The sequence below is a fragment of the Ochotona princeps genome, chromosome 15, assembly GCF_030435755.1.
Source record: "Ochotona princeps isolate mOchPri1 chromosome 15, mOchPri1.hap1, whole genome shotgun sequence".
NCBI lineage: Eukaryota > Metazoa > Chordata > Mammalia > Lagomorpha > Ochotonidae > Ochotona > Ochotona princeps.
This window is the reverse complement of record NC_080846.1, coordinates 2093423-2155968: the sequence shown is the minus strand read 5'-3', so window position 1 is coordinate 2155968 and position 62546 is coordinate 2093423. Positions and strand designations below refer to the sequence as shown.

The window sequence follows — 62546 nt, the reverse complement described above, 5'->3', positions numbered from 1 at the left end:
GGGAGGTGAGATGAAGGTCGAGCAGGGCTCTGGAAGATGCAGTAAGACAGCATGCCCAGCGGGGCCATGGGCATGGGAGGGATGGGCGAGTCAGCCCCAGGCGGAATGTGGGCTGGGGCTGCTTTCCAGGCAGCAGGTGCACACCCAGGGGCTGCCCAGCACTTGGGGGGGCGGGGGAAGAGCGAGCCAAGGGCCTGGCACTCCGGGGGACAGGGCAGGATGTGGGTGGGGCTCAATGAGGCAGGTAGAAGGTGGGCTCCCCAGTAAGGCCTTGTGACTTGCTGGTGTCTGGGGGGAAGGGTCCCTTGAGGACACATTGGAGGCAGAAGAGCCCAGTGCTGAGGGGATGAGGAGCCCCTGGCTGGGGGCCTAGGCAGGACCCCGAGCTGGATGTGCGGGGCAGTGCTGGGAGGCCTGAGGTTGAACCGCGGCCAAGAGGCGAGTACAGTCTGGGCGCTGGGGGCCGGGCATCCTCCAAGCTCTTTCCTCATTCCTGGCCCCGTGGGAGTAGCCGGAGCCCGGTGTTCCTCCACAGCCGTTGCTGCCCCTTCGCTCACCGTCACGCAGGGAACCGGGGCCTCCTGCCAAGTGCCCAACCCCGGCCTGGGCCCCACGACCACCTCCTGCTCTCAGGGTCACCCTTGGGGCTGTCAGGACAGGCGCAGAGCGGACACATCAAGCCCAGCACACAGTCCCGCTGTGCCCTGGGAGAGCCCACCTGGAGGCTGGCTCCGTGGGTGCTCGGCTAGGTGCAGCAAGGGGCACCAGGAGGAGGATTGGGCTGTTTGATCGGTAGTTCCGCCCTATGCCAGGCTGCCGGGCAGCGGGCAGTGGCCAAACCGGCCCCGCCGCATGCCTTCCGGCCCTCGGTAGGAATGCCACCTGCGTTCTGCGTGTGGTTACTGCAGGCCCCGGGGTGGGCCTCTGAGAAGAGCCCGTGGGGGCACTGGGACCCAAGCCCCCCAGACTCAGCCAGAGAGCCAGAAGGCCCTGGAGCCAGACCCTGGCTCGGCTAGACTCAGAAGGGGACGGACAAGGCACAGGGACCCGTGCCCCAACTTCGGGCTGCACCTGCCCTGCCCAAGGCGCAACTCTGGGTACCAGGCCCGTGCTGTCCACACAGGCTTCAGGGTCTGTGTCTACTGTGGGCAGGGGCCATCTCAGGGTGTCTAGGCAGAGGCCCTGCCTGTCAGCTTGAGCTTGAGGCAGTTAGGGGCATTCCCACCACCAGGACAAGGACCGGGTGGGGTTGGGGGACTCACACACACACTTCTCAATTCCAGCGTTTATTGGGGCCAAAGCCCCCCCGCAGGGAAGCCTGGCAACACAGCCTGTCAGAAACAAGCGCTCCAAGGACACCCCCTCGCAAGGTGGACAGATTCCTCTCCCCTCCCCCTCCCCCTTCCCCCAGGGCCAAGCCTGCTGCGGACTGACTGTTCAGGGGGAGGGGCGGTCTCTCTCGGCAGGTGCCTGGGGGCCCAGGGACAGTGCTTATGTCCGTTTCAAGCAGAGGAGGAGCCCGGGTCAGAGCCATCGGCCACAGCCCAGCCCCCTCCAGTTCCCAGTGTAGGTCACAATAACTTAAGACTATAGACATTTGACGCTATATAACAATATAAGTTAACCAGCTCCCCTGGCACAGGTCGCCGGGCCTGTGCACCCAGGAGGGTCCCTGGACGTGGAGGGCCAGGCGCGGGGACCAGGGCGGGGTGGGGCACCAGCCTGGCCTCCTGCGGGTACATGGGGAAGGCTGTGGGTGGAAGCCAGGTTGTGAGGCTCTCCTCCAGCAGGTCTCCAGGGGCTTCTGCTGAGAGACTGCCCACAGAGGGACAGGGAGCTGCGGCCCCACTCCAGGGAGAGGAGGGGGTGGGAGGGCCACGTTGGGCCTTAAGTCCAGGCTTCCAGGTCTCCCCACCGCCAGTGGACCCCTCCTAGAACCCCTGTCTTGAGATTTGGAGGGAAGGCAAGGAAGGCAGGCCAGGCTCCACCCTGCAGCCAAGCCCTCTCAGCTTTGGGGCTCTGGGTGAGGAAGCAGTCAGGCCAGGAGTTGCCTCAGGCACACAGAGAAGGGCTGTGGGGCAGGGCTGGGCTGCTGGGCTCTTCCTAACCCTCGGAGCTCTGTCAAATCAGCAGGGCAGGGCACTCTGGAGCTGCGTCTGCAGGTGCAGGGGCCGCCGAGGGCCCAGGTCCTGGCATGGAGTAGGGTGCAGGTCCCCGGCCACTATCCCCAGCCCTTGCTGGTAGTCAGGTGAAGTGGGAAGATGTGGTGTGACAGGGTCGGGGGGGGGGGTGAAGCATGCTGAGACCCTCACCAGGGGCCGTTTTGACGTACAAGATGTGACTTTCCAAGGAAGGGGCTCTGGGGTCAGCTTCCATGCAGACCCCTGCCCAGCTCACATGCAGGGCCCCCAGGGTGGGGGCTGTGGAGCACCAGTCCAGGCTGCGTATCCTTCTCGGATGCTCGGAAAACATAAATAACTCTCGCTGTCATCTGTCCACACTGCAGACGTGGCCTGGTGTGGCCAGGGGCCGGCGTGGCCAGAGGCCTGGTGTGGCCAGGGGCCGGCGTGGCCAGGGGTTGGCGTGGCCAGGGGCCGGCGTGGCCAGGACCAGCGCCCGAGGGCGCCTCACAGTCTTGCCTCTCATTCTACTCTCAGGAACCCTTGGGCAACTATGAGGTTCGCACTCCCCAAGACACAGGAAGGAACCTGCTGGGGCTTCGTGTGTGCCCAGGAGAGGAGGTGGTAGGGGGCAGAGGGGTGCCAGCAGGTCGGGGGAGAGGCTGTGGGCACGGGCCGGGGCCCCGCTGCCCTCATCCCGCAGTCCAGCCCAGACCCCCGTGGCCGCCCTCACTTGCAGGTAAACACCTCGGTGCGCTCGCTGCAGGTGTTGCACTTGACAAAGCAGCACCAATGGAACTTGCAGTTGCACTGCCAGACCCTGGTGTACTGGTGAGTGTTGTAGCCGCGGCCGCAGCACATGGTGTCGCAGCCGTCGGCGCCAGGCGAGGTACGGTTGCACAGGCGGCCCTGCGTGCCGACGCTCCCAGTGGCCACATCTTCCTCGCAGTAGTTGGGAGACTTCTCGATGTACACCAGGTCCGTCTCCATGGGCTTCTGGTAGCTGCGCAACTGCTTCACACGCAGGAAGGTGGGCTGCCGCAGGCGGCTGGCACGCACCACCTCCACCTGCACAGCCGCGTTGTACTTCTCCTTCAGCAGGTGGCCCACCTCGCGGAACTTGGGCAGCGTGGTCCAGCACGTCTTGGTGGTACACGAGCCTGACACGCCATGGCACTTACACTCCAGCTTCATGCGGTCTTCTAGCACCTGTGGGCAACAGCACAGCTGCCCTGAGCAGATCACGGCGGGCAGGGCCTCTGCCTCTGGCCTAGCCACACAGGCCTTGCCCTCTCTCCCCACTCTGAGCCCCAGGTTCCAGGGTCACTCAAGAGGGGGCAGGCGCAGGTTTCAGGCATAGCAACTCCCATGCCCCTCCCACGGGTGCCCATCCCCCATGTCAGGCAGGGGTGGAGGTCCAGCCCTGCTCCTGACTCCAGCTGCCCGCTGGTGGGCACCTCAGGAGGCAACCGATGCTGGCTCAGCTCATGGCCATCCAGAGGCAGCTCTGGCCTGGCCCTGGGCGGAGGGTGCGGGGGAATCTCTCTGTGAGTCCATCTCCATCATCTGCTTCTCAAACCGGTTCATGAGATCAGACACAGACCGCTGGAGCAGGTGTCCCGTGCAGTTTCAGAGCTCAGTGGAGCTTGTCGAGGGGGTCTGCCTTGCCCTCCGCAGCAGGTACACACAGCGGGACACGGAGGCCTGGGTGGGGCAGGAGGGGAGGCCTTGCCTCTCCCACTGCTCCTGCTGCCCCTCCTGGCATGGGCCCCGGCAAGCAGTGGGAGACTCACAGAGAGCTGGGGCACTAGAGCCAGGCTCTTGGCAGGGGGGCGAGGGCACGCATGGATCAGCCAGGCCCGGCTGGGCCGCCCCTAGGAGGCTCCACCGGGGCCGTGCGCTGTCCTTGGGCCTCCCTCCGCAGCCCCGGAAGGCCGATTCCCAGAGCCAGCCCTGACCCCAGGTACTCATTTACCCGGATCGAAAGCGCCTGCCAGCCGGGTCTGATTAAAGATAGGAAATCATTAGCTGTGGCCCCACGGCACCAGCAGGGGCCATTTGTCAGCTGTCGGGGCGCCGCCAGCCTCGCCTTAGGGCAACTGAGCCACCCTCTGCCCCCCAGAGGGTGGGCAGGCCGTGGGGCACCTGCTGTGGGCCCCAGCTCTGTCCCAGACAAGAACTCCCCCAGCAAATGCACAAACGAATGAAGGAAGGAAGGTGTGGAGGGAGCAGCAGGCCCCATAGCAACGCCCGGTGCCCTGGTACCTGCCATGGGCACGGGAGTCCCTGGGCCTCAGAGGGGAGCCCTGGGCTCACGGTCCAGTGGGGAACGAAGGGAGAAGGTAGTGTTGGGGGCACCTGCAGGGGACTTCCTGGAGAAGGTTGGGTCTGTGTTGGGCGTGGCTAGGTGACAGGAGCCCAAGAGTATGAGCCAGGCACTAGGGAGCTGCCCACAGGGGAGGACAGGGAGACTGGGCCCAAGGTGCGGCTGGCAGGGCTGGAGCTAGGGGAGAAGGGGGAGGCTGGGGCCCTCCTGGGAACGGGCTAGAGGAACATTCCCAGCAGGCATTGCAGGACTGGGTGACTGGACTGAGAGGCATCCGGCAGGGGGGCAGGGGGCGGGGGCTGGGCCAAGGGTGGCCCCCAGGAAAAGGCGCCCACGGGCCTCCTCTCCGCCCCGCACATGGTCATCTCTGCTTGACTCTGCTGCCTCCAGAAGCTGTCTCCTTCTAGCTTGGAAGTCCTCCTGTACTGGTCACACTGCCTGCCCAATGCCCTCTCTTACTGGTACTGCCAGAGTTCCCAGCCAAGTGCTCACCTCCTGCCCTCCAGACTGCTAATCGGGCTGGGGTGTCCCTGCCGCAGGCACCTCCTGGCATGCTCTGCTACGCCCTCCTGAGCGCCTGCCTCCGCTGGCCCCTATCTCTCCGTCAGCATCAAGGCCTGGCCGACCCCATGCAGCCAAGCCGGGACAGGACGAGGGGCCACGTCCTCGCTTGGCTGGGTCCCTGAGCCAGCGCCTGTGCAGGGTGTGGCCACAGGGCAGAAGAACACACAGCTCCGTGTGCAGCACACTCTGCACTGGGGCCACCACCGTAGCTGTGGTGCCAGGCAGAACCTCAGGGCAACAAGATCAGCCCTGTCCACGCTGAAATCACCCATCGGGGCTGAGGGAGGGCCCCACCTGTGCCCAGCCCAGGCTATATACGGGGTGCAGTGCCCTCCCCCCCCAAGAGCTGGCTGGGCCCATGCTGGTCCAGGCTCTGGGCACCAAGTACCCCAGGGAGTCATGTCAAGGTTGTGCCAGGTCCCAGCAAATGTCGAGCTCCCGGCCTTGCTGCCCCCCTCTCCCAAGCCCCTCCAGACAGCTACTGCTCCAGGGCTGGTCCCACCACTGCCCCACACCCCCAGCAAGGTCAAGCCACTGTCTTCTGCCCATCTGGCCAGGCGTAGCCTCCCTCCCCACCCCATGGGACAGCAGAGTGGCCAGTGGCCCTAGAAGGTCATTGCACCTGCATCACCTCAGCAGACACTGTGAGCACAGGCCTGAGTGTGACCTGGGAGGTGTAAGCGTGGGGGCAGCAGCTGAGCAGGTCCCAGGGTAGCCAAACGGCCATGGCTGTGTCCACCCACCAGTGGGGACCACATCGGGAACAGGCTCCATGCAACCTGCTTATGGTCAGGCATCCCCAGTCACAAGTGACATCAGCAGAGACCAGGGAAGGGACCGTGGGAGGACTTGGGCTGAGCCAGGCCAGAGCCCGGGAGCCACAGAAGCCAGAGCTATCGGCCCTCCCCCAGCCAGCGCCCGGCGAAGGAGGAAGCTCCAGCAGGTGTACCCCCAAACCCCCTCACAGAGCGGACTGCCTGGCGGCGGCTTTGTCCCCTGCAGACTCGCTTCACCAGACAGTGTGGTCCCCAGGGAGGGGGCACTGTCCTGGCCACCACAGCCCGAGGGTCCGCACTCAGTCCCCCAGCCCGTGAGGACCTGGTGCTGCTGAGGGAAGCCACGCAGCCACCACCAGGGTGGGGTCGCTTCCAAAGTAGGCTGGAGAATGTGGGGTGACGCCAGAGGGTACAGATGGGGAGCCCAGGCCCTGCAGGGGTGGGAGGCTGGGGCCTTGTGGGCAGTGGGGAGAGTGCTGTGGGAGCCCCACTGGTGCGCACGTGGGAGCCCAGAGGCAAGGCAGAGGGGGCAGTGTCACTGTGGCCTGGAAGCCTGAAGTCAGCCTGGCCATTAGGGCTTTTCCATGCTGCCCACCCAGCCTGGCTGCCTCACTGCCCTGCACACGAGGAACCTAGCCTGGTCCCTGCCTGGACGGTCATCCACACCAAGCCGCAGGCATCCTCCTTGGAGTAGTGACCGCAGCTTGGGGCTGTCTGAGCGGCTCTGCCATCCCCTAGGCCTCAGCTTTCCTCATCCGAGCGATGGGTGAAGCAGGTCCTTTCACTGAGGTTGAGGGGAGGTGTGCGAAAGTCCCTGCTCAGAACCCACCTCCCGGGAGGCTCGGCCTCACCTCCTCATCCAGGGAGTCCACCTCCCGGGAGGCTCGGCCTCACCTCCTCATCCAGGGAGCCCACCTCCCGGGAGGCTCGGCCTCACCTCCTCATCCAGGGAGCCCACCTCCCGGGAGGCTCGGCCTCACCTCCTCATCCAGGGAGCCCACCTCCCGGGAGGCTCCGCCTCACCTCCTCATCCAGGGAGCCCTCTGGAATGTCCTTGGGTGCATGGGCCTGCCCACTGCACCAGGCCCCTTTTAGATACGGTCCGGGGCCTAGAGAGAGCTGCCGCCGGGGTCCTCACAAGCTGGCTCCCACTCGCCCCTTCAGGGCTCCCTCCTGTGGACCCCAGTCTCCCACTGCCCCCCGGGGGCAGCCCTGAAGACCTCACACAGGCTCCACCCACCAGGCCCACGTTGTCTGCCTACTCCTGCCCTGTGGCCAGCCTGGCACCTGGCACAAGGAAAGGGCAGCTGGACTCTGCCAAGGCCTGTGGAACAGAGGTTCTTCTCCAACTCCTCTTCCCCTGAGGCCCTGGTTACAGCCACCAGGGACCAGGGAGCCAGGCCCCCGAGGCGTTCCACTCCACCGGCCGCCCTATCTCACGCCATCTTGCCGCCTGGCTCCTCGAAGCCAGTATGTAAGGCCTTATCTCCCCACGGGGCTGGTGGCTGGGCTGGCTGTGACTTCTTCCCCAGTGTGGCCCTACCTGGCCCACCCTCTCTCCCCCACTCATGCGTGAAGGTAGCTACTCCTAGGGGGCCCTGGCTCCCGGTTTCTGCCTGCTAAGACATCCTCTTCCCTGGGTTCCTCCAGGGGCCCTGAACCAAGGCTGCCGCTTCAGGGGTTCCCAGCCTGGTCTGGCCCAGCCGCCACTGCACCCTCCAGCCAGTGGGCCACATCAGAGCCTCAGGGTTCACATCTCGGGAATGGGGCAGTAGCACATGCCTCCTGGAGCCCCCTCACCTTCCTGCCCGCCTCGTTGTTGTGTAGGTTCATGAGGCGCCGTGCGTTCTTCTTGATCTCGCGGGCGTCCACGAAGCGCCGGGAGAAGTCGATGCCGTAACGCACGTCAGCCGAGCAGCCGCCCCACTTCCAGCCCTCGGCTTGCTTGTAGTAACCCTGCTTCTCACGGTCGCAGCCACAGTTACTCAGGTTGCCCTGGCTGCAGGCAGCCGTGACGGCGTGGGCCACGCCAGCCGCTGTGATGGCGTAGGTGAAGGCGGCCTCGCGACTCCCTGCGGGGAGAGCAGGGGAGCGCAGTGAGGGTCCCAGCAGCCGGCTGCCTGCCCTCTCCGAGCTTCCCACAGACGGAGCCCGCCTGGCAAGGCTGCCCCGATGGCAGGTGTACGCAGTGAGCCTCCCACCAGCAGCTACCCCCTTCATCACTTGTTCCCAAGAGCCTGAGCTGGAGGAGTGCTGGATGCTGGGAGAGGCCAGGGGGAGGGGTCCACACCACATGCCCCTCCCCTCTGCTGGCCTCACAGAGGGAACAGGAGCCCAGGCACAACTTCACCCAGGCCCCTGGTGGCCACCTCCCCGTCCCTTATCCCAGGTTGCCAGGCCCTGCCTCAACCCTGATGCCCCAGCCTGGCTCAGGAGCGCTGAACTGCCGGGGCGCAGGCACCAGACTTCCCTTCGCCGAACCACCAGCCAGGGCACACTCTGCACCCTGCACCCTCACTGGCTCCCAGGACAGAGCTGGGAGAGCAAAGACTCGGCTCTGTCTCTCCTACCCAGGAACGGAAACTTGGGCCTTCCCTGTGGCCTTGCTGGTCTTTGGGGTTGGCCCCAGTCCTAAAGACTGTACAAAATTTGGCTCCGGTGCCTCCTCCTCCTCCAGGCAGCCTTCCCAGATTCCCAGGCAGGAGAGGACCCAGTGCTCCATCTGCCTCCATCCCAGCCCATGGCACAGTCCACCTTAGGCCAGGATCTCCTGAAGCCACATGCACCCCTACTCTAACGCCCACATCTTGGCTGCCCCCCAGCTTGCCCATAGCTGGGCCTGTGCTGTCCCCATGTCCCTGGCACCTGGCAGTGTGCAGGCCCTGGGCATTGCCAGTCAACACTGCCCAGGGGAGCAGGAGCCAGACTCTAATGAGCAGGACCCTGGCAGGACCAGCACGCAGTCCTGGCCGGAGGTCCCGGCTGCTGTCCACTCTGCTGGAGGCTGAGGGTAACATGCAGGGTCAAGTCAGGCCTATCCCAGGAGCAGCCACTGGGCACCAACCGCATGGGCAGCCCTGTACTGGGCACGAGAGCAGGTGAGCGCAGGGTGCCTCTTCCCCAATGCTGCCCCGCCCAGGTAGGGCCAGGTGAGGCCACCCACGAGGCTTTGGGGAGCTCTCTGTTGTCACAGGAGGGGCAGCAGTGTCTTGGGGAAGTGGTGAGGAGGCCCAGGACATCCCAGGGTCTGAGGCAGCTCAGAACTGCCCCCTTCAAACACCCAGCAGTGCCAGGCCTTGCCCCATGCCCAGTCTCCCTTCTGGAGGCCCACACCTTGCACTGCACCAGGAAGCACTGGCCCCAGCTTTCGGGGGGACCCTGCCAGCTCCGGGCTCTGCACTCTGCTGCCATGTGCCACGTGGCTCACTGAGGCACCTGCAGGAGCCCAGATGTTCAGAGACAGGCACGAGGAATCTGAGACTCAGCTCCCCAGCCTGGGGAGATGTCAGGTCCAGAGGTGGGCTCCTGGAATCCCTGCTCTCCCAGGGGGTTCCCTATTCTTGGGACTAGGCCGCAGGAAAGCTTCCTGGAGGAGGTGAAATCATGATAGAGTAAAGTGAACAGGGAGCAAAAGTGAGCCTCCTGCGAGGCTGTGTGTGTTCTGTGGGATGTAGGGCGTGAGGAGTGTGCATTGCGTGTGTTATGTGTGTGCCCCTGGGCAGTTGTCCCCACAGGAGTGCAGGGGCCAGGTGTGGGAGGGGCAGCCACGGGCACAATGGGCTGCCTGGCCAGGCCTGTGCTGTGCTGGCTGCTGTCCTGGCCACTGCCCACTGTCTGCCCCTGCCCCAGGTTCCCTCAGCTTTCCTGCCCCCAGGCCCAGGCTTTGCTTCTATTACTGGCTCATGGATGAGGAGGCCATGGCCCAGAGAAATGCCCACATCACGCCTGAGGCTCTGGCACAGTTGTCTTGCCTTCCCTGGGCACTGCCAGGCTTGTCCAGGGTGAAATCAAGGCCTGCTCCCTACACTGAGTGCCAATTGCCCTGAACCTGTACCTTGTTCCACAAGAGCGATGATTCCCAGGTTTCTGAGCCGCTCCTGGAGCAGACAGGGATGATGCGGCCACGGACGGCCCCTCCCAGGCCCCCAGACACACAGGATGCCAGGACCCGTCCAGGTCCCACACATCCAAGGGCCCCACCAGGACAGGGCGGCCAGGGAGTTCTTCACGTCACAGCCAGGCCTGGGGCCGGGACGCCTGTGAGGGAGTGTGCAGGTACAGGGGTGTGTGTGTGTGTGTGTGTGAGGTTGTAGGTCTGTGTGTGTGAGTGTGTGAGATTCAGGTCTGTGTGTGTGAGGCTGTAGGTCTGTATGTGTGTGTGAGGCTGTAGGTCTGTGTGTGTGAGTGTGTGAGATCCAGGTCTGTGTGTGTGAGTGTGTGAGGCTGTAGGTCTGTGTGTGTGAGTGTGTGAGGCTGTAGGTCTGTGTGTCTGAGTGTGTGAGGCTGTAGGTCTGTGTGTGTGAGTGTGTGAGGCTGTAGGTCTGTGTGTCTGAGTGTGTGAGGCTGTAGGTCTGTGTGTGTGAGTGTGAGGCTGTAGGTCTGTGTGTGTGAGTGTGTGAGGCTGTAGGTCTGTGTGTCTGAGTGTGTGAGGCTGTAGGTCTGTGTGTGTGAGTGTGTGAGGCTGTAGGTCTGTGTGTGTGAGTGTGTGAGGCTGTAGGTCTGTGTGTCTGAGTGTGTGAGGCTGTAGGTCTCTGTGTGTGTGAGGCTGTAGGTCTGTGTGTGTGAGTGTGTGAGGCTGTAGGTCTGTGTGTGTGAGTGTGTGAGGCTGTAGGTCTGTGTGTGTGTGAGGCTGTAGGTCTCTGTGTGTGAGGCTGTAGGTCTGTGTGTCTGAGTGTGTGAGGCTGTAGGTCTGTGTGTGTGAGTGTGTGAGGCTGTAGGTCTCTGTGTGTGTGAGGCTGTAGGTCTGTGTGTGTGAGTGTGTGAGGCTGTAGGTCTCTGTGTGTGTGAGGCTGTAGGTCTGTGTGTGTGAGTGTGTGAGGCTGTAGGTCTGTGTGTCTGAGTGTGTGAGGCTGTAGGTCTGTGTGTCTGAGTGTGTGAGATTCAGGTCTGTGTGTATGAAGGTGCAGCTGCGCACTATCGGTGCATGTGGGTATGCGGTGTATGCATCTTGTCCTCTGCCTGGCATGCATCTGCCCAGCCTTCCTGGCTTCCCTGGTGCCCAGGTCCCTTGGCAGCGCCCGGCCCCGCCTGCCGGCTGAGTCAGTGTCTCCCCACCGAGCTCCTCCCGCTGTTGTCGTAAACAGAACACGGGGAGCAGCCACACCAGGTCCCAACACGCCGGCCGCCCGCGCAACCAGGCCTTTGTTCCCACCCAGGGCGGCCCTCCCAGGGGTCGTGCCCCCGCTGGGCAGCAACAGTGCCAGGTCCTTTCAGAGCCATCGCCACTGCCCTGGGCTACCTCCCTCCTGGCCTCCTGCACCAGGGCTGCAGCCTGTGTGTGGCGGCCAAGCTGCATCGTCCCGGGCCTCTGAGCCTCCGGGCCCCCTCGGGTATGGGGGGGGGGTTGTTCAACCATTCTCTGCAGGCCGGCCTCCCGGGGTGTGGGCCTCAGAACCCGAGCCGGCTCCTTCCTGGCACTGGGCCTGGCCCTCGGAGGCTGGGCCTCGCCCACCCAGTGCTCTGTGCCCTTTGCTGGAATGGGCAGCTAGGTATGGCCTAAGGGGAGGCCCTCCTGCCCCCCAGTTCTTCTGGTGCACATGGGTACACTGAGCCACCAAGGACATGAGGCTATACCCAGGGTTGCACAACAGGAGCTGGACCACTGGCCGCCCCCCCCCCTACAGGTTCTTTGTCCATCAGCATCCTGGAACAGTCCCAGACCACGCTGGAGTGGGATGCCTTTCTGATTCTGGCCCATAAGGCTGCACTTGTCCTGGAGCCCTGGCTGCTGGAGCCTGGGAAGTGCAGGTACAGCTGGTGGGGTGGGTGATCACACCATACAGCATGCTGCATCTGGGCTTGGCAGACCCCAGGGGTGCAGCTGGCACAAGGCTGGAGCCAACAAACTGTTTCCCAGTTTGGACCCAGTCGATGTGTTCTGGGCTTGCACCAGGCCTGGCATACAGTGGGCACTCAACACAGGCAGCTTGAAGGGCCAAAGGGACTGACATGTAACGTCTGTCTTCGGTCAGAGGATCGGGGATTGCCCTGCACCACACAGGAGAACCCGGGTCCAGAGGTCCTCTCTGCCCTGACCCAGCCATGTGGGGCACTTGCCATCCCCTGTGAGAGCCACAGAACCACAGGAGCGCTGGTAAATCGCAGGGGTTGGCCAATGTTTCTAGAAGTCCAGGAAGAAAGGTGGTTTGGCCAGGTGAGCGTGTCCACAGCCTGCAGCAAGCTAGCAGGGCGCCACACTCCCCTTGCATGGGCAAGTCCGTGCGCACGTCCATGCCCAGAGGTCACCTGTGGCCACCAGCGTGGGCCACATGGCCCTCAGCCTTCAGCTGGGCTTGCTCTACCAGCTGGGTGGGGTGGACAATCCGCAGGACGTGGGTCACCCTCTCTCGTCTCCCCACCTCCCCTAGACCACACCTCATGGGGGATGTGCTGTGGCCCCCTGCATGTGACAAAGGGCTCCCACAAACCCAGCCCCGTGCCGAGCTCACCAACCACGCTCAGCACCACTGTCCCCCAGGCAACTCACATGAGCAGATTAGGGGAGGCCCTTATGCCTGGTCATGTCTGAGGTTGGCACATGATGGGTGGGGCACAGCGTCCTCTGGCAGCTGGGGGTGTTAGCAGGGAAGGATGGGGGCGGGGAGGCCCCCATGCACACAGCAGCAGCCCCATCCCAGGACTCTGGGCTCAGGGGCGGGGCGTAGTGGCTGGGGGAGTATGCGGAGGGCCCACCTCTGCCCCCTCCCCTCAGCCCACTCCTAAAAAAACCCTTCTGGCTTCCAGCTCCAGGGGCCTGGTGCCTGCCTGTTGTGGCCGCACCTGCAGGCTGGCCTGGGCCGTCCCGGCTCTCCTGGGTCACCAATCCGGTGACACACTCCCCGTGTTGCTCCCTAGGGCCCAAGTCGCCAACAGATTCTCCCGGATACTGGGGCCCCTACTCTGGTTCTGCTGCCTCCCCCAACCCCCAAGCCCACATGGGGGGTCCCACTCCCCCTCAAGCCTGTTGCCAGTCACCAGCAGAAAGGAAGGGCCTGGGCCACTAGTCCCGCCCCATTGCTACAGAAACAGGGCTGGGTGAGGACTCCAGAGGCTGCCAGGCACAGGGAGGGGCGGGAGGCCACGGCAGTGGAGGAGCGAGGCCAGAGCTGGCATTGACCCACCTCTCAGGAGCTGAGCAGCTGGCACCCATCGGGCCCTGGGGCGAGGCCAGCACGGCTCAACTACCCAACAGGGAGCATTGGGTGGCCTAGGCCTGGGGGCACGGAGCCAGTTCAGTGGGTACTGCAGACACTGGGCCTTCAATGGGGCACGGGTAGGGGTGTCCTCAAAGTACACCCTGAGATGTAGCCAAGGCTGCAGGCAGGGACCACCCAGAGCAGTCCCCTCTTGTGCCCCTCGGCCTCTGGCACGGCTTTCAATGGCTGCTCCCAGCTTCTGTCCTGCGTGCGGGACCCCTAGGTCACAGTCCCACTTCCTGCTGCAGCCAGCCCTGGGCAGAGCCAAGAGCCTACACAGACCACTTGTGACGCATACACTGCCAGCTGAGCTCAGCCCGTCAGGCCTGCGACCAGCTGTACCAATCTGGTGCTGGGCCTTGTCGGGGCAGCCAGATCCAGCACACCAGGCCAGCATGGCATGCAGGGAGAGCCTGGAGGAGACCCACTCTGCTGGGGCGTGGGTGGCTGGAGGGAGAGGAGAGAGCGAGAGATGGCCCCAGGAGAAGAGGCGCTGGCAGGAGGGAGGGGCTCCCAGGAGCCAAGGCCTGGAGGCACAGAGGGGCCACGTGTGGCAGGAGCTCTGCTTTGTACCAGAAGGAAGGGGAACAGGAGAGGGGACAACCAGATGAAGGTGTCCACTTCACCTGGGGGAGTAGGGAGTTACTGCAGGCTCGGGAGGGAGCGACTGGCGTGTCAGTAAAGGGCGTTGGTGGAGGAGACACGGCTGACAACAAGGACCAGAGAAGCAGGCCTAGCGGTGGCCACAGGGCAGGGAACGGATCCCACGCTTCTGCCCTGACCGTGGTCCAGGAGAGATGCACGGACAGCCGAACTGAGCAGCTGGAGGGCAGTGAGCGGCAGCGGAGTGGGACCCCCCTGCAGCTGTATGCCATGGGGGAGGCGGGGCCAAGGACAGGTCAGAGAGCAGAGGGACCCCGTGGAGGGAGGCAGACACAGGGCCTGGAAGCCACGAAAGGGGGAGGAGCAGTCACTCCTGGGAGGACAAGAAGTGGCAGGAGATGCAGCCAGCGAGTGTGGACAGCTGGACCCAAACCTCTGCCTCCAGTCTTCTCATCCCAATGGTTTGAGTTATCCAGGTGGGCTTCCTGCAGGCGGGGTCTGAGACCAGGAAAAAGGGGGAGGGGCAAGGAAGAAACTGGACCCCAGGGGCCCTGGCTGTGGCTTAATCCTCCAGGAAAGGGCCACCTCTCACCCCCGCACCCAGTCCTCCCTCCCCCGTGAGTGGAACCACAGACCCACCCACTGCAGCCCAGCCAACAGGACACTCAGGAAGAATACAGCATGACCATTATCGGCAGGTGGCCATGGGGCTCCCTCCACAGGAGTGACAAACCCCACCTGGGGCCTGGCCGCAGGGAGATGCTGGGTGGCCACGGGGACCCCACATGTCGGGTGGTCTCTAGCACTCAGTCGACCACTGAGCGGACTGTCACCCTCTCCACCCCCACCTTCTTGCACTAGCCCTGGGCTCCCGCAGGGGCTCTGGGCCACTCACACTGGCCAGCAGGCTTAGTCCCTCAGCTGGGGCGGGGGAAGCTCCCAGTTGCCTCGGAGCCTGACGCCTCGGGGGTGGGGGCCAAGTAGGCAGGTGGGCACCTGTGATGACATACCCCACACCGCGGCAGGCAGGAGTGTCCGCACCGCCCTGCCCGACGGGCACCTGGATCGTGGCAGCTGCACTTGGGTGGCAGGGCCTCAGGGAGAGGGCGGTGCCACCCTCCTGGCTGCGCCAGGTGCCACCCACGGCTGCTCACCGCAAAGCGGCCCCTAGGGCTTCCCCAGTGCCACCCCCAGCCCCATGCCGGCATTCCAGGCTCTGCAGAGCCTGGGCCAGCCTGGGCCCCAGCAGTGGGGCTGTTCAGCAGGCCAAGCTCATGTATACTCCAGGATGAGAACAGGCCGTGCCTGGGGCTGGACATCCTGCAGGACTGCTGCTGGGCACCCATGCCCCCCACTACCCCTCACCATGGGGTGCACAGTGGGGAATCCCACTGTGTGCCCCCAGGTGTGTTCATAGAAAGCCTACTATGTGCACGTACCAGAAGAGGCTCAGGTACCCCACCACCACATTCACACACCATGGGGACCTGCTGTCAGCCAGGGATGAGACCTGGCTCCACAGTGGGCTGGCAGGGCTCAAATCCAGAGCAGACCCCCGACACGACCTCAGTCTCCTCAACTGAGCAGTGAGGAGGGGTCCTGGGGACAGCATAGCCACCAAGGTCCCCATGCCTTGAGTGACACACTCCCGTGTTCTCCGTGACCACCAGAGCACCCGCCTGCCAGGCTGCCAGCCTGCGGCCTCATGTCCCCAGAGCCCAGGCTGCCTCCGCTCAGCAATGAGGCATGACCACGGGCAGCCAGTGGATGACCTGGGCCCTAGGCCCCCAGTCCTGATGCCAGGCCACGCTAATCCAGAGGCCACATCAGCTGGGAGGCCATGCCAGCCTAGAGGCCACGTCCACTGGGAGGCCACGCTGGTCCAGAGGTCGTGCTAGCTGGGAGGCCACGCTGGTCTGGAGGCCACATCAGCTGGGAGGCCATGCCAGCCTAGAGGCCACGTCCACTGGGAGGCCACGCTGGTCTGGAGGCCACATCAGCTGGGAGGCCATGCCAGCCTAGAGGCCACGTCCACTGGGAGGCCACGCTGGTCTGGAGGCGCCCTTACCTACTCGGAGCTCCTGCCCGAAGACAGTCTTCTCGCCCAGGGCCGAGCAGTTCCAGCGCCCAAAGCGGAACTGGTACTGGCACTCGTTGATGCCCATCTGTGCCCCCTCCCCGATGACGATGATGGCGTCCGGCCTGCTCTGGCAGATGGCACGCTGCCTCGGGGCCAAGCCAGGAATCTTGTTGCAGATGATGTTGGCTCCCAAGGCCACCACGGATGACAGTGCTCTGCAAAGCGAGACAGAGACAGTGGTGTGAGGCCAGGCGGGCAGCGGGCACCCCTCCCCAGCCTCTCGGGGACCAAGCAAACCCCTGGGGAAGCCATGCCTGCCTGTCCTGGACCTTGGAAGCAGACACACAGAGCTCTGGCACCAGGAGTCCGGGGCTGCTAGGGCTCCTCCTGCCTGCCCCCCGCCGCCCCGATGCCCCAGGAGCAAGCTGCCTGTGGGGAGCCAGGCCCACGGGCTGTACTCCGCTTCTCCATGAAGTGACCGCAGGAAGCACCTGCCTTGCCCCCGGCACCATTGCATGGCGTTGACAAGCAGCATGGGAAAGGCTGCCCACAGTGGCCACTGTTGGAGTCAATCCCTCATCCTTCCTTTTCTTTTTTAAGATTTATCTTTGGGTCCGGCGGCGTGGCCTAGCGGCTAAAGTCCTCGCACTGAACACACCGGGATCCCATATGGGTGCCAGTTCTAACCCCGGCAGCTCCACTTCCCATCCAGCTCCCTGCTTGTGGCCTGGGAAAGCAGTCAAGGACGACCTTGGGACCCTGCACCCGCATGGGAGACCCGGAAGAGGTTCCTAGCTCCTGGCTTCAGATCAGCGCAGCACCGGCCGTTGTGGTCACTTGGGGAGTGAACCATCAGATGGAAGATCTTCCTCTCTGTCTCTCCTCCTCTCTGTATATCTGACTTAGTAATTAAAAAAAATAAATAAATCTTTTTTAAAAAGATTTATCTTTGTTTGAAAGGCAGATTGGATTTATGGAGAGAAGGAGAAACAGAAGCTCTTCCATCCACTGGTTCACTCCCCAAGTGGACGCAATGGTTAGAGCTGAGCCAATCAGAAACCAGGAGCAAAGTCCTCGCCTTGAACACCATGGGATCCCATATGGGCGCCGGTTCTAATCCCGGCAGCTCCACTTCCCATCCAGCTCCCTGCTTGTGGCCTGGGAAAGCAGTCGAGGACGGCCCAAAGCATTGGGACCCTGCACCCGCGTGGGAGACCCGGAAGAGGCTCCTGGTTCCCAGCATTGGATCGGCGCGTACCGGCCCGTTGCGGCTCACTTGGGGAGTGAAACATCGGATGGAAGATCTTCCTCTCTGTCTCTCCTCCTCTTTGTATATCCGGCTTTCCAATAATAATAAAATCTTTAAAAAAAAAAAAAAAAGAAAAAGAAACCAGGAGCCAGAAGCTTCTTCTAGGTCTCCCACACGGGTGCAGGGTCCCAAGGCTCTGGGCCGTCCTCGAATGTCTTTCCAGGCCACAGACAAGGAGCAGGAAGATAAGTGGGGCAGCTGGGACATGAATCAATGCCCAGAAGGGATCCTGGCATTCGCTAGGTGAGGATTTAGCCACTGAGCCATTGTGCCAGCCACTCCTCACTTTTTAAAGATTTATTTATTTATTTTTTTAATGGAAAGGGAAAATGTTGAGAGAGACAGAAAGATCTTTCAGTTGTTGGTTCACTTCCCAAATGGCCACAACAACCAGAGCTGAGCTGATCCGAAGCCAGGAGCCAGGAGCCTCTTCTGGGTCTCCCACGCGGGCGGAGGGCCCCAAGGCTCTGGGCCGTCCTCGACTGCTTTCCCAGGCTACAAAAGGGAGCTGAACTGGAAGTGGGGCAGCCAGGACACAAACCAGTGCCCAAATGGGATACCGGCACTTACAAAGGATTAGTGTTAAGTCACCATGCCAGCCTTTGGGGGACAATGCTTTTGGGTGGCTGTTGTGCCTGTCCCCCAGGGGACTCTTGGGCAGCAGCAGATTGCGCTGCCGGGTGCTGGACAGAGGTGTCCCTGTGTAACACCTCAAGCCCTCGGCAGGCGGCCGCACCTGTCACATTCACTCTCGCCAGGATTTCAGCTTTGCTGTTTTAGTGAAGTTTGAAATTTGCACACAAACAATGTCAGCCAAGTTCTGTGAGTTCAGGCCCATACGCAGGCCCACAGACGAAGCCACACACCGACAGGCAGTCCACCGGTTCCCCACTTCTGTCCCCACCCCTAGCCTTGCTTCCTGCCCCACTCGCGGCTAGTACCCCACAGAAGGTGGCTTCGGTCTTGCGTCCCAAGTTGGTCCCCATCCTGGTTCAGGCTGGACAACAGCCCAGCACCTGCCTGTGTCTGGCTTTGCTTATCTCCTCGCTGCTGGCAGACACCCGGATGCTGTGCACCTGTCGGCAACCTGAACGTGCAGGGACACGTTTTGCTTCAGTCCCCGTTTTTCATCTCAGGCACACACCTAGGAACGGAATTGCCAAGTCCAAAGGGAATCTTCTGGGTTCTCTGGGCACTGGCCACCTGTTTCCCGCGGTGGCTGGCAAGCATGCAAGGAGGGCAGCAAACTGGAGGGAGGGCATGGCCAGGCTCCCACCCACTTGGGGACCTGCATCCCACTCCCAAATAACACTCAGTGAGGGGAGACCACCAGGGAACCCTGCTCTGGGCACCCCCACTTCCCATTCTGCCTCCTTTGCTCTCTGCCTGCCAACCCAGCTTGGGAGAAAGTGGTCAGTGTTTTTCCAGGGCAGCTGAGCACCCAAAGCCAGCTGGAAAGTCCCCACGCAGCCAAGCCCGCAGCACGTGCTGCAGCCAGGGCGCCTGCCCGACACTCAATCCCCAGCCCGCCCACCGCCCCACCCGCTAATCTGGCTGGGACCCCCCTGGGTCTTCCACGGGCACAATGGGCAGAAAAGCCCTGGGCTTGGGTGAAGGAAGCCCGTGTGTGAGGGTGGGGCAGGGAATGGGCTGGAATCTGGGGAATTCAGTACCGAGTAATTGTAGCTCCTGGAAACCGAGCCTGGGAACTGGGGGGGACGGGTGGCCTCGGCTGGCCACCATGCCACCACACTGCCTACCCCAGATGCCTGCTGCAGGCCCTGGCCACCAAGTCCCCTGCTGCCCCTGCTGGAAGTAGGGCTCAAGGCAGAGCCCAGGCCAGGAGCAGATTACGGGCTAGCTTGTCCCACCCGCCCACCCCACCAGTACCCAGTCTGACCATATGGCTCCCCTGCTCAGGGCCACCCATAGTTCCCCCTGCCCTGGAGACCATACAAGTTCCTCTGCTTAGAACTGGGAGGGGCAGCGGGCGGGGGCAACCTCTGGACAGGGCTGCATCCTGGCATCCCCCTGTGTCGGAATAAACCAGATTCAAGAATTCCAGCTGGTGCGAGCGCTGTGGTGCAGTGGATCAAGCTGTGGTCAAGGGTGCCAGCATTCCATATGGGCACCAGTTTGTGCTCCGGCTGTTCCACTTGACTCAGTTCCCTGCTAATGTGTCTGGGAAAGCAGCAGAGGACGGCCCAAGTGCTTGGGCACCTGTCACTCACATGGGAGACCCATATGGAACTCCTGGCTTCTGGTTTTGGCCTGGCCCAACTCTGGCTCTTACAGCCATCTGGGGAGCAAATCAGAGAATGCAAGACCTCTCTCCATCTCATCCTTTCTCTCTGTAACTCCAACTTTAAAATAAGTAAGAGAGAATTGCATCTGAGGGCCCGGCGGCATGGCCTAGCGGCTAAAGTCCTCGCACTGAACACACCGGGATCCCATATGGGCGCCAGTTCTAATCCCGGCAGCTCCACTTCCCATCCAGCTCCCTGCTTGTGGCCTGGGAAAGCAGTCGAGGACAGCCCAGAGCCTTGGGATCCTGCACCCGCGTGGGAGACCTGGAGGAGGTTCCTGGCTCCTGGCTTCGGATCAGTGCAGCACCAGCCATTGTGGTCACTTGGGGAGTGAAACATCAGACGGAAGATCTTCCTCTCTGTATATCTGACTTTCCAATAAAAATAAATAAATCTTAAAAAAAAAAAAACTGTTCAAAAAAAGAGAGAATTGCATCTGAAAGAACTACAACTCAACACAAAAGGGCCAAGTTTCTCACGAAGACGCACGCCCGGGCCACTGGCAAGGGCGGGGCCACATTTCACTGAGACCTTGGGAAAGGCAAAGGAAAGCCAGGACCCCCGGCACGGCTGATGAGAACATGACAGAACGCAGCCAGACACATGGGAAAGGAGAGAGGGGTCCAGCAGCGGCACCCCCAGCTACACTTAGAAGCACCAAAGACGGGGCATATGAGGCTTGGTGGGGCAGTGGAATGTTCTAGAAGCAACGACCAGTGGCAACCGGACAAGCAGGTGTGGCCCATCCCACGACAGGATCACTGAGGCCGGCCAGCACAGTCCCACCTCAGCTCTGGGCATCAGAAGCCTCATCTGTTCATTGTGCACTGCCTGCCCACAGGACACGTCCTGCGTCAGACCCTCCCTGCCACTCACTCACGGGGACAGCGACTATGGCAGCCACTGCGGTCTGGCTGCCCTCAGGAAACTCTCCCAGTGCACACCCTGGGCGAGCCTGACCCTGCCAAGCCATGGCCACACTGCCCAGCCAGCCTACAGGGCAGATAGCAGGTGCCCCAGGAGAGCCGGCCCCCATGAGCTGCAGAAGCAAGCTTGGGGCCGTCTGCAACTCAGCAGCTGATGTTTTCCATGGAAAATTCTGCTCAGGCTCATCCACTGCACAGGGCCCTCTGGACGTGGGCGACATGCCAGAGGGTGGGCCAGGTTGCATGACTGGAAACTTTCCTTGCCCATGGCCCCAGGCTGGCCCCTGGAGGCTCTCAGAGAAGAGGGGTCTGACCCCACAGTCACACCCCCTTCTCTGTCTGCCCCTGCAGCGGAGGGGGGGCTGTGTTCAAGCCAGAGGTAAGCAGAGACTGGAGGGGACATTTGCTGGGTAGCGCCAAGCACCTGAGCCAAGGCTACCCCAGATCAGGCAGGGCAGAGCAGACCCCCAAGAACATGTGCCCGTAGCGGGGATGCCCTGGGGAAGACACCGCTGCCGTCCTGGCCAGCAGTGGCAGGATAGGCCTTGGAAGCAGCGTTAGCCGGCCTCACTGGAGTCCTGGAGGAGCAGGTCAGGCCAGAGTTGCCCGGCCAGGACCCAGAGCCTACTCTCCCCGCATGCCTCTCTTACTGTGCCTCAGCCACGAGTCACCGGTCATGATGGGGAGCAGGTAGCGGGCTAGGGTGAGGCCGCCCCATGTGTCCCTGCGCCATGAGGCACGAGTGGTGGTGCCACTGCTGTCACCATGGGACACACGGAGGCCAGGTTCCTCTGCCCACACTATCCATTCCGAAACCAACTGCCGTGGCCAATACTGACGGTCTCGACCCTGCAGGCCCCTTTCCATGCCTGTGAGTTCTCCTGGGGCTGTGCCCAGGTGGGACAGGTGCAGATGACCCCAAAGGATTTTGCACAACTGGGGGCTGACAGTCCCCGGGGACCATCAGTCAGCAGCAGAACAGACAATGAAGCATAACAATGAAACAAAATAACAAAAACACACACTCGCAGGCACGGGAAGGCAGGCAGGTGTCAGCCCTAGCAGGTCCGGGACAAGCACTTCTCCTTGGGAGAGAGGGAACCTGGGGGCTGCGGGCAGGGCAGTGTTCTCAGCGCCTGAGCCTCGTGGTCAGTACTCAGAGGCACACATGTACGACAGCGCAGACACACAGCACTAGGTGACCACGCAGCAATTGAGGTACTGCAGGCTTCCCTACAAGGGACTCGAAGACAGCAAGCCAGCCAACAGTCACTCCCAGGTGGTACATCTGTGGGTGCCTGCCTGGGGCAAAGAACAGGTGCTCAGGGAGACAGGGGCTGCCCATCACACAGCCCGTCCTTCCTGGGCCCTCTGCCTGGAAGGCAGCAAGCCAGTTGCTGGAACATGGAGAGCCTGGAATCCCCTAGCCCTTCCTGGGGTACCTGGGTGGGACCTTGTACTCCTATACCCTTAGCCAGAGGAGCCAGGCCGGGGACCTTGAGGTTGGGGGCAGCAGAGTCCACCTGGGGCCTGGGTTAGCGATCCCCTGCTGGGACTCACCCACCGTGCTTTGAGGGGAAGGCTGCCCAGGCCGCCGGGTCACTTTCCCGTGATGGTGGTACTTGGCCACCCTGGCACTGCGAGCTCGCACAGGATGCTGGCCTGGACTCCAGGGCCCTTCGTTGCTCCCAAGTTAGGGGAAACCAGGGACAGCGTGGTGAGGACGGCATATTCCCCCAGTGCAGGAGTTGTAGAGGCAAGGAGAGGACAGGGCCAGCAGGGCCTTGCCACCAACGCTTCCTGGTGACGCACCGGTCACCCAGTTCCTTCTGTCCCTGGTGCCTGAGGTAGGGGTTGGTCACTTGTGTTCTTGTACCAGGAGACTGCATCAGGGGTGCAGCCGTGTTTGAGGTGGGCCCTACTCAGGCACAGAAGGAGCTGCGAGGTGTCTCGGGAGGAGGGTTAGTCACATAGCTGTCCCAGACAGGTCCAGGCTTCTGGGCAAGTAAGGACCCCAGCCTGACCCACACTGTGTACTGTGCCTGGAACAGACCTTCAGGTATCAGCCTGGAGCCTACGACAGTCCAATGGGCACAGGGAGGCAGTCCAGACACACATGCCAGGACAGCGATCTTGGTGTGGAGAGTTCGGACAGCCTCAGTGGCCAGGGACACAGGCCAGGCAGGCAAGGGGTACCCGTTGTCACTTGGGCTGAGCCCTGGGGCCACAGAGAGCAGTGCCCCTGTCCTGGCCAGCGCCCCATGGGAGGCCACTGAGGCAGCCTCAAGCACCCTCTGTGACTGTCCCGGCTCCCAGCTGGCCACGAGACAGGCTGTATTTTCCTATCTAAGCAGTCAGAGAGGGGGCAGGCATTGGGCAAAGGGGCTGAGATGCCACGGGGAATGCCCTTGTTGCACGTGGGTCTGGCTCGCAGTCTGTCCAGCTACTGCTCCTTTTAACCCTTAGGTCACGTGGTCATGTGGTCCCCTGCCACCCATGTGCGAACCCAGACTGAGTTCCGGGCCCTGTGTCGTCAGCTTGGCCCAGTTCTGGCCTTGAAAGGCATTATTACTAAGCAAGTAAAGAGATGGTGGAAAAGCTTTGTCTCCCAAAGAAAGGAAAAGTGGAGAACGGAAAACTGGCAAGAACAGCCCCAGGTCCAGCAGTGCTCGTGACGGGACAGTCTCAACCGGCCACAGGGAACTTCTGCCACGTCCTGAGGATGCCCAGAGGGCCTGGAGCCTCCACTCGAGGGTCCCAGAATCCCCAGTAGACCACCCCACAGATCGCAGCCTGGACACAGGTGCGTCAGCCCAGGGCTGGTCCCACCCTCCTGGAGCTGAACACCTGCCCACTCCCAACACGGGTCCCGAGGCTTCTGCTTCAGCCTGTCCTTAACCCTGGGTTTCAGGTTGGAGCAGCCTACCCCGCCTGGGAGCCCTGATACTCCGGATGTCCCTAAAGCAAGGTCCAGGCCAGCATGCCTTTGGGGAGGTATGGGATCCTATACCTTCTGGAGGGTGGCCTCAGTAGCTGGGACCTTGCCTGGTCCCCCAGACAGCACATCCGCCTCCCAGCCCACCCTCCCCATCCCTCGCCAGGCCCGGCCACTGTCCAGCCCCAGCCCTGGCTGATCCTTAGTGACCATTCCAGCCAGGGACACAGAAGCCAGCCACAAGGGGCCCAGTGCACACCCTACATCACTCTGTGCATGCACCAAGTCCCATGATCCCGCCCCGACTTTTCCTCCTCCCTGCACTGGATCCCGCCACCACATAGACCCCTCCCTGGGGAGGTCTCCTTGGCCTCTCCACCAACGCTCCCCCATGCAGGCCATTCTGAGTAGCGATTCCTCAGGGTCAGGACCCTCAATGTCCAGTCGCTGGCCAGGTGCTATGCTGGCCTTGGAAATGAGCACCTTTGCCCCGACCCTACACCGGGTGAGTAAACACAGACACCCCTCCCCCAGCTCTCTGGGAGGTGGGGACCAGCTGGCCAAATCCAGGGCCAGACCCCTGGCCCTCTGGCCTCTAGCTGCTGCCCCAGCCAGGCTCCCAGCCACCCTGAGCTCCTGCAACCCACGCTTCTGGCCCAGGGCACTTTGCAATTCTTCCCTCTTGGGCATCCTCTGGCGAAATATTTGAAGAATGTTCTAATTATCTGTGATCAGCCAGGGAGGCACGCCGGGTCCATTCGTCCAGGAAGTAACTCGCAAATCCCTGGAGGGTGGCGCTGGCTCCCAACGCCCACCCTAGGGCTGCATGTGCCAACCTCTCCTGCAGGTGGGCTCTAGGAAGCCCTTCTCTGGGTCAGGAGCCCAGGTCGGCACTGGGGCACAGAGTAGGGTCCTGGGGCTGGGAGTGGCCTGAGTGATTCCAAAGGCCACATGGGAAAGAGAAGCGTGCAGGACAAGGGACCCCTGAGGTTCAACTGGCCACTGGCCACCAGCAGCCACTGCCCTGACCAGAGTCTCCCGACTCATCCAGGGCCAGAGTGGAGCAGCACAGAAGAGGGAGGACTCGGAAGAGTTCTGCCAGCAGGTGCACAGGGCTTAGGCCGTTCCAACCCACCTCCCCTCTGCCGGGCCGAGACCCTGGGGGGGGGGAGTTGGTGCTCATCTGACCTGCCCCCACCCAGCCGCACCCATCCCTACTGGGGCCCCTCAGGCTGAACCTTACAGGTAAGATCACTGAGGTTGAGCAAACGCCTCCCCCTCCCCCCATACCCCAGGAGAGCTGGGGGCAGGAAGGGGCTGGGAGAGCAGGTGACAGACAGCCAGGCCCTGTCCACCTGCAGAGCAAAGGGAAAGTCCTGGTCCAGGTACCTGATGCTGCACCCTAAAGGGTGCCCCAGGGGGCGGGGTCTTGTGCTTCAGTTCTGCGTGGCCGTGTGCAGCCTCAGTGTGCCTGTCTGCGTGGTGGGGGCGGCAGCCCTCACCCGTGGGTCCAGCCCCCGCGAGCTTTCCAGGCCACTGCTTCTCTCCGCTAGCCGCTCGCAGTGTTCCCTGGGAGGAGAGCAGAGTGTCCGCTGCGGCTGCCCTCCCACCCTTCACACATAGCTGGCATTCCTGGCCTGGCGTCCTGGGACCCCACCCTGGAGAGAAATCAGGCGGCCCTGGGAGGAAGCAGGTGGCGGGCAGGGCTGAGGGTGCTGTGCAGGTGGGTGAGCCATTCCTGGGGTGTTCTCAGCCTCAGGACACTGACCTCAGGATCTCGTGACCCCACAGCCTCAGGACACCGACCTCTGACCTCCCCTGGCTGTTAGGGTCCATCACAGCAGGGGCAGGTTCTGGCCATGCTGGACTGGATCTTCTCCTCCAGGGCACCCTACCTGTTTCCTCCAGCAGCCAAGCTGGATTCCAGAACCAGCTTGGTGCTACCTCCTCCTCTGGGAAGCCCTCCTAGGTCTCTCCTCAGTTCTCCCCTCTTCCTTACCTCCCAGCGTGGTCCTTTCTGCAACCAGACTCGGGGTGCCAAGAGCCAGCAACACTCTTTCCTAGGCCTGTCCCTTGACCCTTCTTTCACTTCCCGTGGCATAGACGGGGACAGTGATGACACCCCCAGCCCACACAGCCAGCTGAAGCCCTAGCTCTATCGGCCGTGGGGGTGCCATGCAGGCCTGGGTGATCAGAACGCCAACCTGAGCTCTCAGAACAGGTGGACAGGTGGATGGGCGGACAGCGGGTGGAACAGGTGGGAGGGAGCTGGCAGGCACTGCTGGCATTTAGCCAGGCTGGGACCAGCTCCTTGGCCTTCCTGGCAGCCCTGGACAGTGTCTGAGCAGCCGGGTTAGAAGCCAAGCCCCGTGGGTAGCGGGCAGCCAGCGGCTACCTCCCCGCAGGCCGCAGGGCAGGGTGAACTCCAGACACAGCCTCCAGCTGTAGTCATACAAACGCCAATTTCAGGAAGTGATGGAGGTCTCTGGGGCGCCGGGCCCCTGGTCCCCACCTGCTCAGCTCTAAGAAGGGCAGTGTCAAGGCCAAAGGCTCCAACAGTTTGCCAGCTGGTCACTCGCCCTCCCCCAACTCTCTCTGAGCTCTGCCTGTGCTGGCGCCCCATGCCATCCCCATGCCATCCCCATGCCATCCCCATGCCATCCCCAGCTGTGGTGGCCACCTCCATCCCACTGGCAGGAATCTCCACCATACATGGTCTTGAGGAAACGCCAGGGTCGCTCTGGGCTCTGAGCAGCACTGACCTCAAACTCAGCTCTTGGATCAGGCTAGACTACAAGGAGGACTTCCCTGCAGAGGGGAATGTCATGGTACATGGCCTGCCTTGTGCCTAAAGATGCTGGAGAGGACACTGGGACCTGGGGAAAAGGGGTTTCAGGGTGTCCCCACGGCTGCCACCTGCATGGTCAGCCTGGGGCCAGCAAGAAAGACACTTGCCACCACTGAGAAGCAGCAGCTCCAGCCAGGACACTTCAAGAGGCAGTGGGCTGGGGTAAGCTGTGCCCAGGGCCCCGGCCCTGTGCAGGTCCCCAAGTCTTCACCCAGGGATTCCCTGCCCTAGCACCTTCTTCAGCGTCCCGAGGGACCACACCCCCTGCCCAGGGCTGGGGGGTTCTGCTGAGGGGACCATGGGGGCAGGTCTCTTTCTCTGTTGTTCCTGGTGAGGAGCGAGTTCCAGGCAGTGGGAATGGCAGAGGGGACAGGAGGGGTCTGAGGGAACATTCTGGACCCCCACCCAGGCAAGATGCCAAGGCCAGGGAAGGAAAAGACGCTTCCAAGGCTGCCACAAACCCATCACCTGGCTGGGCCCCACTCTACGCGCCCATGTGCGCGCGCACACACACACACACACACACACACACACACACACACACACACACACCATCAGAGCCCTCAGTCAGGCGGTGATTGTCATCTCTCCTAGTGCAGAGGTCCCGAGACCTGGGGCCTCAGCAGAAAGGGACCCCCACCACAGGACATGTCCTAGCTCTCGGCAGGGAAGCTGCTTCCTGGGCCTGCAGCCTTCAGGGCCTGCTCCTCCAGGGCAGCAAATCATGGGGTGCACTTACACGTGATGCTCACTTGGGTACCCCTCAAGCATGGCCAGTGCCCCGGGCTGCCCAGTGCATGGGGGGCAGCATTTTGGGTGTCTCCCATTCTCCCTGGACACCAGGAGGCACGGGACAGGAGTGAGGGTCTCATGCAGGCCCCCAGCAGCCCCCTCACCCAGGCGGGTGCTTGCCCAGCCCCACAGAGCCTCTCCCGCGGCACTTGGTCTGCCCCAAGCGTGCCACTGTCAGGGGCAAGGCTGCCTTAGGTGGGGGGCGAGGAGGGGGCCTGCCGCTGAGCAGGAAGAAAGGAGGGTGTGCACCTGTCCCCACCCCCACCGCGTCCCTGGGCCCAGCCCGAGGGAGGCCCCCAGCCCCATGCTGGAGAGCGAGGACAAACGGAGGTTTTGTCTTGGGCCAGCGGTCGGCCCGCGCCACACAATGACCCTTTCATCAGCCCGAGAGAGCCCTGGGCCCGGGTTTCATCTGACAAGGGAGGGCGCCTGGCCGCCTGTCCCCTCGGGAGGAGAGTGGAGCCCCATTGGAGCAGGATCTGAGCCATGCAAAATGGCAGCCTCGGCAGGGATGGTGGTGGGGAGCCTGCTGAGGAGGTGGACAGCTCCCAGGCTGCACTCGCTGTTGGGCCCTCCAGTAGATACCGCCCATCTGATGTTGCCCAGCCAGCCAGGGACAGAGCGCACAGGGGCTCCGGGTTCCCCACAGGCAGTCACAGGGTGAAGGGCAGAGGGGCCTGCATCAGTGTAAGGAGTGGAGTGCCCCTGAGCCAGCAGCATGGCTACCAGACCTCCCAGAGGCTCCCCAGACACCACCGGCCAGCTCAGGCAGGGAAATGCAACCTGGACTCCACGCCTCAGGGCTGCCTCCTCTCTGGGCCCTCCCACATCTGCTCACTTCTGCAGGAAAGAGCCCCTGCAGGAGTCTCCCAGGAGTCAGCTCCTACCCACACTTCAAAACCCCGTGGGAAGGTCATCTCCTCCAGGAAGCCCTCCTGAGTAGTGAGTTCACTCCTCCTCCCTCTGTGTGGCCAGCACCTGAGGATGAAAAAAGAGCCCCTCCCAGCCCTTCTGCACTCTCTCACAGGTGGGAGCTGCCACCTGTGAGCAGGGGACCAGGCAGCGGGAGGTGGCGCCAGGTCGGATCCCAGACATGCTCACCCGCCCATCCTTGGGCCTCTGTGGACTCCAGGAAGGCTGGTCTAAAGGGTTGTGCATGAGGCAGACAAACGTGTGGGAGGAGGCAGGTGTGGGCCCCCCTCACTCGGCAGAAGGGGTCAGGACCCACTCCCAGGATGCCCCGTGGCCCCTGCGCCTGAGGGTGCCAGTCCCATGCCCTGGATGTGTCTAGGGAGCTTTACCTTGGTCAGCCTCTAGCCAGGGGGGTGCTTGGGGGTCCCATGTCATGGAGGCAGGCACACGGCCTTCCCAAGCCCCTCCCATCCCTGGATACCCTCCCTGAGACTGACCTATGCACCCACCCTGCCCCCCCACAGGGGTCATGCCCACAAGCGCTTCTGGGAGTGCGCTGGCATCACCAACAAAGCCACAGCGGCAGCCCAGAAAAGGCTCTAGGCCTTGGCAGGGCAGTGGTGAATGCCAGCACCCCCACCCCCCAGCCAGGTGGTCGGTGAGTAACCAGGCTGTCACCATGAGTCACTTGGCGCCAAGAGCAGGCGGTCACCATGAGGAGCTATACCGGAAGACCTGGGGGGGGCTCATCACATCAACCCCCACATCTGGGTGGGAGACAGAGGCCAAGACTGGAAGGGCCTGCCTGGGACAGTGGCCCAGTGCCTAAGTCCTGGCTCCAGCCCCAGGCCAGGCCTCCCTGCCACCCACCCCAGCATCACAGCCCCTCCTCTACCCCGGCCCCAGCCTGTGGCCCCCACCTGCCCTGTCTTGAACCTTCACTGACCTCCTGAGGCCCCGGGAGCTCCAGTGAGGGTAGCCAGCGCTGCCCGGTGCAGCTCAGTATGCCTTCCAGGCCAGCACACCCGTCCAACTCCATCAGTAAGGCGCCCAGGCGTGCGTCTGGGACTGGCCGCGTACGGACCACAGCCCAGCACTGAGAGCTGGGAGAGCAGCCCAGATGAAAGGGGCCCGATCAACTGTTTGCCAGGGTCTGTGATCCCAGCAAAGGGATGCCTTCTAGAAAGTTCCCTGGAGCAGAAAAATGCCTCCACCCAGGGCCCCTCCTCACCCTAGTGCCCTCAGACTCCACAGCTGGACGGAGGGTGGGCTCACGGGGACCCCACCTCCAGCAGCTCCCAGCACACTTCCGCCCGCCGTGGTCTCCCTGTCGTGGGAACCTGGGAACCAAGATACCCGAAGGAAGGTTCCAGACTGGAACGACCTGGCCACTCCCACCTGTGGCTCCTCACCCACCTGGCTGGCCTCTGAGCTTCAAGCGGGGGGGGGGGGGTGCAGGGGAACCCTTCTGGGCTGCCTCTTTCTTTCACTGCTGGAGCCTTGCCTTTCAGTCTCTGACTGCCCACCCTCCTGCCTTCCAAAGCCCAGCAGGCAGGACTGGTGCTTCAGCAGACACACAGGGTAAGGCGGCCCCATGTGTGCCTCAGGGGCCCCCACCCACCCTGGACTCCAGAACCTGCCCAGGAGCCGGTGGGCAAGCCCTGCTCTTAGGAGCACAGCCTGGAGCAAGCCTCTGCAAGGAAGGAGGGATGGGGGAGCTAATCCAAAGGAAAACTCTGGGTCTCCAGAGCGGCAGTCCACCTCCCACAGCACCCCGCCCTGCACACGTTGCTCCAGAGCACCTAGTTCCACCCGGGAATCGTCCCTGTGAGCACCGGGGCCACCGCCGAGACAGCTCCTTCCCAGCCCGGGAGCTGCCGGGCCGCTAAAGGGAAGCTGGGGTGCCAAGAGACACCAGCGGATTCGAGGCCAAGGCCTCCCAACCGATCCTCTGCCTGGGAGGGGACCCTCCGGCCCTCCAGGGTCTCAGCCTCCTTCTCCCGTGGCCGCGCGCCCGCTCCCCCTCCCGTCCCACAGGCGATGCCTCCGCAGCAGCCGGGGCTGCCCGCCGGGTCTGGAGCGCTCTCTGCGCCCGGACCTTGTAATTATGTCCCACAGCCCGGGAAACCGCGGGCCTCGCAGCATCTGGCTGTGGTTGCGAACTTTTGTTTCAAGATGCGCGACTATTTATAGAAGGAAAACTGGTAGGATAGTAATTTCCTAGGAGTTGGAGGAGAAATTGGCGGCGTCGTTATTAAAAGGGGGTGGGGAGCGGCGATCTATTAGGACTGCGGCCGCGCGGGGGAGGGGCGGCGCGGGGAGCCGGGAGGCCGCGTGAGGCGACCCCGGACGTGGCCCGCGTGTAAAGGAAGGGGCGGGGGAGGGGAGAGAGGAGAGGAAGGGAGGGCGAGCTGGCTCTGAAGTTTAATCAGTAGCATCCAGCTTAAATTCCCCCAAACGGCGGTCCCATAAATCAGACTTCTTTTCAAATCAGAGGCCAGAGCATATGCGTCCCATTAGGAATCCGGGGAAGCCACCGCTACGCGGACGTGCCCCCTCAGCTCCCTGAGCCCGGCCTAGAGCTTCCCGGAACCTGATGGGCACTGCCCTATCCAACGCGCGCGCGCCCACGCTCTGCCTGCTCCCTCGGCCCGGACACCTGGGCGCACCGCAGCCGCCCGCGCGCTAGGCACACCCTCCTCGCCCCCAGGTATGAAGTCTCCCAGGACATGGATCAAGTGCGAGAGGTCGCAGCGACTTTGGGGTCCAGCTCCGGGACGCTGTCTGGTGGGGTGCGGCGTGCACAACTGTGCCAGCGTGTGTGCTGCACACCAGGTGCGAGCGTGCGTATCTCCAAAGTGTAGCACGGTCGTGCGCACCGCGCGGGTTAATCTGCGGAGGGGTTCCCTCGATGGTCCCAGACGCAGCCAAAGCGCACAGGGGAATATCCACACTGCGCTCTCTGGTTGGACCTCGAGCTAGGTACGCACAGCCGGATCTGCGCCTGCTATCCGGCCGCTCTCCCGACACTGTCCTCCGACCCCAAAGCTAGGACTTCCCGCCACCGCGGTCGTCTCCCAGGTGCTCCTACCTGGCCAGCGAAGGCCGGTGAGGCAAGTCAGAGCCCCTCCCAGCCCCCGCCCCGGCTCCTTTGCGTCCCGCTCCAGCGCTGGAGGCCCCGGGAACCCCACCCGCCCACCCGCGCGCCGCCCGCGGCACTCACAGGTAGCTGCCGCTGGACAGGAGGAGAAAGATTTGCGGGCAATAGACGGAAAGCAGCGCGCAGCGTGGCGACAGCAGGAGCATGGTGAGCCGGGACGCCCGGCCGGGCTGCACAGGCCCCGTGGGGTGGGTGTCTGGGTCCACCGAGGCTGGGGTCCTCGCAGCCCTCCCGAATGCCCGGCAGCGGCGCGGGACTAGGGACCGGGATTCGCTGGCCCAGGCCCAGAGGTCGCCCGTGTCCCGCCGCCAGGGCCGCGCATCGCGCTGGGTCTGGGGCAGCGGCGGACCCTGGGACTTGAGTGCAAGGCGGGGACCCGGCCGGGGTCAGCGCACCGGTCTTAGCGGCCTTCTGGCCCTCTGTCCGTCAGTCGGTGTGAACCGGCTCTGTAGCTCGCTCGGCTCACGTCTCCAAGTCTCCCGAGGCGGGCAGCTGCCATTGGACGGGCCGCCCCTACATCCGCCTCCTCCGCGGGCGGGTTTTTTTAAAGGGGAGGCTGACCGGAGCGCGCGGCGGGAGCCGCCCCCAGGGCTCGCCCGAGTAGGCTCTTGGCCTAACACCCCCACCCCAATCTTCCCGAGCCACAAGGCTCTGCCCTGGCTCTGAAGGGTGCACCTGGGTGTGGACACCGCGAGGTACCCGCGGGGAAGCCTATGCTGCTTCTGGGCTGCGTGTGCGCGCATGTTGCTGCGTGTGCCTGCGGGTGCGTGGGCGGGCCGAGGGCGCAGGTGTGCGTGCACAGATGCGCCGCGTGTGCTGCGTCCCCGCCTGGGTGCTGACTGACGACCCCACGCACCCCCCGTTGCAGGCAGCCAGGCCGGCCAGGCCGGGGCTGCGGACGGACGCGTGCGGGCGCACCTCGGGATGCGGCGGGAACGTGCTGCCCTCCCCGCACAGAAGCCCCTCTGGCTTCCCCCGCCGCTGCTGTCCCTTTGAGGACTCAGTTTTCTCTACAGTCTCTTCTTCCAGTAAGTTTTATTTTCCAGTTCGAAAAATAGATTTAAGGTTCCCCGTGCTAGGTTCTGCTAGGGCAGGCTGGAGTGCTGGCAGAAAGCAGGCGTGGCCGGGACTAGGCAGTCTCGGTGTCTCCAGCCTCCCCGGCGGCTGGGTCTCCCAGACTCGCACCCGCGGTGGAGACAGCGTCAGCATCCAGGCGGAAGGCCTGGCCTCCCTCATTTCAACCCTCGGGGGTTTCAGGTGCTTTCGGAGAGGGGGGAGGGCTTGGCCCTCTCTCCCGCTCCTCCTCCAAGGTTGGGACAAGAAAGGTACTCAGCCTAGCGGGGACCCCGAGTGAGGGATGATGTCTGCCTAAGCACACTGTGCTCACACTCCAGGGTGCATCCGGCTTTGGGGACCCACCCTGTCCAGGGGGGTGTAAGGGCTGGTAGGTGAGCCCACCTCAGCCTCCCCGGGGCTGAAGGGCATCGTGGCTGGACCTGCCATCACCTCTCCCCTCCACACACACGGACTCTGGGTAACCCACAATCTGAGCTCCTGGGCTGTGCTGCTGGGAGGAGCCCAGGGCATTTGCGCAGAGAAGGGCAGGGACATACCCTCCCTGCTTCCAGTGAGGGAGGGCTACCATCCCCCTCTGCTTTTTATCAGATCAGAGAGGTTAAGAAATTCAAGAACTCACCCAAAGACACAGGCTAGGAGCCTTAAGGGACTGGTCTGGACAGCTGCTCACCGGGGACCCAGATCATTTAACCCCCGCAGTCTGGCCTGCTGCTCAGCTTGTGTAAAGAGGGCAGGGCCAGGTGCCTAGGGAGGGTCAGCTAGGCGCTCCTCTGCTCTTAGCACGCGGCAGGGTGGGCCTCTGGCTTTCTCCCAGTGACCCCACAGGGTGCTTGGGGACTTTTGGAAACCCTGAAGTGGGGGAGTGTGTGTTTTAGGGGACACACCACAGGGAGGAGTTCCTCATTTTGGGATTCCCTGGGTGGGGCCGGAGGACAAAGCCAATCACCCAGAGGGCGGCTTGGGCCACCTCGTGCCTGGCTCTCTGACCACCTTCCCCGCGAGGCCGGTGCGGGTGCTGGGAGCTCGCCCCTTCGCTGCCATTTAGGACAGCCAGAGCTGCCTCCTCTCCGGGCAAGAGGGGACAGCACGTCTGAGAAGGCCCCGAAGCAGCCCCTCTGCTGGCCGGAAATAGACGCCAGAGCAGTGCTCAGTGACCGGGCTAGCGCCCGCCCTTCATCCCCCACCCCACGTCCCCTCTTTCCACCCCAACCACTTATCCCTGCGGACATGGCTTGGCTCCGGCATGGTTTCTTAATCCTTACTGCTCCTAATTCTAGGGCTGAAGGGCAGAGGACCGGCGTGGCGCTGAGGCCCCGGCAGTATTACGGGTTGTCCATCACTCTGGGGAGCAAGGGAGCCATTGCCCCAGGCTGAGCAACCGGGAACCCGCCGCCCCGCCCCCACCCCCAGCGGGCTCCTAGCGGGGCCCCCCACCTCCATAAACAAACAGCCAGGCACACAGCCTGCCCGCAGCCCCACAATAAACGGAGCCACCGGCGGCCACCACAGACCCGCCCGTCCGGACCTGCTGGGCCAGGGCGCGCACGAAGCCCCGGACCTGCCCCTCCGGGACGCGCTTTCTCCCTCTGTAACATGGCGGAGGGGAGAAGGTTGGATGGGGCGGGCGACGCGCGAGAGGGTCCTCAGGTGGTGGGTGCTTTCCGCTTGGGCTCCCGCCTCTCCCGCGTCCCTGTTTCCCAGCCTTGCCCGCGACCCATTTCGAGGCTGCGCACAGTAGGCGCACGCGGCGCGGGTCCTCGGCAGGTGCGAGGGGCGCGAGTCGGCCGGCTGGGCCACGGCGCCCCGCTGGGGAGGGACAGCGCGCCTCCTCCAGGTCCCAGCGTCCCTCCACCCCCATCCAGCGTGAGGCCGAGACAGAGTCTGTCTAAAGGAGATCGCGGCTCAACAGGTAAGGACTCGGCTGGGTTCAGGAATGTGGAAATACGACTCGGAGCAGCTACCGCAGCGAGCGGCGAGCGCGGCCCGCCGGGCGCGCGAGGGGGAGCGGGGAGAGGGGGCCGACCCAGGGCCCCGGGCGGGGGCGCGGGCCCGGGGCCCGAGCGCGAGGCGGCCCATCCCGAGCCAGCCCGGCGAGTTGTCAAGGTAATTTCAACACGTCGGGGTGATGGATAGAGACCGTGGGCCGCGGCGGGTGCCCGGCCTGAGCGCACGGTGGTTGGGGGCGTCCCCCCCACTCACCCACCCTGCGCCGGCCCGGCCTCTCGCGGCTGCCCGACGCCCCCCACCCGCCGCCCCGGCGCGCCCTCCAGGCGTGAGCACTCGGCCCGGGCTCGGCGCCCGGCGCAGCCCGGGGGAGGAAAGGCGCGTCCCACCCCCGGGGCCTGAGCCCAAACAGGTGAAAGTACGCGCCGGGCACGCTCTCCGCTACCCGCTCTCCCTCCCGCGCTGGTCTCGGCGCCCCCCAAGGAGTACCCCGATTCCGGGGGACTCGGTTGCGCCTCTGCAGGACTGGGACAAGGGACCGACCCGCAGGCCGGCCCCGGAGCCGGAGAGCTGCCCTGTCCCCCTCCCCCGCCTCGTGCGGGTCCTCACTTCCAGGCGAGGAGAGCCTCCCTGGAGGCGGCACCTCCCGCCGGCCTCGGCCCTGCTCGCAGGAATACTCACCCGAGTTTCACGTAGAGGACGCCAAAGCAGAGAAACACGTAGAAAATCCACTTGCGAAAGTTTCTGTGCATGATCCAGGGAGGGGGGCTGCGCCATAGACTGCGGCGGCGGCCGGAGGGGACGCGCGGGCCGGGTAGGGGCCGGGCAGGGGCGGAGTGCACCGTGTTCAGCCGGCGCTGCGGCTCGGGTGGCCGGCGACGCGCGAGCACTCGACACGCGCTGCCACCATGGTGAGCCCCGGGGGAGTGACGCGGGCCGGGGGGCCGCGACCTGGGATCCCCGCTGAGCGACCGTGGGTCTGCGCGAACTCGGCCGGGGGCCCAGGGCCGGGCGCGGCCGGCGGGCGGGCGCTGCCTCCACTGGGCGCAGCTGCCTGGGGCCGTGCGCGCCTCGCCGAGCGCCGCGGCGGCCAATGTGTCCGCACTTGTCGGCCTCCCCAGGTGACTCGCGGCCCGGGCGAGCCAGCCGAGAACGAGCGAGCGCGCCCCAGGTAGGAGGACCCGCCTCCCGCCCGCCCTCCTCGCGCCGCGCGCGCTCTCTCCCTCGCTCCTGGTCTCTCCCCTCCCTCTTCCCCTCCCTCCCCGGTGACACACAAACGCGGCTACCTTCAGGACCCCTCCCCAGGCCCGCGCTCTTGCGGTCCCCCTCCTGGGACTGGACTGGGGTGGGGTGTGACGCCAAGGGTTGGGGCGGCAAGGGGGTGCGTGAGAACGCGAGGGAGGGCGCGACTAGCATAGGACACCTGCGCTCCCCTGAGCCTGCAGAGGTGGGGACAGAGGAGGGGGCGCGAGGCGAGCTGGCCACTTGGCTTCCATTTCTGATGGAGGAGAGGAGCATCCAGCCCCTCGCCATTCCCCGCGCACTTCCCCATGGGGATCGGCGTGGGGTCCCCCCTGCTCCCCTCCTGCAGACCTGGGCTGGAGGCGCTCCCAGCAGCGAGGCCAGCGGCGCTGACCCAGCGTAGGGATGAGGCAGACGGCCAGCGGGGCCAAGTGCAGAAGCCGTCGTCTTGCAAAACAATGCGGGAATGTGGGGGCTCCGTGGCTCCCTTTAGGGAGCGGTTTCTGCCTCTCCCCCGCTTTCCCCGCACTCCGGCCCTGTCTCAGGCTCAGTCCTCCGCAGAGTCAAGTGCTGTGCGCGGGTTTGGCTTCGGGAACCCGCGCCCGGTACACCGACACCTGTTGTGGCCCGGTCGAGCCCCGCAGCAGCGGATGCCTAACCCAGTCTGTCCCCGGGGACAGGGTCACCGCCTGCTCCGCGGCGCTCCGGGAGCAGCACCAGGAGCCTCGGAGGAGAGGCCGGCTCGAGCGTGAGCCCCTACGTGAGCGGTGTGAGCCCCGAATCCACCAGCCCACATCTCCCTCCCCCAATCCCTACAACTTTCGCCGACGCCCGGAGCCTGTGCAGCCGCGCGCACCGGGTCTGAAGGACGCCCTGGGGGTGGTCGCAGGTGGGACCCGGAAGCCAGGAAAGGAGGGAGAGGACGGCGGTGTGCGTCCCCCCACCGCCAATGCTCCGCACCCGGGAGGTCATCCCCATCAGGGACTGCGCAGGGCGGGCGGATGCTGCCACCCGGCGGCGACACGGCGGACACCGGGACACAGGGTCGTTGGCGGCGGGGTCAGCTGGGGCCTGGGGCGGCAAGGTGGGCGCTCTAGGTCGTCCCCCCAACCCCCGTCCAACCCGTCCCCGTTGGGGACTTGGGGACCCCGGCTCCCGTTCCTGACCCCAGAACCCACCCAGCCCGAGGACCCGGGTCTGCAGTTCCGGGTGGCCGAGCGCGGCGGGGCCAGGAAGAGCGAGGACAGCGGAGTCCAGGGCGCGTTCTCGCCGAGACCCGCAGGCAGAACCGCGCCGGGTGAAACCCCGGGACTGCGGCGTCGTGCTGCCCTCTGCCGACCGGGACCGTGTTGGCCTGAGCCAGGGTGCAGCCCTGCTGGCAGGAGCTTGTGGGGGGACCAGGCATCTGGAACGTCCTGGCCTGGCACCAAGGTTGGGACGAGTTTCACACAACCGTGTGCACACCCACACGCCCTCATACACACACGTGCACGCACCCAGGCACAATGGCTGCAGAAGTCACCTGCCCCCACCCCAGCTTGCCTTCCCAGGCCTTGGAGGTGTGCCAGACCACAGAAGGTCGCTGAGGGCACTCCCCATTCCCCCCGCCACCCAATGTGAGCATCCTGAAAGATAGTGGCCAGTGGCTGGCTCCAAGGATCCTGCCCTGCTTGGCACAGTGATGAAGTTGGGGGGAAGTAGCCGTGCATGGGCTAGGAGGGGTCCCTCGGTTCCTGCTCCACCTGATCACCTGCCAATGCCCAGGGGACAGCAAGTTCCAGAGCTGGACATGTGGAGGTCCCCAGTGGATCTTGGGTGATCTTTGGGTCTCAACTCTCTGTCCAGACTGGGAGGGCAGCTGGAGCAGCACCCCAGTGAGATCAGTGCCAACACCCAGAGGCGCTTGCTGGATGCTGATCCTGCTGAGTTCTGATCCCATGGGCTTGGACTGGGCAGAGCTTAGGGTGTGGTGGCCCAGCAGGCCCAGCCAAGGGTCCCACCCTACTGTGAGACCAGGAGGGGTGAGGGTGAGGGGAGCTGAGAGTGGCATGACCGGAAGCGGGATGGGTCTCTGGATGGGGGGACTGTTGCCAGACCATCCAGCTCCACCGAAGAAGGGGGCCAGAGCCCAGTGGGGCAGCCGAAGCCTGCTGCACCGCTCACAGCAAGCCCACACTGCCCTTCCTCTTCTCTGGACGCAGGAGCTCAGGGCTGTCTTCTCCAGTTCTGCTCTCTCTAAAGATGGAGGTCTTCCTGGAGGAGGTGATCCATGAGAAGCTGAGGTCTGGATGGGGCATGGTTCCTTTGGGTTGGCTCTGTGAGGCTGCAGGAGAAGCCCAGCTGTGTGTGCCCTCCGGGTACCTGGGGCATGGCCTTGAGGGCCGCAGGAGTCGTACCAGAGGACAACGGGCTGAGGTCTCCAATTTGGGCAGCCCATGTGTCCATGGCACCACACTGACCTGGGCCAGGGTCTGCCAGGAAAACCCCAAGGCCAGTGTCCTGTATTACTTGCCTTCTTGTCCCCAAGGTCTTAGAGCAGAACTGAGGAAGAGCTTGATGACAGTGAAGGGTGGATGGATAGAAAGAGACATGTGTGCATGAATAGGGGTGTGTGTGTGTGTGTGTGTGTGTGTGTGTATGGACTGATGGGTTGGCCTGGGAAGAGGGCCTGCCCCTGTCCCCACGCCCTGGGCTTGCTTGGCCTTCTGCTGGGACACACACTGCTGCGTGCTGTGGTGTTATCCTGGCACCTGTTCCTGAAGCCTCAGGAAGACATGTGGCCCCTGCCTCCAGGAGGAGCCCACTGAGGGGGCAGGGAAGGACCCAGAGGTTGCTGGGATCCGAGCTGTCCCTTGCACAAGTGTGTGCCCACATACTCTCCATGTGCAGTGTCTGCGTCGCTGCCCCCTGGCCACTGCCCCACTCCACGGCCTCATCCTGGCATCTCGGGCTAGAATCTGGGCCTTAATCCATCTTCCTTTCTGCCTCCCACACTGAGTCATCGTGCAAGTCCTCGGTCCTCCCTCTGGAGCCGACCCCACACTCAGCCTGCCCCTGCCCGCAGCGCCACCAACCCCCCAGGCCAGCCCCTGGCCAGCTCAGATCCCCCGTGGCCCTTTCTCCATCAGCGGTGTCTCTGGCACGTGGCTGGGATGTGTGACCTGCTGTGTTGCCAGCTGGAGACGGAGGCATTGGGGCCTTGACTGGGTTTGAGCCCGCTACCCTCCCTGCAGTGAATGAGCCCACACCTCACTCTTGCTGTCTGTCCCTATCATCTTCTTGCAGTTTGTAGCAGGGGTGACTGGCAGGCATTTGGGGAGCCCCAGACACTACTGCCCAGGTTACCCTGAGTGTGTGGGGGGCCCTTTAGGTGGGGTGGACCCAGAGCTTGGGTTCTAGGCATGGCATAACTCAACCTTGGGGCGGCTGGGCCCCATGCCTCATGGTGGGGTATTAGAGCAGGAACCCCCTGGCCAGGGACAGGGGGAGCGGGCACTGCGTGTGGTGAGAGGAAGGTGCTGGGCTCTGGGCACCCCGGGCACAGGGAAGCGGGTTATGAAACTGGGGGAGTTGGTTGAGGCAGCCAGTGCAACTGCCACCGGCCTTCATTGCCAGCAGCTCTCAAGACGGGCACTTGGCATGGGAACGCCGTGGCTTCAGGCCAGCAGCTGCTAACAGCTGGCCATGCAGTGCTCCCCAGAGGCCCACACTGTCCAGTCTTGGAGGCCAGGACAGAGAAGCCACAGTGGCTGGGACCCAAACCCAGAGAGCTCGAGCCGGGCAGTGGAGCAGGGCCTTTGCTTTTTGTGGGTCCCCAGCAGGTTTCAAGGGAGAGGCACCAAGGGTGGGCCGCCACGCAGCAGCGTTCCCAGTCCTGCTCAGGGAAGGGGTGTGGCCTCTGTCAATTACATTAACTTCCAGGTCATCCTGCAAACAAAAGGATCTCAGAATGTGACACCAGGGAACATGTGGGCAAATGGCGGGAAGTTTTGAGACCACCGTCCCGGGGCCACCAGTGCAGCTGCCCAAGCCCCGGTGGAAGAGGGCACCATGCCAGCCCAGGGAGAAGGCCCTGGGAGACAGAGCCCCAGGGAGCCCCGAGCTGGACTAGAGCAGAGGGCATGTGTTCCTGTGGTTACTGTGGGAACCCCAAAAGGCAAATCTAAGATTTCAGGGCGCACTGTGGAGACAGTGCATGGATGGAGGGCAGGGAGCAAACCAAGAGATTGCCAGGCTGCCCACAGACTCATGCCCTTGAAACAGTATTCCAGCTGGTGCAAATGTGCTGGCTCCTTTCCTAGTCAGAAAATGGGACAAATGGTTTGCATTGGGATCTGAGGTGTGGGGTATGGGACACTAGTCTGAGGTGTGAGAGCTGAGTGTGAGGTGTGGGAGCTGAGTGTGGGGTATGGGAGCTGAGTGTGAGGTGTGAGAGCTGAGGTGTGGGGTGTGGGAGCTGAGGTGTGGGGTGTGGGAGTTGAGTGTGGGGTGTGGGAGTTGAGTTGGGGTGTGGGAGTTCAGGTGCAGGGTGTGGGAGTTGAGGTGTGGGGTGTGAGAGCTGAGTGTGAGGTGTGGGAGTTGAGGTGTGAGGTGTGAGAGCTGAGTGTGGGGTGTGAGGGCTGAGTGTGAGGTGTGGGAGTTGAGGTGTGGGGTGTGGGAGTTGAGTTGGGGTGTGGGAGTTGAGGTGTGAGGTGTGAGAGCTGAGTGTGGGGTGTGGGAGTTGAGGTGTGAGGTGTGAGAGTTGAGTGTGGGGTGTGGGAGTTGAGTTGGGGTGTGGGAGTTCAGGTGCAGGGTGTGAGAGCTGAGTGTGGGGTGTGAGAGCTGAGTGTGAGGTGTGGGAGTTGAGGTGTGAGGTGTGAAGTGTGTTGCCAGAGATGAGGTCTGTGAGCTGAGGTATGACGGGTGGGAGTTCAGGTCGGGGTGTGAAGCTAAGGTTACCCACAACCGGCTGTGAGCTGCACCCTGCTGTGACTCCCACACTAGCCACAGCCTGGCCAGTGTGGAGCCGTAGTCGTCAGGCTGGGTGGCTCTAGCGTCTGGCATTCTCCATCTGCCCCTCGCTGCAGTGTCTTGTGGGGCTGACTCACGCCAGCTCCCCTGTGGGAGTTTCCGGCAGTTGGGGAGCCACATCCCCCATCAGTCTTCGCCCATGGCCACCCAGCCTGTTGTGTCCACAGAGCTCAGTCCCTGCCCAGCACGGTTCCGTGCGAGTCCACATCCCTTGGGTTCCTGTTCCTCCCGCTCTCTGTCCTCCACTTCCGGTGGGAGCTCCTGCCCCACGCAGCTTCCACCTCTGTGCACTCAGCCCCCACGCGTGTCCTTGGCTTCCCTCTGATGCTGGCTTTGTCCACGGGGGGCTGGATCACGCTGCATTGTAGTGGGGGAAGGTCCACGTCAGGCGACACCTGTGACCTGTGCCCCCCGACAGCCTGTCCTCTGAGTGGTTGCAGAGTCCTGGATGCCGGGCAGTCTACAAGGAGAAGATTCTTCCACTCAGTTTCAGAGGTCAAGAGGGTGGGTGGCTCAGAGCGCTGGCTCTGAGGGGACCCCTGGAGCCACAAACCACCAGGAACTGTGCAGATATGTCAGGCTGAATGGAGCCCTGCCTGGGAGCTGCGGGCCTAGGACCCAAACGTGGGGCTTGTGAATCGTGGCAGATTCGGACTGTGTCTGCTTTGTGGCTGGGGACACATCCAGGACATGGTCTGATCCGTCAGGCTCATGCTGGGTCACAGGTACGCATGAGAGCCTCCCTGGGTGAAGCAAAGACGTCCCCCTTGGCACACTCCTGCATGGGTCTCAGCATGGCTGCCGGCTCAGGCCTGGCCGCTCCTAGCTGCAAGGGAAGCCAGTCAGCCCCACTCATCACTGCAAGGATTTCAGAGGACGCCTGGCAGCCTAGCCCCACCCTGCCCTGTGGGTGCTCAGGCTCTTCTGTGTATGCCCACTGGGTTCTTGGTCTACTGGGCGCAGCCCCAGGACACCTCACACCCCAGTCGTATTCCAAGAAGCCACTGCCTCCACTGATTCCGTCAAAGTCTGCACTGTTGCCCCAAACTCTCACCTTCCCAAGGGGCCCCCAACATGAGACACTTCTCCCAGGCCATATGAGACAGTGCTCCCTGCTCACCACACTTGTTTGCTTTCCTCCCTGTCGCCCCCGGCCCCATGGCCTCCTTGGGCTTCCCCGGCCTCCTGTCCTTCCCCTTGTATCGGGCACCCGGAGCCGCAGCACCAGGGTTGGCTCACAGACACCTGGGAATTTGAATTCTCCCTTACCATTGAGGACTCGTGACGGGCTTCTTGCCTTCAGGAAAGGGAGAGCCTGCCAGGACCTAGTGTGCTGAGCCGGGGAAGCAAGCCAAGGCTCCTCCAGCAAGGCTGACCACCAGGGGCAGACCCACCGCCTGGGACCCCAGCCTACACAGCCTTCCAGGTCCACACACAGCCATGTCGCAGGGCCGGGCACAGGTACACAAGTCCTGGCGAGGTTGCCAGGAGGCTGGAGGAGGTGGGTGTTGGTCACAGCACCTGGCACCCTGCTGGAGGCCTCCTGGAGCGGTGCTGCTGAGCGGGGAACAGATGGACAGACTCTGAGGCCAGCAGAGCGGCTCCAGGCTCTGTGGCTCTGTGAGTGCCCACGCTGCTGTTCTGTAACCTCACCTGGGGTGGCATGCTTCCCGTGGTGAGGGAGCAGGTGGCCACATCCCCTGCCCACGTGGGCAGCCAAGGCCCCTGAGGAGGAACTGGTGGTCCTTGTGGGTGACAGCCTGTGGGAGTGAGCAGTGAGATGGGGCAGGCTCAGCCATGGCCCCCCTCCCCCCAGCACCCTGAGACTCCTGAGCAGCCCCCACCTTGAACACACCCCACAGCTGATGTCACTCCTGCATCAGTCTGGGGCCACTTTCAGGCCTCGCGGGGGATGGGCACTCCTTGTCATAACAACACCTGAGCTGACTAATTTGGTGGGGACAACGGGTTCCTGGGCCAAGGTGGGGCAGCAGTGGGCAGAGCCACACCAGAGTGGCGTGGGGACTGGCTGGCAGGGAGGGGGGCGCTGACTCCAGGTTGGTGCCAGGAGCCTGTCCCTGTGGTCTGAGGGCCCTCCTGGCCACCCCCAGAGGACTCCAGGCTCCCAGGCCAGCACAGGTCAGGGACCAAGCTGGCAGCCTCCCACCTGGTGGCTGTCCAGAAGCCACAGGGGCCCTCAGGCGGGGCTGGCGGGGCGTGGAATTGGCAGGATGCCCGCTGAGCTGCTGGCACACTTCTCCTGAGGTGCCCAGCAGTAGGCTAATCTCGACCCACCACCCTTGATGGCCACAGCAGGTATTCTGGAATTCCAGCCACCGGTGTGCTGGTTCACGTAGAATCTTTTTAAAATCATGCTTGCCTATTTATTTGAAAGTCGGAGTATTGAGAGAGAAAGAGAAGTTGTCCACCTGCTGGTTCACACCCCAAATGGGCCTAACAGCTGGAGCTGGGCTGCTCCAAAGCCAGGAGCCAGGGGCTCAGCCACGTCTCACGTGGGCCCAGGGCCCAGGGAGTTGGGCCATCCTCTGCCGCTTTCCCAGTCACATTAGCAGGGAGCTGGGTCAGATGGGGGGCAGCCAGGACTCGAACTGCCCTCCAGTATAGGACAGTGTTGTGAGCGGCAGCTTCACCCACTGCCCCCATGGCTGGCTGAATGTTTCTGAGCCCATCGGATCGGGCTAAGTTTAGGAGACTCCAAGGCTTGTGCTACCCCCCGGGCTTTGAGGCACAGGTCAGGCCTCTGGGTGTGGAGGAGGCTGGGATGGAGGCCAACCCAGCGCTGCCCCGTCCCAGCAGAGAGAGGCTGCCTAGGCTCAGGGGCCTCACTCTCCACTGTGGACTGTGGCAGCAGGAGGAGGACAGGTGCCTTGGTAGCATGGGACCCGCAGCTGTGGTGAGACAGTGGTGGCTCTGCCCTTCTGAAGAAATGACGGGGACCCAGGGTTGGGAAGCTAAGGCAACACGGGCACTGTTGGCTACCCCCCATCCCAGAGCAGCCCCCACACCCGCCAGGGACTCCTTGGGCTGTGCTCCAACCACAGAGCCCAGGACGCTGTCCCCCAATCCTTCTACATCAACAGATTCCAGAGACAGGCCTGCGATAGCTGGCACTTCCTCTGGGAAGCCCTCCTGGCTGTCCCCTGTGGCTCCCCTGCCACAGCCAGGGCCCACAGCACTGTCTTTGTGCCTTCAGGAGAAGCTCCGGGGCAGACTGGGCAGGAACACCAGCCAAGGTGGGCTTGAGCCCCACGTGGAAGCCACAGGGTACCTGCCTGGCTAGCGGCCACCTGCGAGAGGATTCCTGGAATGGGGGACTTCTAGGGGAGCAGGCTCAGGGGACTGCAGAAGCTGAGACTGTCGGGCTGGCCGGGCCGTGAGCAGCCTACGGACCCCAGCATGCTGCGGTGGGCTCACCAACAGTGCCGTCACAATAGGAGGGTGCCGGAGGTACTGAGGAGACAATAGTAGAGGGACTGTGTTGAGGGTGCTATTGGGGTACAGGAAGGGGAGTCTGGGTCTATGCCCAGGAGCCTGCTCCACTGCACTCCCAGCTCAGCAAGGTAGAGCCAGGCCTGGCTGCAAGTGCACAGGGTACTGAGGGAGGGACTGAGCTCTGTGTGAGATGGGAGCGAGTGGTGCTGGTGGGGAGGCCTGGTGACCGTGGCCGCTGCTGGCCGCTGCTGGCCGCAGGCTCAGCCCTCAGCCGCCCTCCAAAACCACCTAACCGGGTCCAGCTCCCGCCCGCCACGAGAGGGCGCTCCGAGGCAGCAGAAAGGCCGTGACCGCGGCCAGGGCTGTGGGATTCCAGGGCCGGCCCGCAGGTGGCCGGGCTGGAGGGTGCTTCGCCGATGCCACGAGGGCCCGGGAGGGGCAGGGTTGTGCCCCCACTGCACCCAGCCGAAGAGGTGGCATTTGGGCCCCACCGGCCCCGTATCGGGTGCGTATTTCTGTCTTGGGTGATCGTGGGGCTCTGTGGAGGCGGCAGGTGCTGGCTCACCCTCAGGAGACCCCACAGTGGCAGAGTGAGGACACAGTGGAAAGACCACAGGCCACCCCACACCTGCACCCCCAGTTCCTGGGGTTTGTGCTGTATGCTTCTCCAAACATGGGTGCACAGCCTGGGCTTTGGGGTGCCGTCAGTGTGCCCCGGGTGTGTCTGGGAGGTGTGGTTGCATGCAGGCTCTCGCCTTAACCCTCAGAGGAACCTTCAGGGTGCCATCCTGGCCAGCTGGCCACGGCTGCTTATGGCTCTCCATGGCTGAATTCACTCCCTGGGTTGGGGAGGCGGGCCGAGTCAGAGCCTGTGGGGCAGCCAGCTGTCTGCCACCTCCCACCACGTGCTAGGCTTCATCCGAGGAACTTGCACGAAATGGTTCACTCTCAGGGCCCAGCACAGGTACTGGAAGGTCCATGAAAGGCGGCTCAGGGAGGGTTTCCTGGAGGAGGAGGCGTCTCTTACTGAGCCCGAGGGACAGAGAAGGTTGCTGGGTTCCCATGTCATGCCTCGTGACACTCGGGGAGAGCCCAGGGCTGTGGCCATTTTGAGGCAGAAAGGAAGCAGTTCAACAAACTGGACACGCCTCCGCTGGGAGCCCAGAGCCCTAAATTACAGCGGCTGGGCGGTGAGGTCACCTCAGGACACGCGGCTCTTCCGGGTTCGTCTGTCTTCCTGTGCAGTGAGGGGAGGAAGCTCCTGGCCCAGGGCCACCCTCCCGCCAGCACATTGTCTGCCCAGCCGGCCGGAAGCAGCTGCTGCCCGGGCAGGAGGGGCCACCGCAGGGCACAGAGGCAGCCAGGCCCCCTGACCCGGTTGCAGGGGACCCCCCCGCCATCACTCACTCACTTGATGTTGCTGGGACCCGAGACTATGTCATCTCGCCTGCACGGGCTTAGACAGAGAAACCCAGGGTCAGGAGGAAGCATCTTCCTGGGGGTTCTGGGGGAACCTAGACCCGGGCCCTGGTTCTGGCCCCACCCCAGCAGGCAGAGGCCCCCCACACCCCTGAGCTCCTTCCACAGGAACATCTTTGAGGAGACAGGAGCCAAGCGTTGGCAGGAAACACACATCCACTGTCGACCTGCGCTCCTGCCCAGTAAGGTGAACTGAGTCGCTTCAGGGCCCCTGGACCTGCCCTTACCCCACCTCCTGGGCACCGCCCCGGCCAGCCTTCCTGGGCCAGGACACGGGCTTGTCATCTCTTGCCGGGTAGACTTCTGTGGGCCCAGGATCAGTTTCTAGAATCTTCTCTGATGTTTTCCTGTGACACACTGTGGCCGTGCTCATGGTCTCCATAGTCCTCCCCAGGGTCACCTCTGCCCCGGCTGTACCCCGCCCCCACCGCACGTCACCAATGAGGCTTTGGGTGTGGGGGCCCCACACTGCCATAACTCCCCAGACCTTGGCGCCAGACCCTCGTAGCCGTCCACTCCCGCCTGCCGAGTCGGAGCAGGGGTGGTCCAGAGGTGAGTGACAGCTGCCACTCCCTCCAGGCCTGCCACACACCACACCGCTGTCCCTCGTCCAGGGTCTAGGCTCCGGTTGAGGGTGTCCCGGACATGCAGGGGGGCTCTCTCGAGGGGATGCTTACAAGGCCGTAGGGACCGAGGAGCCTAAAGGAGGAATTGGGCGTCAGCTGTCCAGAGGGCATGGAGTTAAGAGTGGGGGTGGAGGAAGGAAATGGGGTATGAGCTCTGAGGGGAGCTCATAACATGGGCCCCAGGCAGAGAGGGGAGACAGCAGCACAGCCCAGAGTCCGCTTGGCGGTAGAAGGTTCCGGGTCTTAGTCCCATAGTCCCGGACGTGCCTTGTCCTTCTGGAAGATGCCTGCGCAGGCGCTCAGGCTGCGTGGTCCTGGTCCTGCTGCTGCACAGCGCTCTGCCACTGGACGGCTCACAGCTCCGACTCCAGTGAGGAAGTGGCATGGGAGCCTGCTTGGGAACAAAGCTGCCTGTGCTCTCTCCAGAGGCCCCGGGGTCGGCTGCATATAAACAGCAGCTGGCTGGGTTGCTGGGCCCAAAGCCTGGCTTCCCCACGGTTCTGGGGCCACTCAAGTCAAGGGCAGGGCCATGTTCTGCCCCGCCCCCGATGGAGTCAGTGGCAGCCACCACCCCAGCTTCCTGTCTCCTATTGCTGGGTCCCCGGGGGTCTCTGCCCCATGCCCAGCTCCAGGGAGGGCACGTCTGGACCCCCCATCTCAGCCCAGGGCCGGCTTGCAGGTACACTGATGACCCATGCCTGGGGGCCAGGGGACGTGGCGGAGGCTGGGGATGAGACGGGCAAACCACGGAGGGCATGGGAGCCACCACCACATGTGACTGGCAGATGAAAAGAGGCACAAGGATTTGGGGGACAGTGTGCAGAGAGACACCTTGCCAGCCCAGCCTTGAGTTCCCTGGGGCACCTGGCACTCTTCCCGGTGTTCCCTGCGTGTTAAGGAGCCCGGACCAGGGTGCGGGGAGCCCCATCGCCACCTCCGGACACCGAGAGACAGTGCAGGAGGGAGAGGTCTCAGGTCCCTCCTGAAGCCCAGGTTCCCCAGCGGTGAGGCCAGCACAGCAACTGAGAGGTGACCACGCTCACAACCGGGCGCCTGGACTGCTGTGTGTCCCTGAAGTCGCCAGGGGACAGCAGAAGGGAGCTGCAGCGGGGTCACTCAGGACCAGCCAGGAGTCACTTTGGGCCCCTGCTGCTGCTGCCCTGGTCCACTCCTGGCTGGGTCTCCTGCTTGGCCTAGCCCTGAGGCGAATGCCCCTTCCTCGCCACCGGCCTAGTGTGGTTCAAGGGCGCCTGCCAGGATTCGTGTCCTGGGTCAGGCTGCGTCCCAGGGCCTGACCAGAGGGAAGTGGGGTCCATGAGGACCCCTGCCTGCCCCGCCTACTTCTCCCACCTGAAGACAGAAAGGGATGAGGCCCTAAAAATTCAGGGTGGCAGCAACCTCGCAGCATTGGGGCTCCTCCTGGCCGTCCCCACAGGAGGCTGCCAAGCGTCTGGCTTGGGCTCCAGAGCCCGCTCCAGGCAGCCATCTTCTGCAAGCTGGGGCTCGGCCAGCAGCGTTTCCCGGCGGCCTCCTCCCGCGCTGCAAGCTGCATTACCTCATCGGGAAGCCATTCCGGAAAGGGGCGGCTGAGCCCCTGGGAGCAGGAGCGGGAGCAGGAAGGGCTTCCAAGGCCCTCCTGGCCGCCAGCTGGCTCTGGTCAGCGCTCGGCTGACCGGGCAGGCATCGTGGCACTGCCCTGGCCAGCCGGGCACCAGGTGGGCTGGGGAATGGGGGTAGCGGGCTGGGACCCTGACCCCTCCCCCCAACTCCTGTCCTCCCTTCAGCGAACGCAGAAGCCCTGAGTGTGAATACACTGTTGCCCCGGTCAGCCCCAAGCAGGCCTCTATTGGCCACGTGGTCAGGGCTGGGGCGGCGGGGACTGTCCAGAGAAGAAAAGCTGCCCAGCCTCCTGCCCAGTTTGGATTCCAGAGAAATTTTCTGAAGCCTCAGCTTTCCCATCTATAAAGTAGACTAACCTGCTCACCCCACTCTACCCTCCCCCCCAAGAATGGCTGAACAATGCAGGAAACTTCATAGAAGGGAGGGCCATTGTGGTGCGGTGGGTGAACTGGTGAGCAGGGTCCTACATTGTCATGGGAGACCAGGCTGGAGCTCCTGGCTCGGGCCTGGCTGCTGTGGGCGGCTCCCCTGCACAGGCATGCCCAACCCCTCACACCCAGTCCCAGCCCCTGCCCTGGCGAACTTCTCCCCCCAGCCTTGCAAAACCCCAGCCCTGAGTCCCCTGCCTCTGAAGACCTGAGTGTGGGAGCCTGCTCTGCAGGCAGTGTTAGGGAGGTGGGTGTCTCCAGACAGACCCTAACCGAGGACACATAGGCAGGCGGGGTGGAGTGATGTCCAACAGGAGCTGGTAGACCCAGAGGCTGGGGCTGGGGCTTTAAGGAGGGCTAGAGGACCCCTCCTCCCGTGTCACTGGGACAGGACAATGCCACCTGGCCTGCACATGCAGCTGGGACAGCCTCGGTGGGACCTTGTGGCCATGATTTCTACTGAATAGTTCTGGTCACCACAGCAGGAGTAGGTCCTGCCACCTGAAGCCTTCACGATGTGGGAAGACCCAGGCATCGGGCACAGGCCACATGGTCCCAGGCCTGGCCTCCGGATCACTGCAGCCCAGGCCTGGTGGGCAGCTGCACAGAGCTGAGGGCCGTGCACCTGTCCAGCCCTCCCAAGGTGCACTTGGCAGCCCCGCCCCTTGCGGTAGGTGGGGTGGTTGGGCCATGATCCCTGCCGGCCGGGACAGGGTGAGGTTCAGCCAACACAGTTCTAGGAGAGGCTCTCCATCCCATGTGATCCCTCCTCTTTGTGCTCTGCAGACCCCAAGGTTGGGGCACCTCTGTGCTCATCGCATCCTCGGCATCCTCGGCCCCAGGGCCCACGTTTGCTACACGGGGCTCACCACGTGGCTGCAGGAGGGGACCCGCATCTGGTCACAGCGCTGCCAGCAGCTGGGGCACTGTAGCCAAGGGCCTGGCCAGCAAGTCCACTAGGCCCCCACGGCCCAGCTGGGGCAGGGCCAGCACACCAGGAGGTCTGCGGGGACGTGGCACAAGCAGAGCCGACGGGACAGGTGGCCTGTGCTGTTTCCATGGCTGCCAGCCTGGCCTGAGAAAAGCAAGCTGGGCACTGAGCAAACAGTGCCTGGGCCAGGGGACAAAGGCCGGGCTGTTGCAGTACTTGCGGCTGCCAACTGGGCCTCGCGGGCAGGACATGGGTGTGCAAGAGGCCCTGGGGGTCGGGGAAGGTTGAGCAGCCAGGCCCCTGGAGAAGCAACCTGGCCTGGAGGCCACGGATTTCAGCCACAGAGCCAGGGTCTTCCCAAAAGCGAATTCCAGCCTGCCCAGGTGGGAAGTGCACCACAGTGTCAGGCCCACCACAAACACCAGCCCCTACAACAGTGGCCAGGGATCCAAAGCAGACCTGCGCCAGGCAGGGATCCCCAGAGTGGTCTCTTGTATGTGTGTGGGTGTCTGCCTGCCAGTGGGGGTGCGGCCATTAAGGACTCACAAGGCTCAAACTGAGGGACGCCGGACTGTGCTTGCCGAGGAAAACCCAGAGCAAGGGACCCGGCTGCACCTGCCCGCTCGGGCCCACGCGGGTGTGGGGCCCATGGCATGGGAGCAGAGACACTAGGCCAGGCTTGGCTAGGGATCCCTAGGGCCAGAACTAGATGGATAGGGGAGGACATGAGTTAGTCACCAGAGCTGGCCCCTGCTGGGCGGAGCAAGTCAGGACGGGGCCAGTCCGGGGTGCTCTTTGCAGCTGGAGGCCAATGCTGAAGGGTTCAGCCAGGGTGCCCTGGGGCGAGGAGGGGGCGGGCACTCAGAGTGCGGCTGGGTGAGCCTTGCCCCGCTTCTGCCCTGGGCCTGGGAGTACCTGGGGCCCCACCTCGAACGTCTGAGACACAGCTGCCCACCAGCCCATCTGCTGTCTCCACACACATACCCCAACCTGTGGCCTGTCCCACGGTGGCCAGCAGCCAGGCCTGGCTTCCTGCCACCTCATGGCCACGGTGACCTCGGGGACGGTCCTACTGGCATCTTGACCCCCAGCTCACAGCCCTGGGCTCTGCCTTTGCTCACCCAACTGCACCTGCACTCCCCAGATCCCCCCTCATGTCAACCCCCATGTCTGGTCTTGGGACATGGAGGCCTTCCCTGGCCCTCAGCTTCTGCTGTGGGTGTGGCCAGGCCTTGGCATCCCTGGGGGCTGGCCACGCCTGTCTGCTCCACTGTCCTGTCCCAGGGCCCCAGCCCAAGGTCAACAGAGGCGGCCAGAGGTGCATGGGAGCTGCTGAGTCACCGGAAGGTGGAGAGGGTCTTCCTGTAGGTCCAGGCCTTCTCAAGCCCACTCCTCAGGGACAGCCCCTGAGCTCAGAGACCCTGGGGGCGGCTCTGGGCATGGCCTGGAGGGTCTGAGAGTTGTGGGTGGGGGATGGCCATTCCAGAAGTGCTACTGGGAAAGGACCCCCCACGCGTCCCCTCCCCTCATCACCTGCTGAGTCAGGCCTGAGTCAGCCCCTCAGCAGCAGCCAAGACCTGCAGCCTGGGCCACCGCTGGGCAGAGCACCGCGTCGGGACTTGTCCCTCTAGCAGCCTTCCCACGCGCTGAGCGCCCATCAGATTGTCAGCGGGTGAGTCAATATGCCAGGTTGCATCGTCCCTCACCTGGGGCCAGCGCTGCCTCACCTCGCCTGCCTGCACCCCTGGAGCCCCACCCTCCTACCGCGTCCCCACCTGGTCCCCGCCCGCCCGCCTGGGAGCCTCCTCCCCTCCAGCTGCCCGCAGGCTCCCGGCTCTCCTTCTTCAAGGAAAGCCTGCCCTGGCAGCTGCGTTCCTTCGCACAGTCCTCCCATACACACCTCTCAGCCTGCTTCACTTGAAGTGTGTGGGGCTCCTGCCAAATGACCAAAGCTGGTGTCACCTGCCATGTTGCACCTGCCTCTCTTCTGACTTGACCCTGATCACTTCCAGACGTCAGATGCTGCCCTCCGAGGTCTGGTCTAATCCTGCCCAGCCCTGAAGGGCAACAGTCTCCCATGCTTCTGCAAGGCCAGCGGCAGGAGGCAGGGGACATCTGACGCCAGCAGATGCTGTGGGGCTGTGTGGGCAGGGCCTGCCTCCCATCTGCGGCAGTATACATGAGGGGGCAGGAGCTCGGGTGCCCTGCTAGGTTGGAGTATTCCATCCCACTGAGTATCTTAGAGGGCTTTGAGGGACCAGGAGCCACCGATGACAGTTCATTTCCACCTCCCTTGGTGACATCAGGAGACCCTACTCCTTCCACAGGCCTGGAAGAGGGGCAAGTGGCAGCCCTCAAAGGGGCATCATGCTCAGAGCCCTCCCCTGCAAATCTCCAGGCCGTGTGTACCCTCGGCATGCTCCCTGCCACCGCCCAGGCTGGAGCAGCCCTTAGCTCTGACCTGGGTCCCTAAGTGGCCCTTGCAGTCCGTCCCAGAGCCCCTTGCCCTCTAAGGCACTCAGGCCTCACAGAGAAACCCACCCAGGGTGAATGTTTTACTTTCTCCGATGGGTTAATCCACCACCTGCAACACCAGCCTCCCATAATGGCGCCAGTTCCAGTCCCAGCTGCTCCACTTCTGATCCACCTCCCTGCTGGGAACGCAGCAGAGGCTGACCCAAGGGCCTGGGCCCCCTTCGGCTGTGTCCTCTGCCATTGGCGTCTTCCTTGGGATGCCCATCACCCCTGGAGAGCAGCTCTTCCTTCCCTGCCAGATGCAAGGCACTGCTTGGCATGTTGGCATCTCCAGGACAGGCCCGTAGCGGGTCCCTGCCTCTGCCCCTGCTTCCCACTCCCCGCCCATTGGGGATGGAGGTCCTCACTGTCCCCTCTCCCTCTGCTCCCGTTGTATCGCTGTCTGGTCCTCCGTTGTGACTGGACACTGCTCAGCCCACGTGGTCCTGGAGAGATGCTGCCGTCTCTCCTGCCTGATGGGAGTCGTGGGGATGTAGACGTCCTCTCCCACTCTGCATGCAGGACCCGTTCTGGGACCTCCACCCTCCTTTGAGCTGTACCTACCCGCACCACTCACTGCTCTCCTGCACAAATTTTTTTTCCATACACGCATGTGTGTGTTAATTTGAAAGTCGGAGTTACTGAGGCAGTTTGGGGGAGAGACAGAGATCTTTCACCTGCTGGTTCACTCCCCAAATGGTTGCAGCAGCCAGAGCTGAGCCAATCCGAAGCCAGGAGCTAAGATTCTTCAGGGTCTCCCACATGGATGCAGGGGCCAAGGCCTTGGGCCATCCTCTGCTGCTTTCCCAGGCCACAGGCAGGGAGCTGGATGGGAAGTGGAGCCCCAACCCTCGTTGGTACTTCCAGTCCCACACAGCTACTCTTTGTGATCATTCTATAGTTTTCCAACCTGATAATTCTCTCTGGCTGAATTTGCAGCGTTGGAAATTGTGCCTTTTCTTCTGTAAGTTTCTATCTCTCTCCCTCGCAAATATCTCAGCCTCCTGACTTCTGAAGGAACAAACACACAGACCACACCTTCACTGCTAGATTTTCCTATTCTGCTTATTGATCCAACTATTCCAAGGATGATTCCATAACTTTTGGAAAAGGTTTGTTTGTGATTATTTCACTCCCTGTGAGTAAATCCCATGCGAGATCACTGGGCTGGGTGGTCTCGAGTTCCTGTTTTGCTCTGGTGGCTGCTCAAGGTGCTTTGTCAGTGTGCGGCAGGAGGACAGAGGGCCGAAGAGGCAGAACCAACCCCTACCCTGGGGGACTTTAGTCCTGCCAAGGTCACTTCCAACCCCACAGGAAGATCCTTGTGCCAAACTGTGCAGCCCCAGCTGCCTCTCTGTCACTTGGGCCTCTTCACCCAGCAAACCAAGAGGTGAGGATGTGTCACCCATTCTGGCTGCCCGCTGGCTCTGGTCTGCGAGAGGGGATTCTCCGGACTCATGCAGAGTGGGGTGCTGCAGCTTTCCAAGGGGAGCAGAGGGCAGTGACCACACAGCGAGGGCATGGGTCCCCTGAGAGGAAGGGCTGGGGCCCCCTCCACTGGAGCACTGCACATCTGGATTTGGGGGTGGAGGGTGCAGGTGCTGGGTGCCCACCCCCTCCCCACAGCCCGCTGTTGTCCCACGAGCTGCAGAGGAGGGGCTGGTAGCCGGTCCCTGCGGTGTGCTCCTCTTATTAACTCAAAGGGCTCAAGGCAGAGGGCGTTGCAGGCAGGGGTTGTGGGGCTGGCATCCTACGTGGGCAACACTGAGTCTCAGCTGCTCTACTTGCGATCCGGCTTGCTGCTAACATGCCTAGGAATGCAGAGGGTGGCCAGCTCAAGTGCTGGGTGGAAGTCTAGGCTCTTGGCTTTGTCCTCTGGGGCGCCTTGGGGTGTGAACCAGTGGATGGAAGAGTCTCAATCTGTCTTTGAAATGAATGGTGAATAAATAAATACATCTTTCTAAAACAAAAAGAGGGCCCTGGCGGATTTGAATGCATCAGTGGCTCACCAGCGGAGGACTACACGGGGCATCTCTCATGCCCCTTGTCAAGGTCTTCTCCGTGCCACCTGCAGCCAAGTCACCACAGCCAAGCTCAGCTGGCCAGCTAAGGTGGGCGCTGCCAGAGCCTTCCACGGGTCCACATTGCACATCTCAGACACTGTCCTGTTGCTCCTCTGCCTCGGGATGTGTGGGGCAGCTCAGTGAGCATCCACAGCCACCCTTGGCCACCGCGAAGGGCTCCCCCAGCTTCTGGCGGGCGATTCTGAGATGCGTCTCCCAGGACTCCGGGAAGGGGCACCAGTGTGGGTCTTCCGTGGCGGGAGCAGCCCAGCAGCTTCCCCTAGAATCTCAGCCCCAGCTGAAACGCCCCCAAACTTGCCTTTGTCCCACAACTGATGTGGGACACGGAGATGACAAACGATGAGCCTGGGAGCAGGTGCCAAAAAGAAGGTCTGGCCCTCTGCGCTGTCCGAGAGGGGAGACCCACAGAAGTACATACATCTACCGTCCGGCTCCTTGTCCTGCTGGTAGCATCCTGGCTGCTCGGTGGTCACTGCAACTCCCTGCAAGGCCTTGCAATCACCCCAGAAAGTTCTGGACAGTGCTGCTTTGCCAGGCATGATGGATCCCTGCTACCTTGCACTGGGCTCTGATTCCCCACCCGGCCAGTGCTCTTGGGAGGCAGGGAGCAGACAAAAAGATGAAAGAAGAGAAGGAAGGTGGGCGGGAGAAGGAAGGTGGGCGGGGAGAGGCCACGGAACATGCATGATGACTAGCTAAGAGTCCTGCAGTGCCTCCCACCGCTCACCACCCCGGGGCTGTCACCCCATTTTTCAGAGGAGACTCAGGCAGCTTGACTAGCAATGGATGATCAGTAGCGAAGACCGAGCTGGGGCCAAGCCCAGCAGGTGGGCTCCAGTGCCGGCTGCTCAGCCTCGCCACCCACCAGGGGAGGAGGTGAGGTCAGGGCCAAGAGTGCACACTTCCTTCTCTCTCTCGGACACTGAGGCTCTGAGACATCTCCCACTGCTCTGGGGCCAGCCAGGGCCAGGACCCAGCACCAAGGTGGGGGCAGCCATGGGGTCACACGGCTCTGCAGCCAGAGGCCCTGGGGCTGCTCCCATGCAGCTCCCCGCCCATGACATCAGTGCCACCAGGGTGTCCTCATTAGCGGCCCTGGGTGACATTAGCCCCCATCTTGGCCCAGGGCCTGCCGGGGACCCACTGTGCCCCAGGTGCCTGCAGGGAGCCAGGACGGAAAGTGTGACGCCTGCTTCCCGGAGCAGACGCAACTTTTCCATTGCTAATTTCCCAGGAATCCGGTGAAGTAGTGGAAAGACCTGGAAGGCAGGAGACCTGGTTCTCACCCTGGTTGCTACCAAGTTAAGGGCAGCACCCCCAGCATTGTCTATGGGGAAGCAGACACCCCTTCGGGCTCGGCCGCTCCCAAGATGTCCTGAGCTGAGGAGGCGGTGGGGGCAGAGCACAGCATCTGGTGGTCCTGTGACAGGCCCAATGTGTCCTCCCCAGGCAGGTTTCCTTCCAGGAGTCACCTTTCCCAAAGCACTGCAAACTTGAGCATGGCACCCCTGCTCATCACCCAGTGCTCCCTGGATGCCCCAGCTTTGTCCTCAGAGCAGCCAGGCCTGTGCCATCCTGTGCCACACAGAGGCTTCTTCTCCATTCCTGCCATGCCCCAGCACTGAGTGTTTGGGGACATAGTGGGACCACCACCCTCTGCCTGTCATTTGTGTCCCAGCTTCTCCATGAACCTCAAGCCACTTGGGTCAGCAAAATCAACAGGGAAGCATGTCTGAGAGGAATGGGCAGCTGCCCTGTGTACTGCCCTCTGGGAGCTGGTGACCGTCAACAGGGCGCCCTTTAGTCTTTCCTGCCCTGGCCCTGCCCCAGCCTGAGCCCCCTGTCTCCCCAGCCCAGAGGGGTCTCAGTGCCCACCATCAGGAGCCCTGGCTCTGCGCACCATGCCCATCCTTCATGGGGAGCCCCTGGGACAGCTGCAGAATCCTCCTCTGCGCCACACTCCTGGTTAACACCTGCTGACACCCACTTCCTCCCATTCTAGACCCCCACCTTGGCAGGAAAGAACTCGCGTGCCCATCCCACAACTGGGCAGCCCTCATGCTCACACCCTGTGCAGGAAAGGGTTCCCAGTCACCTTGGCAGACAGCGACACGGGAGGACAAGTGACAGCCTCCGGTGGGCTCTGGGTTGAGGCTTGCTCTGCTTTGGCAGACGGGCCTGACTCGACTTGAAAAACGTGCTGGCGTCGCCTCAGTGTCTCGTCCGGCTCCCGTGCTTAGCCTCCTGGCTGTACCATCCCACTATAATGCCTGGATCCACCTAGGAAGGAGCGCGCCGTGACACCTGGCAGACCTCGCCTATGCACGGTCAGGCAGCTCCTGGGGCGGTTCCTGGCCTTTCTCTTTGCCTAGGGCCCTGTGCAGGGGACAGCCTGGGCTCATTGGGACCGAACGCTGACTTGCTGGATGGAAAGGGGGCTCTCCCGGCTCTCCAGGGAGACGGAGGGCGGACAGCAGCCGCACCCTTCTTGTGGCAGCCTCGTTAGTGATCATCTAGGGGACTTAAAAATCAATTCGAGTTAAGGAAAGACACGCAGGGAAGGCGGGATGGAGGAGGGTCAGGCGCCCGGGTGCTGCAAGATGGCCGGCATCCGGCCACGCATCGTCCGCTCGGCGCGCGCGGGGCAGAGCAGCCACGGGCCCGGAGGGCGGAGCCGAGCCCCCGCGCCCGCCGCGGCCCCCGGGTGCGTGGCCGCGCCGTTCCCAGCCCGTGGTGCAGCGCGGCGCGGGGACAGTGGCGCTTTGTTCGCAAGGACGCCTTCGGGGCTTGGCGCGGCCCCGCCACGATTTGCATGCGCTCCAGTCACAAAGGTTCAAGGTCAGGAGCGCGGGGCGGCCGAGCCCCGCCCGGCCCAGGCGCTATTCTTCACCCGGCGGCGGGAATCCTCGGCGCCCGCGCCCGGCCGCCCCTGCGCGTGAATGGCCGAGAGCCGCCGCCGTCTGAGGCGCTTTGTGTCCGGGCTGGGCCAGCTGGGCCCGCGAGGGACGTGCCAGCCCGGCCGGCGGCGCCCCTGCGCCAGCGCCATCGCCCATGCTAATCAGCCTGGCAGCGCGTCTGGGCGGGCGGCCCGCCGGCCTCTGCCAGGAGCCCTCCCCCGACTCCCCCTGCTGCCAAGAGACCCCACCACCCCGGCTGCCAGGAGTCCCTCCTCTCCAGCTGCCAGTGCCCCCCTGGCCCCAAGAGAAAGGCGGATCCAGGCGGGGGGAGGGGAGGGTGTCTACCAGCCTCAGTTTCCCCTGAGCCACGAAGCAGGGTGTCCTCCCTGGCACCCCTGTCTGGTGAGTGGACCCCCTCGCTCCTCATAAGCCTGCCGTCCAGGCTGGCGGTCACAGAGCCCCTCCCCCCGGCAGGGCTCATGTAGGGCTAGGCATCAGAGCTGGGACTGGACCTTCTTGCACCCGCAGGACTGGGCACTCCATTTGAGCAGCAGCTGAGTTCCCACAGCCCAGTAGCGATGTGCCCACCAGCCAGGACAGGGCAGACTGTGCAGCCACTGGTGAAGAAGCCCAGGATGACTGGCCCTGGCCCTGGCCATCTGAAGAAGGCTTCACTGGGGCTGCTCCTGCCCAGGAACATCCCTCCCCCGACTGGCCCCCAGTGTCTGGGGAGCTGGGAGGAGCTGGGAGGAGGAGGTGTGGAGGCTGGGGCCGCAGAGCCAAGGAGCCCCAGATGCTGGCAGTCTCCAGCTCAGGATGGGGGCCTTTGTAGGGGCGTCTGGATCCCAAGCTCAGGTCACTTGCCAGCCCTGTCACAGCGTGGCCCTTCCTGGATCCTTGGTGTGGCGGGCACAGTTACAGGTCCACAGTGCTGCTGGTGCTCCGCCTCTGTCTGGCAGCTGCAGTCCCCCACTGGTCAGGGTCCACCGTTCCCACTTCATCCTGCACAGTGCACCCCTGGCTGCTCTGGCTTCTCCATCGGCCCCCCTTGCGGGCGAATGCGCTCCAGCAAGCCACCCTCATCATTCCCTCCTCCAGGCTAAGGAATTTGACTCCAAACCTAACAGAAGGAGGGAGCCATGGCAGGTGGTAAGCAGGAAGCGGGGACCCAAGGACTCTCCCAAGAGGCCTCAGCAGGGCACATGTGGCCAGTGCTCCACACACATTTCAAGGAAGTAGTGCAAAGCCATTGACAATTGCCAGCTCACTATTTGTTGTTACAAGTCGGGACCTTTGGAAAAATACTGCCTTTTTTTTTTTTTTTTTAAGATTTAGTTAGAAATGCTGCCTTTTAATGCTCTCTTTTTTAAAAAAATTTTTTTGAAACCAACCAACCAACCAGACCAATCAACCCCTTCCTGCCCGGACTGCTGGTTTTCTGGCCCCCTTAGGCCAGATGTGTCTTCTGGATGGTTCCCTGGCTCCATGGTGCCCTCTGATGGGTGTGGGGGGTGAGTAGGCCAGCCTGACGGCTGTTATCTGCACTGACACCTGCAGAATGTTCTGGAAGGAGACCCAGCAGGCTGTTGTCATGGCTGCTTTCTTGAGGTCCTGTGTAGCCTCAGGGCTCATAGACCCAGGGTGACCCCTGAGCGCACTGGCCTGGAGCCCAGAGAAGGACACCAGTGACCACAGCCACCCAGCCCCAGGGTCAGGGTCACGCCTAAGACACCATCGCTCTCAGGCAGTGTAAACTCATGGTGTCGTTTCCAGCTTTCCTTTGCTAAGAGCCAAGTGCAGGCCACCTGATTTCCAGATCACTGCGCTGTCCCAGCTGCATTCGGGTCTGAGCAGCGTCAGCACATGCTTTAACCACACTGTTGTCCTGCCCTCGCCCTCGCAAGCATGCCCAGGGCAGGCCTGAGCTTGAAGCCCTCGCCGGCCGGAAACTCACAGCCTGGCTCTGGTCAGGTAGACAGGGAGCCTGCACCCAGAGGCTGGAAGAGCAGGGACTTGTGGCCACAGCATCCACCTTGCTGAGCTTCTTGGAGGTGGTGGCAGCTGCCGGGGGCCGTGGGACATAGGAAGTGATTACTAATGCTATTGGGATGCTGGGAGAAATAAGGGGGTGGGAGCCATGACCACAATGTGATTGGGAATAGCATATGAAAAACTGCACACACCAGGGCTACATTGTGGCACAGCACGCTAATGTTCTGCCTACAGTGTCAGCATCCCCAACACCAGTTCAAGTCTTGGCTGTTCCACTTCTGAGCCAACTTCATGCTCATGGCTAGAGCCCCTGAACACATGTGGGAGACCCAGAAGTTCTGGGCTCCTGGCTTTGGTCTGGCTCAGCCCTGGCCATTGCAACTATTTAGAGAGAAAAGCAGTAGATGGAAGATCTCTCTGCAACTGCCTTTCAAATTAAAAGAAAAAAATCTTAAAAACAAAACAAACACACACAGTGGGGAGGGTGAGGTCAGGGGGATGATGGGGAAGTTGGGGTTGGTGATATGGAGAGAAGCAAGGGTTGGCTCTACTCCAGTTCTTCAAACCAAGGAGTCTAAGGCAGGGCAGGGACAGGAGCTGTGTCTGAGGAGCCTCTGGAAATGGATGAGGAGAGGAGGCCAGAGCCCAGACGGCAGGTGGCTCTGGCCAAGGGATGACAGGGGACTTGGGAAGAGGGTCAACCAGGATCTTTTGTCTGCAGGGGCTCTGGGAGTCTTGCACATGGTGGAGTCAGCCTAGATGTGGGGCTGAGTTCCTGCGTGACCAGGACAGGGTAGTAGGGTGTAAGGTCCGGAGAGTCTGAGGCCATGGAATAGTCCTGAGGGGCATGCATCCACCCCCCACGGGAGGCTGGCTTCTCAACAGAGATGTGAAAACTGCAGACGTGGGATGTGGACCATACTCCAAGCCAGTGCAGACAGCTGGGGCCCCGGGGAAGAGTGTGAGCGTGGGCCATACCTGGCCCCGGAGGCAGCGGCAACTGCCGAGGGATCTCCTGGAAGTGCCTGGGTCGGAGTGCACCCTAAGAAGTAGCAGTGATGCCTTCAGGAGTTGAGTCCTGCACATGGGCAGTGGCCTCCAGGCACATGGACAGCTGAAGGGAAAGACAGAGGCCCACAGTGGGACAAAGCCTGGGCGCTCGAGCCCCACCTCCCACGGCAGAGTCCTTGCCCTGATCGGCAGCCCCCCGCCCCCAGGTGCTGCAGACAAGTTCGTGTAAACAGGTTCCCCCTACACACTCCTGAGCTAGGACAAGCCCTTTCCCCTCCCTAGAGGGCTTATCCGTGACACATCCAAGTGCCTTTGGAAGCAGATGCTCTGTGGAGCTTCAGTGCTACTCCTGGGAATCTCAATGGGATTACTGGAGACGCAGGAGGAGCTGTTTACAGGGCATATCTGGAGGTCACCCCCACAGCTGGAACCACAGCTGGAGGGACGCAAATTCTAGGGGCCCTCCGCTCAACGGCACAACCTGTGAGCATTACAGGCTGCACAGACACCGCTGGCGGCACAGGAATTCTCTGCCGCAGGGGCACGAATGTGGAGGTAACAGCATGCCAGGTACCAGCCGTGCTTTTAAGGATGTTATGAGCATGGAAGAAAGGCTGGGCAAATACACAACAGCATGTCAATGCGAGTTGGGATTTGGTGTTTTTGTTGTTTCTTCATGGGTGCTAGTCCGTGTTGGAATTACTGACTGTGAACACATATCAGGCAGTAAGGGAGTTGTGTGTGTGTGTGTGTGTGTGTGTGTGCAGCTCAGTGGCACAGAAAACAAGACTAGGTTGAGATACAGATCCGCAGTGACTCACTGCTTCCCCGCAGCAGGCTCCGGTCTCCCAGCTTGGAAGTGGATATGGAAAACGCTGTGTGTGAGACCGGGGCGGCCCTCACTGGCCCAGAGCTGTGCTCCCCAGAGGCCATCCTCAGCTTGCATGGCCGACAGGCCTTGATCCCTCTGGAATTTCAGGTCGTGTCCCTCACAAACGTCTCCAGGTGTGGTGGAACACACACGACACTAAGTGTCCCACTCCAGCTGTCTTGTAGTGTCACCCCTAACCATCCCACAGCTTTTCATCACTGGCAACGGCAACTCTGTGAAGGAGTCCCTCACTCTCCCTTGGTCCAGCAAGTGGTACCCAGGGTCCAGCCTCCTGTCATTGATTTGGTGGGCTTGGGTCATGAATCCAAAAGGCACCATGCCAAATGGTCAGATGTTTTCATCTTTTTTTTTTTTTTTTTTTTTTTTTTTAAGATTGTCATTTCAGGATTTTAGGCACCAAGGAGTTTGATGCTTTCAGTCTTTCAACGCTTGTGAGTCTGGAACTCCAGACCGCGTTTCTTGGGATTATGTTGGGCACTGGCATTGAACTATTCTGTGTCATACAGGTGGGGCTGTACAATAAGTTCTTTTGTGCCTGGTTTATTTCACTTGGCAAAATGCTCTCCAGGCTCACCCATGTTGCAGCATGTGTCAGCTTTTTAAGGCTGAATAATATCCCATTGTGTGCCACATTTTCTTGATCTACCTGTCCATTGATGGATATTTGGGTTGTTTCCACCATTTGTGTATTGTGAACGACGCTGCTACGGACAGGAGTGTACGAATTATCCAACGGGGTCCCTGCTTGCAACACTCCCAGCACACGCAGATGGAACCGCTGGGCCACAGGCAGCTTCTGCTTAACGTTTTCAGGACCCCAGTGCTGTTCTGCAAAGGAGGCACTCCACTTTTCATCCCCACTGGCGGAAGGTTCCAGGCATTCCACTTCCTCGCCAACATTTGCTGTCGCTGGAGAGCCACTCTGGTGGGTGTGAAGCGCTGCCGCCAGGGCGTCTTCACGGACATTTCCCTCATGGTTGGGGAAGGGGCGCCTTCCCTGGTGCTTGTTGGCCATTTCTCACTGGAGAAGCGTTCTTCGAAATCTTTTGCCCAGTTTTATGTCGGATATTTTGTTGCGTTGTAGGAATTGTTCACATATTCCGAGAGAGATTTTTAAACATTATTTATCCTCTGGTCGAATCTTGTAGTATTATTATTATTTTCATTTTGCCAAATACGAAAAAAGGGAGTGGGTCTAAGCCTCTCGGGGTCACAACTGCACATCTAGCGCGTGCAGGGGGAACCGTGAGGAATGTTCAGGAACGCACCTCAGACAGAGGCGAGGTCAAGCCCGGCGCGCCACTCCACTTGTGTTCCAAACTGTCAACAGGAAGAAAGGCCACATGCCGATCCCTTGGGGGTCCAGGCTTTAACTTGCCACACTTGGTGACAAGAGCGCCCGAGCCTTCGCCGTCAGGAAGGAAGCAGGCGTGGGCGCGGCGTCGCCATGGGCGCGTGGGACGGCAGGCTAGGGGCTGCCTCGGCTTCCTCACGCTCCTTCTGGAACAGCCTAGGCCCGTAGCGGGCACACACGCCAGGCCAAAGCGCGAAGCCCGCAGAACGGCGGGAACAGGAAACACGGACGCCCCGAGGAGACGCAGAACGCCCGCCCCTCAGGACGTCAACACGCTCCGGAGGCCCCGCCCCGCGGCGCAGCGTCCCCACCACCCGGGAAGCCGGACACGCCCCTCGGAGGCCCCGCCCCCTCGGCCGCGGCGTGGCACCTCCCACCGCCCCTCGGCCGGAGCTTCCGGAGTCGGCCCCGCCTCCCGGCTGCGTGGCTGCGTGCGCTCGTCGAGCCGGTGCTCCCGGCTTCCGGCAGCGGGACGGAAGGACCTCGGGGCAGCGGGGCCGGCGCTGCGGGACGCCCGGTAGGGGCGTGCGCACTTCCTCCAGCCCTTTTGTGTGCCCGTCCCTGCCTGCCCCCATCAGCTGGGTGGGCCCTGAAGGGAAGGCCCGGGGCTCGCGGGTGGCCGCAGGCGTCCCTGGGGGGCAGTGCCCACGAGGGACAGCAGCCCTGGCCCTGGGGAGGGCAGGGCCACGTGGTGTCCAGCCTACTCCCCGCCTGCCCCTACGCCTGCCAGGCTGTCCAGCTGCAGTGTGCTGGGCAGTGGCCACAGAGGGAATTCGAGGCCACAGCGTCGCCAGGCTCCAAGTGGACTTCCGGGAGGAAGCTTCACTTTGGGGTTTGTTTTGGTTTGGGCTCTGTATTAAAGAACGAGGTGTGGGAACCGGACTGGCCCCGCTGGACACAAACATGTTTTGTGCTCTGGC

General features: G+C 62.8%; 1 protein-coding gene across 2 annotated transcripts; it reads right to left on the bottom strand.

Annotated features, from left to right (window-relative positions):
* Window positions 1-2612: 2612 nt before the first annotated feature.
* Window positions 2613-35158, bottom strand: WNT7B (Wnt family member 7B). Of its 2 annotated transcripts, none has more exons than XM_004589423.2 (4): window positions 34775-35158; window positions 15873-16099; window positions 7587-7858; window positions 2613-3329 (listed from the first exon to the last, which is right to left on the bottom strand). In XM_004589423.2, the coding sequence occupies exons 1-4, from the start codon at window positions 34843-34845 to the stop codon at window positions 2850-2852; spliced, it is 1050 nt and encodes a 349-aa protein (XP_004589480.1). In that variant the 5' UTR covers window positions 34846-35158; the 3' UTR covers window positions 2613-2849. The 2 variants fall into 2 exon arrangements, with proteins under 2 accessions (XP_004589480.1, XP_004589479.1); XM_004589422.2 differs by lacking the exon at window positions 34775-35158 and adding an exon at window positions 31136-31679.
* Window positions 35159-62546: the final 27388 nt, after the last annotated feature.

Coding starts and splice junctions, on each gene's coding strand:
- WNT7B (XM_004589422.2), bottom strand. CDS start 31,218: ATGCTCCTGCTGTCGCCACGCTGCGCGCTGCTTTCCGTCTATTGCCCG. Junction 16,100..31,135: donor CTGTCCAGCGGCAGCTACCT/GTGAGTGCCGCG, acceptor CTCGCTTTGCAG/AGCACTGTCATCCGTGGTGG. Junction 3,330..7,586: donor ACAACGAGGCGGGCAGGAAG/GTGAGGGGGCTC, acceptor TGTTGCCCACAG/GTGCTAGAAGACCGCATGAA.